Source organism: Sciurus carolinensis, chromosome 14 (genome assembly GCF_902686445.1).
Source record: "Sciurus carolinensis chromosome 14, mSciCar1.2, whole genome shotgun sequence".
Classification (NCBI taxonomy): domain Eukaryota; kingdom Metazoa; phylum Chordata; class Mammalia; order Rodentia; family Sciuridae; genus Sciurus; species Sciurus carolinensis.
In genome coordinates, this window is record NC_062226.1 from 23273389 (window position 1) to 23345477 (window position 72089).

A 72089-nucleotide genomic window follows, 5' to 3' on the forward strand; every position below is an offset into this window, starting at 1 on the left:
ACTGAAGTTTTAAAAATGCTCCGTGTTTAGTGCTTTTCATAAACCTGGAAATGTTTAACCATGGTAGGGTAAAGTGTGGCAAAAAATTAACCTGCGTAGGTGACTAGTGAACTATATACCACCTTTCATAAATCATTGATAGACTAAATTTGGGCAGATATGAAACTAAAGAAATAAAGAATTAATCACTTCTTAAAATAGCAAAGAACTGTGTGGGCATAAAACCTGATCTTCCCACATTTCCCATCAAGATGTTCTATTGAGTATGGGCTCTGATCACAGTCTCTGGCCATTGTGATCACACCTGAACAGAGACGGTGGCTGCCTTCTCAACAGTTGCCCAGGTAAGAATTCAGAATGGTTGTGTTAGTCAGCTTTTTATTGCTGTGACCAAAATAACTGACAAGAACAATTTAGAGGAGGAAAAGTTGATTTTGAACTCCTGGTTTCAGAGATCTGAGTCCATGATTAAGCCAGCCCCATTGCTCTGGGCCTGAGATAAGCAGAACAAAATGGTGGAAGGATGTGAGGCCAGGAAAGTGCTCAAGTCATGGCAGCCAGGAAGCAGAGGAAGACAAGAAGGGCTAGGCATGCATATAGTTCTGAAGACCACACACCCAGTGACCTACTTCCTCCAGTCATGCCCCATCTTCCCATGGTTACCAACCAGTTGTCCGTTCAAATTATTGATCCATTAAGTGAATTAATCCACTGGGAAGTGGCAGCCCTAGTCATTGCTTAAAAGCTCCATCTCTAAGCATGGCTGCATTGAGGGTCATGTTTTCAAACATGAGTTGGGGGAGGGCATCCCAAATCCAAACCATAACAGCTGTTGATAATCTACTTTTGGCAAGTAAACTCTCACCAGATAGAAGCCATTCTCCAAGCTTAGTCCTTATTCATGCCTGATTAATTTAACTGCAGTTACCATTAAACTTATTTTTTCATAATAAAAGACCTTAACTGGAACTTAGCAAAGTCCTCATTGGCACCTGCCTTTATAACCATATCACCCTTACCTGAAAGCCTCTTCTTGAAACTCTATAGCATTGGAAAATTTACTGTGCTACAAATTTTTTTTTCTTTAATTAAGTCACAGTCTCTCCAATGTTCGGTGTAAGTCTATGAAAGTCATCTTTAGTCAAATTATGATTTTCTAAGCATACCACTTATTCTAGGTCAGTTCAGATGTGCGTTCAAACTGATTCTGTCAAGAAGGATTCAAAGATTGACGTTTAGTTCTTATTAACCAGAAAGGCAACTGACATCTTCTTTTCCACAAGGCTTGGAGATGAAAGGGGCCCAGCAACATTCAGTAATGCTTGGTTGTGTCATTAGTGTTTCTCTCATTATCAGTGCAAAGGGGAAAGTGAATATGTTGTATTTATTGCACCCTTGTCTATGTCTTTGACCTGTCCTGGGAATGCCAATCACCCAGTCACTCTTTGTTTTGTAAAAAGAAATCCAAGATACAAGAAGAAAGAGGAAGAATTTCACCTAAGAATGATGGCCCAGATTAGTCTGTAGGCAAAGTGAGCTAGCAGAATTAGACCTTTCTCTGTTTCCTGATCGGATCTCCTGGTGTATATTGTTTGTATGAGAAGGTTATCTATATTACATGATTTAAAAGATTCCAAATGCCTTAAATTACCTGAATATTGACTTTCTTATGATCAATATTGTCCTCTCCCAGTGATCTTCAAAAGGCAAATATGCCCAGGTGTACCATATTAAACCCCCAACTTTTTAAAAGGTAAATTCCCTGAGGAAAAAGGGAGGAAAGGAAAGAAAGAAGAAACACCCTGGAAAAGGTTCAACTTCAGAGATCAGGTAGAAGAGTTGTAGCAGAGGGGAAAGGATGCTATGAGCAGAGAGAAATTTCCAGAAAGGTAAGGCAGGAAACGGAGGAGATGGGAAACCACTCTATGGTTTCACCTCTGGGCTGCCCCCTGGATAGAATCTGGAATTGTGGGTTATTTTCAAGAGCCAGATCTGCCACATACATATCTGAATAATTTTGTGCCTGTGGCTGATGTGACTTCTCATAGTCTCTGATGGCCCTGTCATCAAGACAGCTGAGAGTGACAGTCTTAGGACACTTGGTTGCCAAATCTACTCTAAGGACATTATTGAGGACATATTCCTCACGGTTTTAGCACGAGGAGTGACCACATTTCTCAGAGCAGCTGTTCTTTACTTTGTGGACTCAGAACCATGGTGCTGAGCAAGATTCTCACAGTAGATGCTGTAATGGCCCTCAAGATCCTCTGTACCGGGTCCAGAGCTCCCACTGGTTGCTGTGACTATTGCCTCCTGGTGGCTCCCAGCTGCCCGCTTCTCCCAGGAAGATGTACCTTCTGCTGACCTGACTGCTTTGCCCTGGGGCCACAACCCTTCTAAAGGCAGCCCACGGTCAGTGACTGATTTGCAGCGTGAGGTACAAAAGACCCGTTGCCTAAATGGAGAAACGACGATGGACTCTAGCTTCAGAGCCGCCTCCTCTGAGTTTGTTTTCTAGAGGCTGGTCTTGAACTAAAACCTCGTTTGGCTCTTTGTCTTTCTCTCTTCTATTTCAGACCCTCTTTTACAGGCTTTTTCAGAAGGCCATACATTGTATTAACTTACTATGGTTTAGACAGGGTTTGAGCGTATACCCAAGAGGTTCATATGCTAGGAGGTTGGTCCTCAGTGTGGCAATGTGGGGTTGTGGGGAGTGCCTAGAGAGAGGTCACAAGACCGGTGCCTTCCCAAATAAGAAGCTCTTTCTTCTTATCTCTCCTTGTGCACTCTCCTCTTACATGCACTCTGGCCACTGTGATGACATCTGCACTGAGGCCTTCACCAGAGCTGAGCAAAAGTGGGCTGCACATCTTGGAACCTCGAGAACTGTGACCTAAATAAACTTCTTGGAAATAAAGAATCCAGCTTCAGGTATTTCGTTATAGTAACAGAAAATGAACTAATACTGACTTAGGTTCTGCTTCTAGGAACTTGACTTGCTCACACTGTACATCATTGATTCTGAGATAACACCTACTATAAAGTTACTATTTTATGTATTATCAAGAAAGAAAGATGCTGTCAATTAATATGTGACAGACCTTCGAGATAAATCAGGTTGTGGTATTCCCCTGCATCCACACTGAGAGGTAGCATTACACAATAGTTAACTGAGTTTATAGACTGAAACCATACAGTTCAGGATTAAGTCCTGGCTCTGCCACTTAAAGCTGTGGGATTTGAGGCAAGTTAATTCAAAGTATTGTGCATCAGCTTTCTGGGCATAACCTGCAATCTCTTTGAATCTAAGATGCTATTGATTATAATACATACCATGTGTCCTAAAAGAAAAACAACCCTATCAAACTAAAACTCAATGCTCGCTTGGAGTTTTTCCAAACAAAACTACCCTCAGTTCCGTCAATAGGATAAGTGAACTACCATTTTTTAAAGTGCTCCATGATGCTGCCTCTCCTGACTTCTTGCCCCTTCTAGGAGACTTTCTTCCATATCAAGGGCACCCCTTCTGCAAGATGAGCTTAGATCTTACCAGCAGGAATCAACAGAAGGATTCAGACAAAAACCAGGAAAATATAATCAACAAATAACCCAACACTTGTAGTATCAGCAATGTTCAGAGTTCAACTGAAATGGTGAAAATATGAACAGGTGTTGGGGATATGACTAAGTGGTAGAGTGTTGCCTTGCATGTGTGAGGCCCACACCACAAATCACACACACACACACACACACACACACACACACACACCACACACCACACACACATACACATATACATACATATATATGTACACACACATGAACAGCTATGATCAGGTGCAACAATGTCAGGCAACATCCCCATTACCAGCAGTGCCCTGATGATAGCAATAATAAGAAGCCATGGCTTGTAAGACACATCTCAATTTCAGAGAAGTTAAGATATAAAAATAGCCACATCAACAAATTTGTAGAATTTAGTTGAGCTTAGTTCGTTGTGAGAATTAAGTACATAGGCACATATGAAGCACACAGCTTGTTCATATGAAATCTTGGGACACATACTAATAAATCTTCATTATCTCCCAGCAGATATGACCATTCTGCAAAGCAGTCTTTGACCATTGTGTTCTCTCCTTGGGCACCTCTGAAAAGACCAAGTCAACTAATGTCTCCCCAAGAGACAGCTCAATCCTCAGACAAACCCATTTTTTCATTTTTTTTTTCCCCTGCTGGTACTGGAGATTGAACACAGGGGCACTCTGTTACTGAGTTACACCCCCACCCCTTTGTATTTTTTATTTTGAGATGGGGTCTCACTAAGTTACCCAGGCTGCCCTTGAACTTGACATCCTCCTGCCTCAGTCTCCCCAGATGCTGGGATCACAGGCATGCGTCACCATGCCTGGTCTCATTCTTTCATTCCACATAGTGATGGTAACAATCGGGAGCCTGGAGAAGTTCAGGCTTTGGAAAGGAGTGGTGGATCAAAACTCCCCTCTAGAATATCAACCCCTGATATCCTGAAGACAGGATTCTGTCTGCTTATCCACTTCCACATCCCTGGTACCCAGTACTTAGTAGGTACTCAATGCATGAATTTGAATGAATGAGTGAATAATTCCAGAGATGTTTATTAGCATTAATGATGGTGGGTTGAGAGAATCCACACTGTGGAGGACATGACTCACAGCTGAGTCAACTCTACATCAGGCTCTGGTCCCTTATTATCCCCCTTTTCCATGGCAGTCTTAAAAATATTCCAGTTTACAGGGCAATTTTAATGGAAATGAACTTAAGAAGTTAAAATTATATAATTAATTATCCTGGGTGTCAATTACAATTACGTTTTGATCCAGGACTGCTCATGGATCACCTGGCAACTGTGAAAGAAAAACAGTGGCAGGTGTTTAGGCTTGGTTCACACTTGCTAACTAATTAGATGAACATTCTTCCCCTTGGAAATCCTTAGCAGTTTCTATTTGGAAAAAAAAAAAAAAAACAGAACGCAGATATCTTTGTTCAACTTTCTTGCTTCTGGCCTAGAAAACATTCTATCATTAAGATGCATTTGTATGTAATCTTTTTTGTTAGGACTTGATTTTATCATTTGTCTCAGTCTTCTGAAGATCGAGCTCTACAAAGTGGACCAACTGAAGTGGACAAGCTAGACTATCACAATTCGAATCTGTGATTTACTAGCTGTGTGATCTTGAGCACATTACTTAACCTTTCTGTGGCCCAGTTTTTTTTGTTTGCTTTGTTTTAATATTTTTTAGTTGTCAATGGATCTTTATTTTATGTATTTGTTTATTTATATACAGTGCTGGGGATCAAACCTAGGGCCTCACACATGCCAGGCAAGCGCTCTACCACTGAGCCACAACTCCAGCCCCATGGTCCAGTTTTGAAATTTGTAAAATGAGCATAATAATGATACTCACATGTCTATATTATAATAAAGATTAAACAAATGACCAATGCCTTATATACAATAAGTGCTATATAAGTATTAAACAAAATACTCATTAGTTCTCAATAAGTTTTTTTTTTCTAATAATTGATTATTTGACAGCTTCGGCACACAACAGAAGTTACTACAAACAGGTGTATCTGAGGCTTAGACTTGGTTTTGCTCAAGAATTGTTGGTAGAGTATTGGCTAAGGTTTTTGGTAGCAAGAAACAGAAACTCATAATGGCTAACTGAATTAGTCCGTTTTCCACTAATATAACAAAATACCTAATTAGCTGGATAGTTTATAGAGAAAAGAGGTTTTATTTAGCTCAGAGGTTTTTTTGGTTCAAGCACAGGACACTGACATATGCTTGACTCTAGTGAGGGTCCCATTGTATAATTATGTCATGGCAGATGAAATCACAGTGGGGGAATGTGCAAGAGGGAGATAATCACACAAGGTATCACACAAGAGGAAGATAACATAGTAAGTGGGGAGGAGTCAGTCTTTCTCTTTTACATCCATTCCTCTTTTGTAAGAACCATTTAATTCCTTCCAAGTGTGATTGCCCTAATGTCCCAATCCCCTTGTACTAGGCTGTACCTAATAAAGGTTCCATCACTTCCCAACAGTCCCCACTGAGAACCAAACTTCAACACTTGAACCCTTGGAAGGCACCCTCAAACCTCTACCTTCAGCAAAGCCAATGGGGAACCCTAGAATCAAGTCCCCCAAAGGACAGGAGTCAGGTATTTCTAGGAATCTGACTCCAAGATTTTTCTTCTCACATCACTCCCTAGAGCTGAATCCTTGGGAGAGCTTGAGAGGCCCACAGCCACCTGTCCACCTTTGGGGCTCATTGTTAGGGAGCAGACGTGTGTCTCGATGGCTGGTCCTGACAGGATGGTGGAGAAGGGTGGAGGTGATACAAAGGAAAAACAGATGCTAGCACCAAGAAGTGGGAATGGCCGTAAGGCCACCAAAACAGCAGCTGTCTGCCACATGAAGATGGAGGAGGGGCCAGCCGTGTTCTCAGAATCCTGCTTATGTTTGCGTGTAGGCCTTTCCAGAAACTTGAATGTTTCTCTCCTCAGAGGGAACTTTCTTCCGGAGAGGCTGCCTCATCCTCTGGGCATTCAGGCAAAAAGAAAGAATCTGGCAATAATCATAAACTGCCTCTTTCCCTGACTTAATGAAGCAGATCTCCAGTTGTTTATGTTGCATTAATTTTAATACTAATCTTTGCCTCACAATTTCATAATAACAATTTCCAATTCAATCAAAACAACACTAGGCTAAACTTTCAGAGTTCAATACACGCTAAGTTTAAAAGCTGCCTCATACATTCATGAATCCTTTTTTCCATGGAGTTGTCTTTGGCTATAAGTACCAGAACGCCCAACTTGAAGTCGTGTCAACCAAATCAAAACCTGTTCGTGCACAGAGCTGGATGTCCAGATGTAGGACAGGCTTCAGGGAACTCAGTCCAGAGGTTCCAGCTCCATTTTCAGTAAATACCCAGATGCTTTCTGCCCTTATTTTCTCTCTTTGTTCTTCATCTCAAGCTGGAAGCAAGAAGGCTGCCGGATTTCCTGAATTCACCAGACATAAAACAACCGGTGTTAGGAAAATGAGATAGTTTCTTTATGCAGGTGTCAGTAATAAAGTAACTTTCCCTAGACCCTTCTAACATAGTCTCACCTCATTGGCCCAGATTAGGTCAGGTTTACAATCCTGAAATAACCCTGGCCAGAGTGAGGCCACCTGTTAGCTGGTTTAGGTTTGAATTCTTAAAACAGCCACTGGAAAAGAGAATTATATTAACCATGCCTGGCTCCCAGCTCACAGAATACTAAACAATAACAAGAGGAAGAAAGTGTGTTAAAGATAAAAGAGGGTCAGCACTGGTCTCCCTCTGACCCCATATCTAAACCTCACCACTGGATGGAGGTGGGAACTCCATCTTTGAGAAATTGAAGACACCATAGAAGACAGAGGCCACTTCCCACTAACAGTGCTATAAGGTCTCTGACCGCCTTCACAGTTGGAGCAGGGGCTTGGAGCAGACGCTCCTCTGAGAACCTGTCTCAGTCAAGTTCATTTCAGAACCTATGATCCAAAAAGTCAGGGACCACCTGGAAAATTCATTTGAGTGGCAGGTGGTGGCTAATTTCCAAGGACAGTGGTGGCAATAGCAATGGGACAGCCAATACAGAGTTGCCAGATTTAACATGAAAATACAGGCGACCCAGTTAAATTAGAATTTCAGATAAACAACAAATTGTTTTCTGTGTAATTTTTTAGTGTAAGTTAGTCCCAAGTATTGTATGGGACATATGGACACTAAAAAGTTTCATTTGTTTGAGATTCCAGTACAACTAGGTATTGCATTTGACAGACAAAATCAATGGTATCCAGTGGCAGCAGTGCTGAGTGGCAACGTCAGGAAGGTTATCATGGGACTGGGTTTGGGACTTGTTTTTCTTGCTGCTACCCATTCCATTTCTTCTGCCTAGTTTCCAAGCCTTGCTTTGCATTAGTACCAGAAATTCTGTGAGAATATACCATACGATGTGTTCTAGTCAGCTTTTTGGCTGTTGAGACTAAATGACTCTACCAGCACAACTGAAAAGGAGGAACAAATTAATTGAGGGCTCACAGTTTCAGGGGTCTTAGTCCATAGAAGGCTGGCTCCATTCCTCAGGGCTTGAGGTAAGGCTGAATATAATAGCAGGAGAGGGTGGTGGAGGGAAGAAGCTCAGATCATGGTATCAGGAAGCAGAAAGAGACTCCACTCTCCAGATGCAAAATATATACCCCATAGCCTCTCCCCAATTCCCACCTCCTCCAGCCATACCTTACCACTTTAATTAATCCCATCAGGGATTAAATCACTGATTGGGTTAAGATTCTTACAACCCAATCCTTTCTCCTCTGAACCTTCCTGCATTGTCTCACATGTGAGCTTTTGGGGGATACCTCACATCCAAACCATAACACATGTAAACTTGCAACTATGGACCCTGGTCATACATACCTCAACGTCTCCTGTTGGAACTTGAACATGTCTTCTTGCATTGAAATCATTATGAACTACAAACAGGGGAAAGAACATTTTTCTTTTAAAGCAGAAGTAGCATAGTACTATCTCCTAAAGTCTGGGCCTTAGAAGAATAGGGTTCTTCTGCTTTTGTCAGGGGTTGAAGGAAGTTTATATAGTACTTCCTGCTTCAACTGAGCTAGGTATAAAATGAAAACAATTCTAGAAGGTTAGATGACTTTAAAATTAAGAGTTACAGAGCTCCAGTATAGAAAAAACCCTCTCCCTTACTAGGATTTTCCTTTCCTTTAACCAATCCTGACTAATAAAATTAAATTCTTCTCCTACACAATGACATTGCTACTATTAAGAATATAAACAGGGCTGGGGTTATAGCTCTGTGGTAGAGCGCTTGCCTAGCACATGTGAGGCACTGGGTTCCATCCTCAGCACCACATAAAAATAAATAAATAAAATCAAGGTATTGTGTCCATCAGCAACTAAAAAGAATTAAGAAAAAAAGAATATGAGTACATTGAAAACCTGTAGTGTAAAAAGCATCATTAATATTTTTGGTTTATAAATTATGTTGAATTCTCTTTTAATATTTTTAGTTGTAGATGGATACAGTATCTTTATCTTGTTTATTTGTTTTTTTTTTTTTTTTTTTTTTTTTAATGTGGTGCTAGGGATCAAACCCAGAGCCTCACATGTGCTAGGCAAGCGCTCTACCACTGAGCCACAACCCCAGCCCCATATTGAATTCTTATTAACTCTCTTACTCCCCCAGAATACTCTATCTCCACAGTTTGAATTCCCTTTGAATCAAGGATTGATGCTAATTGAGCAGTTGCCACTGGTGATGTGATGAAGCAACGGAATTAAGCTAAGGGCCCCAGACTGGAAACACTGCCCTTCTGTCTTCTCTAGGTCACGCAAGAAGCAAGTTGGGTCTAGACCTTGAACTTTGCTATTCAGCATGGCTGCTGGGACTGACGAGTCTCTTGGGCTTGAAGTTAATCAAATGATGATTAAGGTTGGTTGCTGAGGTGCTTAGAAAGTGGACACAGCTACTCCAGACTCTTCCAGCTTCATCCCCCACATCTGGAGCTGCTGGAATTGTTCTGGAAGATAAATCTGAAGTGAAGACTCTCAGAACAATTGTGAATTGCAAAGATGAATGGGCTACTAAAATACAAGCATGTCCAGCATGTCCCCCTCCCAGCATCTGTCCTTCTCTTCTTACACAGCCTGATTTCTTCCTGTAAGTGTGTTTCTCCCACACTAGGTGAAAGCTGAGCAGGACAGAAAAACCAAAGCCACCATTCTGCTCAAGAAGCTGAAAGGGTCCCTGCCGACCCCCTCTATGGACTCCTACAGAATCCTGGGTTCTGTAGAATCGGCTCCAGCCTATCCAAGTAGCGGAGCATGTGACCAAGGTATGGTACAACATGTAGTCATGGCAACACAGTGACTTGTCCACTCACAATGAAACTTAGGCAAGGGCTTCAGGGGAAAGAGGTCTTTGCCCTCTATCATTGGATTTGAAGTGACTAAATGACGACCACAACAAAGACACTGTCTGAAAATAAGGCAAATCAGAGGGTGTAGAACCAAAAGACCAAAAAGAAAGGAGGTCCTGGTGACACGGCTTGACCTCCTTCTTCAAGCCATTACTGAAGCCAGTCCCCCTCTGAGGTTCCCTTTTAGGCCAATTCGGTTGCCGTCACTTGGAACAGAGCTCTAACTGACATGATAGTTTGTCCCCCACGTGCCGGGATGAGACCATCCAGAATGAAGAGTGGTCTCAGTCAGGCAAGTGGCAAGGCCTTCACTTCTGGAACTCTGTTAGGCAGTCTTACCCAGGACCTTTTGCTAGCATGTTGTGTAACTTCTGACAAATCATCTCACAAGGGGGCGTCTGTCTCCTTCTCCGGCTCAGGAACATCACTCCCTGCCCTAGAGACTCATATGGTCACAGTGTGAATAAACTAGCAGTTCACTTTTTGCTACCTATCTAAGCCTTGGGTAGTCAAACCACATTTTCCATGTAAGAGCTCATGGCTTGTTTTCAGGTATTAATGATTAGAAGTTAAAACTTAGATTTGTTTCAATTCTATGAATAAATGTTCCATGAAGTATAGCTTTACAAAATCGAACCCTGAACTCAAGATTGAATCATACTGCAGGAGGGAGTGGTATTTGCCTATGTTTCAGCTATCAGATTTCTCCTGAAGAGTTGATGATTTCCTAAAAAATGACTCAGTGTAACAACAATAAATTTCCTGTAGACAGCAAAAGCAGTAAACTTCCCCTAAGTTGTAAAAGTGCTATTGAAAGGGAGAAAACTCTCAGTGTTTCCACATTTACTTAGGAACTGTTGGAACAAAGTAACCAGTACTATAAAATATGACATTTTATTATTAGGTGAATTATTTAGTAGTTTCTGGAATCAACAGGAATTAAAACAGAAAGGAACCTGATGTAAGTAGAGATGAAACCCCTGTTCCTTAGTCCTTGGATTTCTATAAGAAAATTTTGGTTGAAGAAGGTCTGATTATAGCTGCATATCTAATCTTGTTCTCAGCCCTGTGTTTTGAAGAAAAATCTGATACTTGGATCTCTGTGGGCCTGATCCTTGAGTCTTCCTCCCAATTGATTACAAGCTCTTGAAAGGAGATAAGGGTGTGGTCAGTTACCTCTGGAAGGCCCCAAATTGGAAAGTGCTTGAGAGAGGAACTGAGGAAAATGTGGACTGCCTAGAGAGATAGATAGTACAGGTGGAAAGCGGCATGAGATGAGGTCATGGAACAGGTGAGGACCAGATCACCCGTGGTCTTGTGATGGGTCTTGGTCAGTATGAGTTTTATTCAGAGACGAGTGAAAAAAATCACTGAAGGGTTTCAAGTCAACTAGCGATGTGCTCCAGCTTACATCCTATTGTCTGAAGAATGGATTATAGAAATGCAAGCAGTAGCAGAGATGGATGTGGCCATGATCTAGATCAGAGTAGAAGTGGTCAGAAGTGCAAGTAGAAATTAAGTAACGTGGATTAGTTAAAAACATTTTGTGGTATGGGATTGACACAAAATATGATGTCTTCTATCTGGCAGATACTACTGGGTATGTCCCACCAAAATCCATTCTTCTTCTCTATAATACACAGAATCCATGCATTTACCTGGGCCCATGGCTACCTGGAACAAAGGTTAAACTTCCTAACCCCTCTTCTACCTATATCCAGCCACATAACTAAGTTCTAATCCATGGTAGGGATGTTATGTGTGCAACTTCTGGGACAGAGCACTAAAGAGAGATGTTCCTCCTTTTCTCCTCCCCATCCTGATGCTCAGCACAACCATGAAAATAAGGACTAGGGCACATGGCTTGCAAAGATAGTCCCAGAGAGTCTTTCAATCCCTGTAAGTACACCAATTTGCAATATAAGTTCAATATTTCCACATCCCTAAAACTGTGACTGGTCCTGTGACTTTCTTTGGCCAGTAGTGCAGCAGAAGAGATGCTGTGGAATGTACAAACCTAAACATCAGGAAGCCTGAAAGGTTCTACCCTGGCCATATTCCCAACACTGCCTTGAGACCACCACATAAAGAGGCCTCGTCTGACCTACTGGCAGATGAAGGGTCATGCGGAGGAGAGCCCTACACTCCAGTCAACCAACCACATGAACAACACCAAACACAACATTAGATTCTTTAACATTTAAATTAAATTTCCTGGTTTCATTATTTAAAAGTTTTATCAGACTTGAATTTTTAGATGAATCAATATAAAAACTCTTCTTTTAATTCTCTTAAATGATTTTTTATATTTTTTATTTTTATAGAATGCATTTTGATTCATTGTACACAAATGGGGCACAACTTTTCATTTCTATGGTTGTACATGTTGTAGATTCACACAATTTGTGTAATCATACATGTACATAGGGTAATGATGTCTGTCTCATTGCACCATCTTTCATACCCCAGCCCTCCCCCCTCTCATTTCCCTCTACACAATCCAAAGTCCCTCCATTCTTCTCTTACCTCCCCCCAAAAAACTTTTTTAAAATTTTTTCTTTAATTATTGATGGATCTTTATTTTATTTATTTATATATGGTGCTGAGAATCGAACCCAGTGCCTCACACATGCTAGGCAAGCACTCTACTACTGAGCCACAACCCCAGCCCCAATATAAAAAGTCTTAAATTTGAAGTTAAACATTTTTTTAATCAAAGGAAATGGATTATAAATCAAGATGGAAAATGACCTAAGTATTCCTCCCCTTCTTTTCTTCTTACTTCAAATACCTTAAATACATTTATGCTTCTTATCTATTATTTGATTATAGTTAATTTTGATCAGCATAGAAGTGAAGCTATGATGGAAAACAAAATTGGTTTAAACACAATTAATTCAAATAATACTAGGTTTCATAGTTATTTTAGCTGAAACACTGATACCACTCCAAGTTCTTCCTGTTTGGCCATTTATAGTTTTTGTTTGTTTTCTTGTCTTTTTGCAGTGGTGGGACTCACATTTACAAGGCAAGAACTCTACCATTGAACTACACACCTAGCCTAAGTTATAAAACTATAAATATACTGATCAGTGTTTTTCCTTTTTTGTCTGAAAAGCACCTTTCTAAACCAACATTTGTGAACTCTTAGAAATACTTTTGTTAACTCAATAATAACAACTTTTTAACAATAACAATTTTACATGCATCAGGTTCCCCAAGGTATTTTTTAACAGCAAAATGAAGACAACTTCATGTCTGAGGAGTGTGACACAGGATACCGTTTTAAATCATGTTGTCTCTTCAATTCCTCTTTGCTGTTGAAGATTCTTGATCAAGGACTGATCCGGTTCCCCTAGGAGGAGTGTTATCAGGGACTCGATGCTTCACAAACTGTGCCAACCTAGCAATGATAAACAGAAGCTAAAGGCCTTTACAGCATAAAAATCCAATAATGATGAGTTATATCTTGGCCCATGCCACCTTGATTGTATCTCAAAGTTGCCGTGGCCAGGAACAAGCACTTAATTACTTCTTTGTAGTCGAGGGATTCCTAAATTGTTCCAAGACCTGAGATCCTGGACAGTCACATATTACAATTGAACTTCTACTTCTTCTATGTCTAAAAGATCCAAAACTCTCATGAGATCTATCTCTTTTCCTAAAAGATTAACCTGGTCATATGAATAACTGTGCATAGTTGGGTTGTTGAGTGCCACAGAATGATTTGGCACACTGATGCCTTCATAGTTAAGGATCAGATAAATAAAAATTACATACTTCCTGGTTAGTAAATAGAGTTCAGCAAGTTGTCCTCTCTGCAGGATCCAAATTGATTTTAGGCTGAAGACCAGTTGTTAATGGTACTGGGGAACGACATTCTTCCTGTGTCTGTTCATACCCTTAGGAGGGAGAAGGGTCCCAAAGCATGATGACAGAAACTGGACTCATTTCTATTGGAAATGGTTTTCTTTCCTTTTCTCTCTCTCTCTCTTGTTTTTTGTTAATATTGTGTGTGTGTGTGTGTGTGTGTGTGTGTGTGTATATATATATATATTTTTTTTTTTTTTTGCTGTTGTTATTGTTTTGGTACCAGGGATTGAACGCAGGGGCACTTAACCACTGAGCTACATGCTGTAATGAGACAAGGAAATAATAGGAATTGCTATCATTGTGTTATGTAGTAATAATAAGCTGTATTTGGTATTTGCCTGGACTTGTAAAACTAAAATCATAACAGGCACCTGGTGACACTTGCTGTGTGGCAGGATGACACTCCTGAACAATGCCGATATGAACCTTTATCTATGATCTGAGTGGGGGCTCCTAGTCTAGTCGTGTGCTGGTCTTTATGAAGCGTGACTGGGCTGAAAATCACTACTTACACCCCTGGGCTTTTGGAGCAAACTGTCAGCAGCACCGTGACCAGAGGACTCCATGTTGCTCTGTCTCTTGGCTGCCCCAGCTGCTGTCCACTCTACTGCTGATTGCTGATCGACTGTTGTCACCAAGGCCAGATGATTGACCACCTCTCCCAAGGTGACTACTGCCATCCACTCAGCTTACCAGACACCCGAGGACATCCGAAGACATCCGAGGAGCTGAGAGAGGTTATGGCTGAGAAGAATCCCCTTGGTCTTGCTGCCTGACTTCTTGGCTATGAGACGTTGCATTAAGTCCATGGGGTTGGACTCTAGGTGAACAAGGGAGTGAATCTTCAGTGTATTTGTTATTTGCTATTATGAGGAACGTTAAGTCGAGTGTGCACCGCATGAATAAAATCTACTTGTTGAAACCAAACTTGATTTCTTTCTTACTCACTGCTCGCGACATATGCCCAAGCCCTTTTTTATATTTTATTTAGAGATGGGGTCTCACTGAGTTGCTTAGGGCCTTGCTAAGTTGCCGAGGCTGGCTTTGAACTCACCATCCTCTGCCTCAGCCACCTGCGCTGCTGGAATTACAGGAGTGTGACACCCACCTGGCATCCTTCTCTCTTTTTACACTTTTTGAGGAACAATTATGTGCGTTAGAATAATTGGCGAAGGCAGAATAGATATCCTTATCCCCCACCCCATCCCCGTTTTTTTACAGTTCATTTTCAGTATATTCCAAAGTTACACAATCCTCACAGTTATCAAATTTCAGAATATTTTCCACAGTTATCAAATTTCAGAATATATTCAAGACCTAAAAAGGGAGGAAAAATTTTTTAAAAACCTCCTACAGACCTGTTAGTAGTCATTACCCATTCTTATTCCCCTTAGTCCCTGGAAAAAACCAAGGTACTTACTGAGTGTATGAATTTCCTATTTTGTACATTTCATGAAATGGAATAATACACTGTGTGGCCTTTTCTGTCTGGTCCTTTCACTTACCATAATGTTTTCAAAGTTCATCCACGTGTCCCAAGTATCAGAACTGTATTCCCTTTTATTATGGTCAAATAATTTCCATCAAATGGGTATCCTATCTTTTGTTATCCCTTCTTCAGTGAAAGGACATTTCTACATTTTGGCTATTAAGAATAATGCTACTATAAACATTCTTGCATGTTTTTTATGTGCACATGCATTTTCTTTTTGAGTACAAACCTGAAATATGTTTGCTAGATCATGTGGTAACTGGGTTTGACTTACTGAGGAACTATCAAAATGCATTCCACAGCAGTTGTACCATTTTTTTTATTCCTAACAGCAATGTATAAGGGTTAGAATTTCCCCACATCCTCCCCGATACTTTTCTGCCTTTTTTATTATAGCTAATCTTAATCGGAGTAAAGTAGTCTTTCCGGTTTTGATTTGAACTTCCACATGGCTACTGATGTTGGTCAGATTTTCATGTGCTTATTGGTCACTGGCAAACCTTCTTTAGAAAAATGTCTTTTCAAATCCTTTGTTCATTTTTTTAAAATGGCATGTCTTTCATGTTGAGTTGAGAGATTTCTTTGTATATTCTAAAGGCAAGTCTTTTATCAGACATAGGACTTACCAATATTTTCTCCCATTTTGTGAGTTATTTTCTTCTTTTCCCTGATGGTGTCCTTTGAGGCACAAAATGTTTTAATTGTGAAGAAAGCCAGCTCTTATATATTTGCATAATCTTTGGGTATCATGCCTTAGAAATCTTCACCTAACCCAAGGTCACAAAAATTTAGTTATCTTTCCTCCTAGGAATTTTATAGTTCTAGGTCTTTGATACATTGAGTTAACTTTTGGAAGTGGTGTGAGGTAGGGACCAAATACATCCTTTTGTATATGTCCCAGAACCAAATGTAGAAGTTGACAATCCTTTTCTCCACTTAATGATAGTTTTCACTGTAAAAATCATGTACTTCTTTTATTAAATTTACACCCCAGGAATTCTTTGTGAATTTTGTATTTCAAGATTATATCCCACATCCTTGCTAAACCTGTTAGTTTTAACAGTATTTGTCCCTCAAGATTTTCTCTATATGGGATCATGTCATCTACAAATAGTTTTCTTCCCTTCCAACCTGGATATCTTTTATTTTTCTTGACTAATTGCTCTCACTAGATCCTGCAGTATAATGTTGACTTGAAGTGGTGAGAGTAGACATCCTTGTAATTTACCTGATCTTAAGGTCTGAGTATTTTACCCTAACATTTCTAAGCTTTGTGCAGCTCTTAAAGCATTACTGTGGATGGCTTGGATCCTCCTGGGGTGGTCCTTTGTAATGAATCCATCAGGTCCGTTTATTGTAGTTTTCCCTCCCTGCTCGCTATAGTTTGGATCTTGAATGGCCCCATAAGATCCATGGGTTGATTGCTTGGTCCCTAGCCCATAGTGGTATATAAGCTGGTGGAATCTTTAGGAAGTGGGGCCTTGTGCAAAGGAAGTTGGGTTACTAGGACTGTGCACTTGAAGGGGATATTAGGACCCTGGCCCCTTCCTCTCTCTCCTCTTCTTTGGCACACATGTACATGTGCTCATGGGCTTCCTAGCTGCCATAAGGGGAGCAGCTTGCTCCACCATGCACTCCCCACCATGATGTTCTGCCTTGCAAAACACAGGCCCCAAAGCAGTGGGGTCAACTGGCCATCAACTCCTGAAACCATAAGCCAAAATAAACCTTTCCTCCTTACAAGTTGTTTATCTCAGTCATTTTGCCACAGTGACAAATCAGACTGACATGGTGGTTCTCCAAGTCTTTGGATTCAGGATAAGCTTAGTAGGTATCTAATTAAATTATATTGTTTAGCAGTTACAGCCATTTGAAAACTACAAGACCTATGAAAGATTTATCTAACTTTTACACCCACGCTTGTGTTAGCCATTTTTTTTGAGACAGGGTCTCACTAAGTTTCCAAGGCTAGCCTTGAACTAGCCATCCTTCTGCCTAAGATTCCTGAATCTCTGGGATTAGGGTGTTATGTCACCATGGTTGGCCTCCACTGGGGTTTTGAAGGACTCTAGAAGCAGTAATGGAAAGTATCTTCTAGAATTCCTGGCCATGATATACATGGTGCATCGTAGGTTATACTTGACAAACACTGAGGTAAGCAAAAGTTTAAAGCAAAAGAAATATCTAAGAATACAATGGTGCTTGCCAAACCCAGAGGGTTCCAAGGTGCACAGTGAAGGGCCTTAGGGGCAGAAAGGGGGGACTATTTGGCCAGATCAGGGAACGAAACAGGCAGTGGTGTGTAGGATCAATTATTCACAGGGTTTATTATATTATCCGAAAATTACATTAAAATACTTAGCATTATGTGCATATGTAAATATACCACAGTGAATTCCACCTTTATGCATATGTATAAAGTGCCAATCAAAAATAAATAAATGAGCAAGAGGGAGATCAGTAGAGTAGAAGGGAACGGAGGAGGGGAGGAGGAAGGGCAAGGTGAGGCACCAGTTACACAATAAAAGTAAATCAAATTCCACACATGTATGATTTTGTCAAAATGAACCCAACTACTATGTATAACCATAATGCTCTAATTTTAAAAAAAATAGCATTGAGGGGGTGTATGTGGCTCAATGATAGAGCACTTGGCTAGCATGCACAGGACCCTGGGTTCCATTCTCAGCACCCCAAAAATAAAGGAAAAAATACTTTGCATTGGAAGTGCAATATATATTTATGTCTTTTTAAAATCCAAACAGTTTATATTTAAAATATTGTAATCTATGGTGTCCGTAAACTAGCATAAAGGATGTTAGGTATTTTTCACTAGTGAAATGAAAGGAATTCAAGATTTGTGAATGGGCTGGAAGATTGTACTGGCTCTTCTTTTCTCCATGAATAGAATAGAATTGGCAAAGCCAGGTGTGGTGGTGGCTGCCTGTAATCTCAGTGGCTGGGGAGGCTGAAACAGAAGGACTGCAATTTCAAAGCCAGCCTCAGCAAGTTAGCTAGGACCTAAGTAACTTAGAGACCCTGTCTCAAATTAAAAAAATAAAAAGGGCCGAGGATGAGGCTCAGGGATTAAGCACCCCAAGATTCAATCCCTGGTACCAAAAAAAAAAAAAAAAAAATGCTGTGAGCTCTTGTTATGATAAAATGACCTCTTTGAACTTCATTTTCTTCCCTGCAAAATGGGAAGCATAGTATCTATCTCTAAGGGACACTGAGAAGGAGACACACCTGGCTCTGGGCTGACATAAAGGATTGTCCCACAGTATTTATTTGTTCCTTTTCCTTCTACTATTTTATCATTGTACTTTGAACTTATTTTATGTTCTCATCTCAACTCTTTTAAAGGTAGTTCCAAGGTTTTACTTCAAAAGACTGTGATCTCCCCAGGTTCATCTGGGTGTGTTCCAGGACTCTAGTAATCATTCAGCATTTCCAGCTACATCAAATTAATGATCCAAGAAATCTGAGACCTGAGAAATGCTTGCTTCAGAAGCCCTGTGGTTGTGTTTTCTTCAAACCGGGGTGAATCCCCAAAGACAGCCAATCTAGATCTCCAGTCTCTCATGGAGCCTCAGACTGAGCTGAGCCAGAAACCTGAAGCAAGCTCATCACCCATGGTCCTTATTTCTGCTCTTCTTGACAACATGAAAATATCCTTTTTGCTCCTCCAGTATCCATCTCCCCTCTCCCTGGTAACCCCCTAGATTTTCTCTACTGATCCAACAGTTGAAGCAAGGCTCACTCCCCCTTATTCTGCCCCCATCACATGCCAATCAATAAAGGTCAACCTCTGGGACATTTAGGAGAATGAGAAGGATGCTCTTCCTGCAGAGATGCCCAATCAGAGGAACTGAAGCCTGGTGCTGCCTGGGCCACTCCTGGGTAAAGCCAACAGCCTATCTGAGAAAAATACAATCAAAATGGCACCTGTGACAGTTTTAGGCACCTGGAGTTCCTGGCAATAAGAGTTCCTAATTCTCTTTTGGGTTTATATCAGTTTTAGCTAGATTTCCTTGCAACTGAGAGTTTTAATTCATACATAAAGCCAATCCCCCATATAAAGACCTATTAATTCCCCTCCCCACTTCTCTTCCTCTTGCCCCTCCACTTCTCTGCCCAAATGCGTTCCACTCTCTGGGCTGCCCCCAACAATTTTCCTGCACCTAGAACTGAAATTCTAAGGACTCAGTTTCCCATGGCCCTGGAGGTAGGGATGCTTGCTTCTTAGGACCAGATCTAGCCCACTTTTCTTCCACCCTCAGAGAGAAAAAAGTCCTCTTCCTTTGAGAATCATGTTACAGAGCTCACTGTTCATTACAGATTCCCTGATCACTTGATTTTCTTAGGACTAACACCTGATTTACAGTCTCCCGTTTCACCCTAGCTCTGTCGTCATTCCATTTGGGCTTCCCCGACTCGACAGCCTGTATTCACAGTACATGTGGCACTCACTACCCACCAGACACGGTTCAAAGTATATACACAGTATTTTAACTCACTCAACCCTTGTAATAGCACAAGGTGTTATTATCCCCATTATAGATGAGGATGCTGAGGCACAGAAAGGCTATTTACACTGGCCTAGAGTTACCCAGTTAAGAGAGAACGAGAATGAGAGAGTCTAATTGCAGAGTCCAGCCTCCCAGTTCCTTACTGTCTGCATTTGTCGCCTCCAGTTTATTTTGGTTCAGTGGAGGTGAGAGGTAGTCAGCATTTCCTGCAACTGAGTCACATCGCACATGTGGGAGGTCTCTGGAGAAATGTCAGCTGAGGGTGTCCTGAATGACCATTAGAGATCTGCAGTTCCTCTTCCTGCAGTTCAGTGATTTGTTGTCACTGCATATACAAACTCACCAACTAATAGATAAGCCAGAAAAGGGGACTGCAACTGGACTGAGAACCCAGCAGTAGAAGGGAGTTACAGATTCTGCCCCCTGGTGCTCCATGGCGCTCCTCTCTGCCACAGTAGTCCTTAATCTTTGCAAAGTTTGCTGCATTCAGGGCAGTCCATTCTCCCAGTGTTAGGGCTGTCCTTAGAATGTGTCCCTTGTCCATATCTTCACCTATGACGCCAAACTCCTCAGCCCTCTATAAATTTTGCACAACTGGTTCAAAAATTCTGGTTTTCTTCCTTCCTCTCCGTTTGAAAGAGCGGGGAGGGGAAATCCAGGAGGTATTTTCACCACCCCATCCAAGTGCACCTAGATGCAGCTTCATCCAAAGCTGCTTAGCTCTGAAAAATCCCTCCAGGATTTTCCCTCCCAGGTTTCTGGTTCTCATTCTTCTCCACCTCCACTTCTTCCTCATGGACAGGCCCTCCCGGTTTCCCATTACCAGCTAACATACTTATCTTACACCCAGTCCTCCAGACCCAACAGGCACACGCATCCCTATATCGATACAAACTGTTTCAGTCGTCCTGAGGTAGAAAACACTCATGCAACTGTGTAAACATAAGGTAGCCAAGTCAGGCGTCTCAAGATACCAAGCAAGCCTAATTAGTACTCACAACGACTATAATTACAACGATTTACTGAGTGTTTGCTATGTGCCAAGCGCTGTCCTAGTCGCTTTACGATCCCTTAATCCCTCAGAACAGCACCACCAAAAGATCGAGACCGTCAGGATTACCATTTTAGAGAAGGCAAATCTGTGACCCCTGGAGATCAGGACTTGCCGGCGTTACAACTGTGTAACTAAATTGCAGAGCTCATTCCGGCTGCTGGTCAAGAGCCCAGCCAGTCGCCCCGCCGTCTAAGAGCACTAAACTGATGTGTCACTCGGGAGCAGTGGTTCATCGGTGAAAGTGAAAGGAAAGGAAGGAAGAAGAGAATCGTCGCGGTAAAATCCGGAAAGGAGGCAAGGGAGCTCACAGAGATACTTCCTCGTCATCGTTACTCAGCACTTTATGGGGCGCACGATGTTGGGGAGCCCAAGCAAAGCCAGCCTTTTAGAGGAATCCAGCCCTGCCGGGGCCCCAGGACTGTACCAATTTCCAGCCTGGGCGTGTTCAATTAAGGCTGGCTGACGCCTTCCCAAGTGACCAGGGAGAGACCCTGTAGCCCTGGGACAACCATCCGCCTCCCACCGCCGTGCAAAGTGCAAGCGCCCTTCACGTCCTGCCATCGCCCCCACAGAACGTTTTCTGCCGGGAAAGGGCAGCACCGAACCTAGGTTTCAGGGCCTGAGCTGGGGGCGGTCCCCGAAGCTCCGCCCCGCGCCTGCGCCAGCCGAGGTCCGGGGAGGCGGAGCGGGGGCCGGGGCCCAGCCGCAGCGCCTTGGCGGGCGCGGGAGGCCGGAGCGGGCGCGCCCCCGTTACACGCACGACGCGCGCGGCCGCGCGCCCCGCCCCACGGCGCCCCGCCCTGTCGCTATAAAGCGAAGGCGGGCTGCGCGTTCGCCTCTCAGCTCTGTCCGGCGCCTCCGATCCGCTTCCGTCGTTTGCAGCAGTCGTTTGTCAGACCCCCCAACAGCCAAAATGGTGAAACAGATCGACAGCAAGGTACGTGCGCCCGGGGAAGGCCAGGACGCAACGCGCAGCCTCCGTAGCTGGGGAAGGCGATGCACCCGGAGGTGGGGAGGCTGCCCCTCTGCATCCTTGGGGGAAGGGGACGCGGTGGCTCGGCCTGGGACTGAGAGAAGCCGGGCCCTGGGCGCGCCCGAGATTGTCGAGCATGCCTTGGGGGAGGGGAGAAGAGGGAGGAGGGCCCCCTGGAGGACAGGGTCCGGGTGCCTAGCCCGGTCCGTGCCCTGTGCACCGTGGAAATACGCGCGCGCAGAGCGCTCGGAGGTCCCCATACTGCACATCCCGCAAACCCGGGAAACCTCGATTGGAGAAGGGAGAAGGGATGGACAGAGTCCGCCCTTGTCCCCTATTCGCATCCAGATTCAGGTTCAGGCAAGGAGATGGAGGGGCCATTGGAGAAGGCGCGGGGTCACTGGTCACCACTCTGTCCGTATGCATTATAGTCACCCGCGTGGGGTGCGGTGAGCCTCCTAGGGAGCAGGTCTAGGCCTGAGTCTCATCTATTATATCACTGCCCGGCCCCAAGCATGACGCGTTCCTTTTCCACGCAAAGTGGTTCGACCGAACCCGGTTGGAGACCCTCGGGAGCGTGCCCCAGGTGGCTCCAAGGAAGTGAGGTCCAGGCCGCGCCCGCGGGACTCCTCCTCCTGCGGCGCAGGGCGTGTTTCCGGCAGCGCTGGCTTTGGAATGACTCAGTCCCCAAGGCTGAGCCCAGCGGCCTCGGTTGCCCTACCCATCCGTGGTTCACCCACAGTCAGGTTTTGCCGGAACCCGGAGCCCCAGCGTGCGGCTCTGCGCTCATCGGCCATTAGGCACCCAGCTGGTGGTACTGTCCTTTTAATCATGCCCAAGAGAAAAAGTGTTCCCGTATTCGAAAGTTATTGCGAGCTGAATATCCTCCTGACTGGGAAACCCAGAGCTTGACATATTGTGTCTGTACTGTAGCCAGTCGAAAATGTTGTTAAAAGGAGAGTCAAAGTGAGTGTAGTAAGTTGATAAATGGCAGAGCACTCGAGAACATTTACCCTGCGGTGCCCCCGCCCATCCCGAGGAGGCAGGGGAAGGCGATCTTGGTGCTCCCGGTCTTGAGTTACCTGTTCGGTGCGAATAGGCCTCAAACAGAAGTAGTTACCTGCAACGCGTGTGATGATCTCTGATCCATTTGTTACTTTGGTTATTATTAACTCCCAGCTTCTTCTGGTTGTTATTGTTTTTTTTAATTATATAAACTTTTATATTAAAAACAGCACCCCCCATTTGTAGATAAAGAGATCCTTAATAGTGAATTTTGTTCCATATACATTTTTTCAACATCTGTGTACCACAGCCTGTGCCTGGGAAAGGGAGGTAAGTCAGAATTTGTTCTCCAGCGTCTGGCCACTTCAGTGTAACCAAGCTGGTGGAACTCATTAAGTGAGCCAGAAGACCTTGGAGTGGCCTGTGTTAGTTTGCTCAGAACCCACCCACTACAAACAGAAAGTTGATTTTTGGTTCCTGGGGCACACCTGCTCTGACCTTCCCTGTTGTGACTAGGGTAGGGATGACGCCTTCCTCCCTCTCCAGTAAGAAAGGTGTACAAAGGTGAGAGGACATTAGTTACTCAAGAAAGCACCACAGCTTGGACCCCAAAGGCTTTAGCAATCAAGTTTTTTGTTTGTTTGTTTACAAATTATTTATTTATCTTGGTACTGGGGATTGGAACCAGGGATATTTTACAACACTGAGCTACACCCCCTGTCCTTTTTATTTTATTTTGAGACAGGGTCTTTCTCAGTTGCTTAGGGCCTCACTCAGTTGCTGTGGTTGTGGTCAAACTTTCAATTCTCCTGCCTAAGCCTCTTGAGTTAACTGGGATTACAGACGTGTACCACCACATCTAACTTTAATCTGATTATTTGTCAATACTGAAGAAAGTTTAAATTTTCCTCCTGGTAGGTTGAAGTTGGTGCAAGTGTTTCTGAGGCACTGTGTGGGGCCTCTTCCAGACATGAATGCAGTAATGAACCATAAGTGCCATAAGGAAGAAGAAATCAGCAGTTTTAGTTTTCCTTTTACTTTTTCCTAAGAATGACACTATCATTTCTTGAAATTCTTACACATAAGGCACTTAACTAAACGCTTTACAAACTTCTCATGCTTACCACCTTTGGAGTTGAGCGAGTTTAGGAAAAGAGGTGTTAGACTCTACTCTTGTTTTATCTACCCTATGTTTTGTTTCCATATTATTTGTGTCAGTGATTGAATCATGATTGTTAGTTTCTGGGAGCTAAAATTGTGACTTGCTTTTTCATAAGATAATCTTGAATAATTTTCAAGTTGAACCTGTTTTAGGCAAACTTAGGTCAGAAGAGAATCTTAATGAGAGTTATACATGTACCTGGCTCTGTAACTGTCCACCTAATCTAGAGGACCCCTTGTCAGAATTTTAGGTAGTTTTGCTTGACTTTGATTCAGAATTGTTTGGGGAAATCCTTGAGGATGTTTGAAATATGGTACTTTCAATCTTCAAAGTTAATCGTATCAAGTTTTTGATCAAGGTCACTCCTTGATTTTTTTGTACTATCTTACCAGAATCTTGCAGTAAAGAATTAATTGATCAGATTGTTATGTGCCTGTATGGATACGGTATAGTGAACCAAATCATTACCAAAAAAAAAAAAAACTCGTTTGAGGTAAAAATCATCCTAGGGACATCTTTGAATTAATTTTATTTGGAACAACCAGTAGTGGTTTGGAAAAATAATTTCCATACTTCTACTCTCTGTTGCATCCCTTTCCCTTACCCCACACGCCCAGATCTCTCCACACCCAAAAGTCGTGTTGATGGGTCTGCACAATTGAAAAGGTTACCAAAGCATGCCATTCCAGTCTATACCAATCTCACGAATGCCATTTGTAAATTATTTCTCCAAAACATGAGGTGGAAATTTAAAATCTAGGAAAATAACTGTAGTTCTTGAGAAACTCACATTAGGCTTTTGTTTTGGATGTGTGTTTTATTTATTTACTTTCCTTCTTTATTGAACCAGATCTAATAGAATTCTTGTAGGAGAAGAGAATATTAATTTTTGATTAAACCAATTTGATCTGCATTTCTCTCTTGAAGAAAATCTAGACTTCAGATATATATGTTTGTGCTTTGATTTATCTTCCTTGCCCTGGTTTTGGTTTGGGTCAACAATGAATGTGGTTAAAATGAACCCCTTGTAACTAGACTGTTAGGTTTCTAGGGTTACAGGATCAAGACCATTGATAAATAATTCAGGGAGGAGGTGGTAAGGGATCTCTTGATCATTACTGCTGGGAATTTTGTTTAATATATATTCTTTATGCAAAATGTTATCTACAGAAAACTTCCTTCATGAGAAACTAAAACTATGATTCCTTTCATGAGCAATGATGAGGGCATTATTTTGAACTAAAGGGCAAAAACCAAAGGTTGATATGAAATGTCATCTCAACTCTGGAAACCAAACAGCCACACATGCATATGCATATGCACACAAACCTGAAAATATGTTTACATCAGCAGCAACTGAGTGTTAGGGGTTAGTTTCAGGATTTTTTGTTTTTGTTTTGTTTTGTTTTAGCTCTTTGCATATTCTTCCATAGACTAATCAGAAGTGTTAACTTTTCTTGGGAGTAACTTGTTTATTTTTCAATGGCTAAAATCTGTGTCCTTGTGACTTCTTCAGTTGCAGTGACCCTCTTCATCAATCCATAAGGATTTAGTGACTGTAAGCCAGATACCTAGATTTGATATGGAAACATTGTTAGTACAAGTGTTATTTTTTATTTTCCTTTCATGTGCTTAGTTTGAATATAAGTCAGCCAGTACACGATAATTTATTAAACAAAAAAAGTGAAGACATTAGTATCAGGAACTCTATGCATTCTATTTTGTTTCGTCTTCTTAAGTGACTGACTGGTGTAGGATTCCTTCACACCTGGTTTGATTGACTGGTTTGGGTTTTGCTGAAAGTGGGACCTCTGAGTTGTACCTAGTGTCTTCAAGTCTCCGAAGCTTTTGAAAATGAAACTATTCAGCATAAGCTTTTCTTCCACCCTTTGTAGGAAGCTTTTCAGGAAGCCTTGACGACTGCAGGAGACAAGCTTGTAGTAGTTGACTTCTCTGCCACGTGGTGCGGCCCTTGCAAAATGATCAAACCTTTCTTTCATGTGAGTATGAGTTCTTGGTATTTTTGGGTCAGTAGTCACCAAACTAGAAGAGAACCGTTAAAGGGCTTGGGGGGAAGTTTTTATTTTGCTGGATCATTAGTCTAAAAGTAGTAGCAAAATAACTTAGATAATGTAGGTTCCATACATATAGCCTGTCGAAGACAACTCTCAGAAGTTAATTGCGTTTATCTGAAATGGTTTTGCTTTTCTTCAAGTTGACACATGGGTCCAATTATTTTCCATGAGGAAAATCTTGATTCAGAAAAAATGTATTTTCTTTATGCCTACCTGCTCCTTAAGTTAAAATTTTAGATCTTTAGTTAATCTCTACTTTTATTGACTTTCCATTGAAGAAGTTGGAGTATATTGATTGCCATTTTGGATTTTTCATTTTAAATTTTCCAGTCCCTCTCTGAGAAGTATTCCAATGTGTTGTTCCTTGAAGTAGATGTGGACGACTGTCAGGTACGTAGCTGGAATCCAAGAGACTATTGAGCTTTTTCACCTTGCCTTTTTCTCTGAATAGCATAATGCTTTTTTTAAAAAAAATGTGTCAAGTAATAGTAGAACTGTAATTCTATCTAAAATGTTCTGTTTCAGATAGGTGATGATTATCTCAATCCTAGGTATCAGGAACTATGTGCATCACATCCTAAAATAAACATAAAAACAGATAAGGCGCATGATTAAGACTTCTGAGTCTTATCACTCACCCACCTTTCCAAGCCCCTACATTCTACCTGCCATTCTGAGATGCTCAATAAATAGAAATGGAATTGGCTACAATAATTAAATCCATAGGCTTGATGTACCATGAGCAAACAGGGTGCCTCAGAATGCTGAGAGTTTGGGGAAATTCCAGGGTTGGTTTTATTTAGGAGATTCTTGTTCTGCACCTGATACACGCCAGGCACTGTTCTGTATCCTTTATAAGTGTGGATTCATTTCATTCTTTGCGCTGATGTCAGCCCCATTTTACAGATGAGAAAACAAACACAGAGAGGTTGTCTTTGGAGTTGAAGAGAGTACATGGCAGAGCTCAGATTGAAAGTGAGGTCATCTGACTGCCCTGCCCTTGGCTTTCCCACCACACTTTAGAGGATGCTGTCTTGTGGTGGATGCAGATTGAGTTCTTAGCACATGGCCTTACTGCTCACACAGCACGCTGAACTTGGAGAGCCTGTTTGGGATGTAGCATATCTGGACATCTTTACAGATGTGTGAGCATCCTAGGCAGGAGCAGTTAGGACTATGTGATATGGCAACAAAGGTACTGGACCTAGGTTCTCATCCTGGTTCATCAGCTTCTGCTGGAAGCCAATCTCCCATCTTCTCAGAGCCTTGGCTATCTGTCTACAGATCACCTGCCCATATACCTTCCAAGGTGCTATTCACTGAACAAGCCGGGGATGCCAAATAAATGGGTGTATGGCGTTCCACAGAGGGCCCACCAATGCAAGAGTCCTCTTCTCAGCACACTGTCCCATTTCCTGCCTTGGAAGACGCCTGGCTTTGCTTGCACGGCCTTCTCTCCCCTGACCAGCCTTTCCTTTCCTGACTATCTCTAGTCAGGCTTCCCTTTTTCTCTGTGAACTCTTCTCCAGTTACCTGCTTTTGTTCCCCAAACTACATTTGTTTCCTTGGCATCCCCCTGATCCATCTTTCCTTTTGTATTTACGGTAGTGTTGTGGGTTGGATCCTTCACCCAGATTGCTTGCTTTATTTCCCAGTTCTGACCCTCATTAACAGTGGAGACAGGGTTAAGTTATTAACTTTTCTGTGCCTCAGTTTCATCCTCTATAAAAGGCAGTGTCAGGTCAACATCATAAAGTAGTCACCAGGATTCTATGAAGTGCTTAGAATAGTGCCTGGCACATTCTAAGGTACAATCACTGGTACCCAGTGATTCTTATCTATGGTTATGCAAACTCTGTATCCCTAACCCAAATTCCAAACTACTCTGAAGTCCAAAACATGTTGAAGACTGACATCATGTTCAAAAAATTATGGATTTTGGATTTCACTTTTTCAGATCACACACACACACACAAAGGAAAACCAGTGAAATCTATACAAACATTTCAAAATCCAAAAAGCTCTGATACCTGAAACACTTTTTTGGTCCCAAGCATTTTGGATAAGGGATGCTCAACTGTACTGTCTATGAACAGACTTGTTTTGGGACCAGGTATGCAATGAATGAATGTTATGGTTCAGTAATAATTGTTCATGTTTGTAGATGGGGAGGGAAGATCCTTATTCCCTGTTTTAATAAGCTCGTAGTCATTTTTTCTATATGGTCACTTTAGACAGGAGTAATTTGCCACTGGACTAGATAAAGTGACTGCTACTGACCTTATCACATAAAAACATAATTTTTATTATAAAGTAATAATATGTGCCAGATGCCATGGTAGGCCCTTTGCATGCATGATGTCATAAAATGTCCTCAGTAATTATGAGAGTCATTTCTCTTAGCACCCATTGCCTGGGCGAGGGGACTGCAGCAGCATATGGGCTGACCTAACATAAGAGTAGAGCAGCTCCCTAGATTCTGCTGAGGACAGGTGCCCTTCCTACTTCCGTCTTGAACCTTTGGGAAGTAGATGTGTAGAACAAGCAGGGACTTCCCATGAAGCTCCTCCTTCATGCCTGCTTGGGGCACACTTAACCTTTCAAACTTGAAGTGACCCTCTGACAAATTGGGGCCCTTTTTTTTTTTTCTTTTTTTTTCTTTTTTATGGTGCTGGGGATTGAACCCAGGAACTTAGGCATGCTGGGCAAACACTCTACCAACTGAACTATGTCCCCAGCCTGGGGCCCTTTAATTTTGCTTCACTATTCTAAAGTTTGAGCTGGGCACGGTGGTGCACACCTGTAATCCCAGCAGCTTGGGAGGCTGAGGCAGGAGGATCTCAAGTTCAAAGCCAGCCTCAGCAACTTAGCAAGGCCCTAAGCAACTCAGCAAAACCCTGTCTCTAAATCAAATATTTAAAAAGGATTGGGGATGTGGCTTAGTGGTTAAGCTCCCCTGGGTTCAAGCCCTGGTACTTAAAAACAAAAAACAAACAAACAAAAAAACTTCTAAAGACTGAGCAGCACAGATCCTAAACTCTTAGGAAGAAATTATCTTATAGATATAACAGATGCCAATGGACAGTTAGAAGACTGACCTGAATGTGTAATATGGTACACAAGGAAAATAATTTTATATTCACAGAAAGTTATGAGGACTAGCCCTTTTGAAAACAACAGACTGATGGTTTTTCTTTGATAGCCAACAGGGTGTGATACTTATTTTGTAAATTAAAACAAGAAACAAAGTAGCTTAGACGTGAATATTTTGCAACCTTGGGGAATGCCATGTGTTTCAATTTTGGTTGGAAGAGTCAGCAATGAGTTAACAATAGAAGTGACTGATTTGTTAGCCCTGAAGCCAGTGAAATTAAAGTTCATAAGGTTAAGCATAGTCCTGTTCCATTTACTAATAAAAATCTAAGTTGGGCAAGACCCTAAAAATGGACAATAGGTCTGTGGTTGCCAGGGTTTCGGTGGAGCTGGTACTGACTACAGGGGCAGCTGGTAGAAATTTGGGGGAAGGTGAGGGAACCCTTCTGTTTCCTGGTAGTGGTGGTGACATGACTGTGCATTTGTCAGAATTCACAGTATTTGCGCACCCTCCAAAAAATGAATTTTTCTATAAATATTTTTTTAAAATCCATTGTTTATAAAAAACAGGAAGTGGGTGGTGGTGTTGGGAGCAGGCTAGGATTCTGGTTTTAAAGAGAGGGGTGGTTTGTAAAAACTTAGAATTAAGAATGTTTTTTAAACTCAAAGGAAAATTTTTCTGTAGTGTGCATACCTTTCCAGTCACTACAAGGATAGGCCAAGTACTCTGTAAAATGAGAGCTGGGAACATTAGTGAGAACCTGTCTCTAAAGAAGTAAATAAAATTAAAAAATGGCTGGGGAGATAGCTTAGTAGTAGAGCACTCCTAGATTTAATACCCAGTACAAAAAAAGATGTAATTCCTCAGTAGCAGCGCACTTGCTTTGCTTAGCAAGTGTGAGGCCCTGGGATCCCCAGCATCGCAAAAACAAACATGGGACAACAAAATAAATAAAAAATAAGACATTAACAATAGATAATAAAGATTCAATATAGTTAATAGAACTATCAAACTTTATTGTGGTCCATAAAATATTTTTAGTAGATGGTAATGTTGTGTTTGTGGGCATTGATCAACATTAATAAAATATCAGTACTACCAAATTTATGTAACTTTAACCCAATTTCAACAAAAACAGATCATGATGTTCTGAAATAGTATTGCTAGGAAAATTCTGGAAAGTTGTTCTTTTTTTTTTTTTTTTTTTTTTAAACAAAACAAATTAGGGAGAGAAGTTAGCCTCATCTCCATAAATATAGTGTATATACTAACTGCATTAATTAAAGCATTGTGATCCTGTAACCATAGTAGGTTGAACCATGGGAAAAAACTAGAAAGCTCCCCCCCCCCAAAAAAATAGAACCAAATCTCTTTAGCCATGTATTAATGATGAACCATTTTGGATTAACCATTTGCATTATTATTTTATTTCCAAATAAATCTAAAAGAAATGTAAAAATAAAAATCATAGGAAATATTGAACTTGCAGAAATGTTAGGCATTGTGAACACCCTATCTCATGTAATCTTCAGTAACAATTTTTGACCACTGAGGAAATGGACCTGGAGAAGCTCGCAGAGCTGAAGTCTGATTGGTGCAAAATCTATAAATCCTGTGCTTTCAAAGGATGGGGGTAGGTTAGGACCAATGGATCTGGTTAAATCAACATCTTAATCTAGCTGGCAAAAATCAATGTAAATACTAGTAAACTGATAGAGGTTCCCTGGAAAATAGTTTAATAATATGGATCTGGAGACTTTAAAATAAGGATGTTATTTCAGCGACTCTACTTCTAGGGTTGATGAGAAAATTGAATCAGTGAACACAGATATCTATATTCACAAGTATGAACCTAATTGGAAATAACCTAAAAGCCCAACATAGGGGATTAAATTACAGTATAGAATCCTGTGTCATCTTTCTAAATCACTTTCACACAGTGAAATGAGAAAATTCTTAATATTTTAACTAAAAATTTACTACGTAAAATGTGACTGCCATCATTAAAAATAAAATGTATAAACATAGACGCTTATCTCAGAACATTAACACCACTTCTCAGTGATTTTTTCCCCCCAGTTTTTAATGATCTATTTTCTTATAAATTAAACAATTATATAAGACTCACTTCCATTCATTGGGATCTGGTGTTTTCTGCTGGTTAGGTCTTTGGAGTAGCTCTTTGATCACTAAGTTATGAGTAAATGTCTTGCCCTTATAACCATCATCCACATGCCCACACCCATACAAGAAGATGAGAGAAACTAGAAACAAGAACTAGAGAAACAAGAAACAAGAACTGCTAGTTCTGAGGAAGAACCAGAACAGGCTTTTGTGCTGCCATTGCATTCATGATCATTGATTTTCATATGCTACAAAGTGTCAGTGCAGAGATGTGGAGTACATAATGAGAAGGAATCTGATTTTGGACTGTTTCCATCAAAGTTCAATCCTCAAGTCTTGTTTTTATCTTCTCCCCTGCTTCCTGCCCTCCCCACCTCCCCAGGATGTTGCTGCAGAGTGTGAAGTCAAATGCATGCCCACCTTCCAGTTTTATAAAAAGGGCCAAAAGGTATGTACATCTGACCTTTAAGAAGACTAGCAGACCAAAAGGAGGGCATGTGGTATTAATGAAGTAATTGAAGTGACTTGTCCCTTCTTAGTGTAGAGCATGTCCCTATTTTCTGCATTCAAGAGAATTCAAATATACCATTTTTCATTGAGTCAGCATAATGTGATAACCTAACTAATACTTGATCTTTGATAGAACTAGACTCTAAATCCCTGAGATTGGTGCTTTATATTAAGTATGTAGGATTTATATTAAGTATGTAGGTCATTAATCATTGTTTAGAGGTAGTTCTGCTAAAAAATTGTACTTCAGCCTTTTGCCTTTGATTGAAGATTTGTTCTTTTTGTTGTTGTTTGGTTTTGACTTTTTAATTTAAAAGGACTGTGTTATTCAGTGAGATTTATTTAAATAAGATTCTTTTTCTCCCCCTCCCCCATCCTTGCCTCATTCTGTGATCATATGTACAAAGTACAGATGTAATGCCATATCTAACGTCAGTTCAATATTTTCTTAACAGGTGGGTGAGTTTTCTGGAGCTAATAAGGAAAAGCTCGAAGCCACCATTAATGAATTTGTCTAATCGTGTTTTCTGAAAAACATAACCAGCCGTCAGCTGTTTAAAACTTGTAATTTTTTTAATTTACAAAAAGTATGAAGTATGGAAGCTATATACCCAGTTGCCATCTGATTATAAATGACAATAAAATATTAATTCTACCCTTTTTAAAACTGTCTGGTGTCTGAATAGCCTTCAAAATAAATAAGAAATGACCATTTAATGTCTTTATTTTTTCCCCCCAGTTATGGGGATTGAACCCAGGGCTTTGCACTTGATAGGCAAGTCCTCTGCCACTAGGCACCATCTCCAGCTCTAGCTTTTTTTTTTTTTTTTTTAAAGATAGGAGTCTCACAGAGTTGCTCAGGTTGACCTTAACCTTGTGATCCTCCTGCCTCAACCTCCCAAGCATCTGGAATTACATGTGTATACCACCATGCTCATCTAGTCACGTATTCGCTGTTTTGGTAACTGAATAGCCATTAATTATTTTAAGATTCTAAAAAATCATTACTATCTTCATGTATTTCTGGAAAAATCTCAATTCAGGAAATAGAATAGTATGTTCGAATTTATTATTTTGTGACTTCTGTGAATAGAGAAGACAGCATTCTCCGTTCTAGGAGGTAAATCAACTCTGCTGTCAGCATGAACATGGCTGTCCACCCAGGATGGAAGTGTTTATGTCTAGTATAAGATTTCTGTGCCAAAGGTTATAGTCTACCATTAATTATGTTACTGATAACAGAGTCCTATGATATTGACTAGAAATTCTTCATAGTCCACTCAGAGGGGAGTCACCCCAAACGTTACCATGAGGACTTGGGTTCTAAGACAGACTTAGGCCAGATAGAGACTCCGACCTGAGTGCTAAAGTATAAACTGCCAGTTATTCAAAAAAGACTGTTTCTTGTGTCCTAAACAGCAAGGGACTGGGAAACTGCTGGAAGAAATGATTTTCAAGTTTAATAATGAAGTTCATTTAGAATTGAAAATATGCTAGGCATCCTCCTGTTTACATTTACTCTATGTAACAATCCTGTTAGGTGTAAATATTGTCATCCCCAGTTGCCAGTGGAGACAGGAGAGGTTAAGTAACTCCTGTAGTGATACACTTATCCAACAACAGGATCTCTCGGTGTAGGGATCCAAGTGCATGGTAAAATGATGGGCCCTACCTGGCTTTGTTGCCTCAGATAAAATCAGTGATGAATGTAGATGATCCCTCAAAACTGTGAAGAAATCCCCATAATATGCCAAGCACCGTACTAGGCTTGGAATATGACTGATCGAGACCTCTTATCCTCGTGCAGCTTACACTCCAGCTGGGAGGCAAGTGAGTGAATAATAGACTGCAGTATATTCTATGAGGCAAAAGGAACCAAAAGACAAGACAGAGTAATTGAGAGATGTAATTGGGGAGATGTTGATCAAAGGAAATGAACTTGCAATTGAAAAGTAAGTAGGTTCTGGGGATCAGCCTCCATCCTTATCAATTTTTCGGCATCCTTCTTTTCTGAATACCAGTCCTTTGTTGATTGCTTTCTGTTGTAAATATACTCTCAGCATGAAGCTTGTCTTGTCGACCACTTCGTGGGTTTTTTGAGTAAATGAAAATTACTTTGCTATTGATGAAACTTTGCAGTCAACTGGATTATCATCTTTAAAATTGGAAATGTTTTTCACAATAGTTTATGGCACACACAATTCCTACTCAAGTTTTCATTTTCTTCCTCACATTTTAACTAGTAAACAATAAAAAAAAAAAAACTTTAATCACACAAGTAGGTGATAAAATTTGAAAAATTTTAATAGCCAGTATTAGGGTGTTAAATGAACATTGAAGTTCTCTTTAAGTGAAATACCAGTTCTTCCTTTAATTTCATTGCTCAATATATTTAACATTTATTGTGATAATGCTAGGTTTCAAATTCGATTTCATGTCTTCAAGATTTTCAAAATGATAATGCAACTAATTCTGAGAATGCAATGGTGCTTTTGGAAGAGTCATGCCATAGCCATGCAGAGGGCATGTCAGTGACAGTTGATCAAAAAAATAATTATGTGAAGACAGTTTTGGGGCTACTGCAAGGACAACCTGCAGCATCTTCTTCCCCAACCAGCCACACCTTTATCAAGCTGCCTGGGCCATGTTTTCCTTTTGCACCTCTGTGAGTGCTTCGTCTACAGTAGGCAGCAGAACACTGCAAACTTGGCTCAGCTCAGTAGATTGCCCACGTACTTGTAGCTGGAACCTCGGGTCCAGGCAGCCTGGATCAATGGAAGATGAATAATTTATGCCACACCTGTACCCAGTTTGCCTTCTGTAATACAGGCTGGAATATGTTCTAGTAAAGGAGGAATCTTAAGAATATTTTAATCCAGGCTAAGATCACTGGAGACAAGATGGATCAGAATGGATGCAGAGTAAAATCTACTGGGTTGCTTTAAAATGACACTGGTAGCTAGGGCCTCACTTCCAGGGAGTTGGACTTAATTGGCATAGCTGAGGCACAGTCACCAGTAATTTTTAGAAAGTTTATCAAGTGATTTAAATGTACAGCTGGTAACGAGAATTGCTAGATAAGTGTGCACAGGGGCAGGGTTAGCAGGGAGTCTCTGCACTGAGAAACAGGACCTGTCCTGTTGCTATGGAGTCAAAGGTGGGGTGCTGGCTCAGTTCAGTATATCTTATTCTGTGTTCCTGGAAATATAACAGATGCAGGTTCCTGGACATCATCAACATAGTTAGAATTTCTGGGGAGGGGACACAGTGGTCTACATTTTAAAACAAGCTCCCCAGGTGATTTCTAGAACCCTGAAATTTGAGACATGATAGATATTCTGGAGGAAGGACCTCTGGCATTCTATCATTACCTACATTTCGAGAATTCTCCAGAGTGTAATATACCCCAATGAAACGCGTGCATATCTGCACCAAAGACTGTATTAGAAGGAGCCTTGGCAAAACCAACCAAAAAGCACGTTAGGCCAGTTTTCAGAGAATTAATACACCATTATTCTTCCAAGCGTGGTTTTGACCTCGTTTGCTGCACGGCTCTACATAACTGATCCAGCTGTGGTGGTATTTGGTTGCTGTCCATATGGGAGCTATAGTGCTGGGAGGAAATGAGTGGAAGGAGCAGTAAGTAAGAGAAAAGGACAATGAACGTTTCCACTCTTTCTTCTTTCCCCTGCAAGTAATTTATACGTGTATTACAAAATATTTCTCTGAAATACAGGAGACTTCATTTTCTTGCTTTTCTTTTTGTTTCCATTCTCACTTCCTCAGAACTCACAAACTAATGACATTTTGCAACAGTTGCACATACATGACAGCTAGGAACATTCCCCATATTACAAAATTCATCTCACTTTCTAACATGTATGTAACTATAGGCCTAGATGTAACATGTGAAACCTGATACTAATTATAATTCTTCACACTGATGAATAGATGGCCATTGAATACCAAAATTGAATTATTTTTCTTTTTATAAAAATCGTTATGAAAATTTAATTTGTATTTCACAATTTTAAAATGTGGGCTTTACTGGGGATATAGTTCAGTGGTAGAGTGCTTGCCTAACATGTATGAGGCCTTGGACTCCATCCAAAACAAAAACAAAATACTTGGGTTTTATTGACTAATTACATTTTTGTCCTCTAATTTTTAAGATAATATTGAATAAGTAAAAAGAAAAACTATCTTTTGAAAACATGAGACTAGCCTAATTTTTAAAATTTTCTGACATCTAATTTTTATTTTTAGATAAATATATATTCAAATGTTGAATATTTGAAACAACTACCCATCACTTTTTAATCCTTTAGATCATGAGTACGAGTCAAGATCATAATAGAAACAGGTAAAACAAAAGCTCAAGAGAGGAAAAAAACCTGGAAATGACAATCAAAATTTTCAAATAAGAAGACTTAATTTTAAGACTGGCAATGCTGACAATTAGCAGACTTTTTTGAGCCTAACTCCTGTAAAATTCAGAAATGGGGCATTATAAATTATTAATGAAGATTTAATTAATCATGAAAACGAACACGATAATTATTCTTAACAAATTCACAACTTGAATTTCAAGCAAGATTAACTTCTTGCAACTTCCTATTTGCTAAATGATTCGTTAACTCATTGAAGTGTTGAGACGAAAGAGAATTATTCATATTGAATGCATAATTCAGGAATAACAAATGTAACTCTGAGATGTACCTTGTAAGATAGAGAAAAATTATATCCATAAGTCAGCAAATTGGTCAAAAAAGACAACCCTCTGAGATATTAGTATGTTTGTTGGATAATCAGACTGGAAAATGACCCTAATCCTTTGGAAAGCACGAGATTGTTTCTAGCAAAACACAGTTGCTTCAAGTCAATGATTTTCCACTGGACAAACAAAACAGAAAATAATAGTATTTTATTTAACGTCAGTTCTTCCAAAAAAAAAAAAAAAAATTGTGTAAAGCATGCTTTTCTTTTCTGATGTGTTGACATCTGGGATGTTACCTCCCTGGGGAAACTGGTTCTCCCATAGCCAGTTTCTAGAGATGGTAAAGGATTTGCTGTGAGCTGCTTCCATATGGAAACCCACAATCTGGAGCCCTAGAGCAAGGCAGGTAGAGAAGGACTCATATTCAGGGTCTCTCTCCACCTGCTTTACTCTCCCCAAAGCCCGGTCTTCAGCAAACAGAGGCAACCCTTTGCCCCAGAGCTCACTGAAATTCAAAGCAACTAATCCTAAACCTGCTTACTCTGTGTCACCTGTTCCTTCCTGCAGAAGCCACAGAAAAGGCTTTTGTTCATATTCTACTCCCACTCCCTCTCCTCCTGACCACCCAGCACTTACCTGTGTAGCATGTTCCCTCCTAGGAACTGTGAGTAACCAACTATCCTTTCAATGGCAAGCACCTTCTGATCTGCTGGCCTCTCTAGACCTGAATAATCAAATCTTCATTTTAAAACACAGAAACTGTACAGACTGGTTTATATTCTAAATCCAAGGAAAAGTCATTTGTTGCTACTATTTCATGCTCTGCAACTAGTCTTGGGGATTATCTTGGGTCAGTGTATTGATAGATAACTACCTAAACTAGATTCTAAGTTAGACTCTAGAAACTAGATTCTTCATTAAAGGAACACGAAACACCACTTGTACACAAAAAGCATATATGCAGTTACTAGAACTGGGAAAAGGTGAATAAAAATGAGTAAACCATCAAGTCAATACTAAGAGTATCGGCTGGAGGTTCTTCCAAATAACAGTAGCAAGTGAAGCACTGTGTGTCCTGTTTAAGTGATTTTTCTTCACTGACTACACAATATCTGCAAAAAGCAATGGAAAGTAGAAAAAAAAGCTATTTTGAAATTTGGGACCAGAATGACCTAATGCATAAAAGTAATAAGACCAATGACTGACTATTATCCAGAATGGAGAATTCAAAATGGAATTTATAGATATTAAAAAAAGAGATCATAATATTTTCAAATAGTAAATTGATATTCAATTTAATGGGATTATCAGGGATAAATGTCATTTCAACTAACAGTTATTATGCATTACTGAGCTAGCAGAAGAAGAAAGCCAGAAAGGTGATGCGAATATTTTACTCATTTCTATCTTTTGTAAAAAGTGCTAAATGCCTTTCCATGTGCTTACCAACCTCTTTTGTAAATGAACTATTAAAATCTTTTGACTATTCTGGTATTGATTTGTAGGGTTTTTTATATTTTCTAGTATGAGTCCATTGATCAGCATTTGTATATTCACTCTGCAGCTTGCATTTTTACTCTTCATAGTATTTTTTTATAAGAAACTAAAAAGTTTTTTTGTGTGTATATATGTGTGACTCTGGGGATCGAACCCAGGGCCTCTCACATGCTAGGCAAGCACTCTACCACAGAGCTACATCTTCAGCCCTTTTTAAAATGTTATTTTAAGACGGGGTCCTGCTACATTGCCCAGACTGGCCTCAACTTGTAACCCTCGCTCAGCCCTCCAAGTAGCTGGGATTATAGGTGTGTACCACCACAGCCTGCCAAGAATTTCTTAATTTTAATATGGACCATTTTATCAATCATATCCTTCCTCATTAGTGGTTTTTCTGTCTTTCCTGAAGCAATCTTAGCCTTCCCTGAGTAAATTAAAACATGCTGTGATTCTTTCTAGAAGATGTACTGTCTTTTTACATGTGGACCTGGAGTTCATCCTGATTTGAGTTTTGTATGTGATTTGAGGTAGAGGTCAAGGTGTATTTTTCCATGAATATGCATTGGACTAAACACAGTTTATTCAAAAGTTCATTTCTTCTTCCTATCGCTCTACAAATGCCACCTTTGTCGTGAATATGTAATGTTATTTTATTTCAAGGGGGTTTTCTGCGTTTGTATAAGTTTGTGTGTGACTTGAAATTGACTTCTCTTTGATTTAGGTTCACCTTCTACTTGGGCCCCTGCATAAACTGAACACAGAAACTGTTGGAGGATTTAATTATTGCCAATAGACCTTCAGGAAGTGTCTCCTGGGAGTGTCTCAATTAGCCTTCGGGATAAAGCATGAATTCCAATTGCTGAATGGATCAAGACTTACTTCAAATTCTCACTCCAGCCGGGCGTGATGCATACCTATGACCCCAGCAACTCAGGAGGTTGAGGCAGGAGGATCATATGTTCAAAGCCAACTTCAGCAACCTAGTGAGGCCCTGACTCAATAAAATTAATTTTAAAAAGGGCAGACTGGGGCTGGGGAGATAGTTCAGCTGGTAGAGTGCTTGCCTTGCAAGCACAAAGCCCTGAGTTCCATCCCCAGTACCGCAAAAAAAGGGGGGGGAGAGGGGTCTCATCTACAATAAATAAATAAATAAATAAAAGGGTTTAGTGCCCCTGGGTTCAATCCCTGGTACAAAGGAAAAGAGAAGAGAAGAGGAAAGAGGGATGGGAAGGGGGGTGCAGGGAAGAAACCTCACTCCAGGTCTCCTGGCTGTGCGGACCATGCAGGTGAAGCCGAGGTGACCATGCTCACAAACTTCCCAAAGGCCCAGTTTGTTTATCCTTCTGTCTGCTACTGTCTTTCTCTTTTGTGCATTGAATGTCTATAATGCTCTCCTAAAGTGCTGGGCTAAATTTGGGGACGAACAAGCTGAATAGAAACACATAAAACACATATTCCTTTGTGACTCTCCACTGAGAAAATGAGGCCATCCAGGCCCACATGCGGAGAGTTTCCGAGGAGAATCACACAGTTAAAGACCAATGAACTTCTAGGAGGTTGAAAGGCCAGTAAACACCTAACTTGATTCAGATTCTCAAAGGGTCAGTTGCTCTTGGGCTTACCATACCCCCAAATCCACCAAAAGACAAAAATGGCTTATTTGAATATCAGATGAGTTGAGTATCAAAACTCAAGAAGAAAATCATGCCAAATCTAAGCAACTCTTACCTGGCAAGTTCAAGTTGGGCAAATTCTGGAAGCCCAAGAGTTATTAGCAAAACCTTCTAGAATCCAGAAGTCATTTCCCACCTTCCTTCCAACTTGGACCCTACACTGTGGCTCCCCCAAAGAAGGGTGGCAAGAAGAAGTTGGGCTGTTCTGCTATCAGCGAGGTGGTGACCCAAGACTGCACCATTGACATTCACAAGCATATCCAGAGACTGGGCTTCAAGCGTGCCCCTCAGGCACTCAAAGAGACCCAGAAGTTTTCCATGAAGGAAATGGGACTCCAGATGTATGCATTGATGCCAGGGTCAACAAAGCTGTCTGGACCAAAGGAATAAGGAATGTCCCATACGGTATCTATGTACCATTGCCAGAAAATGCGATGAGAAAAAAGAATCACCAAACAAGCTCAAAACCTTCATTGCTTATGTACTTGTGACCACTTTCAAAATTCTACAGAGAATTAGCCATCAATTTTCAAATAAAGTTATAAAACTGCAAGAAAAAAAAAGTAATTTTTCCGGTATATGCAAATGCAAACTGAAATCTTTGGTTAAAAACGAAAGCAGGGCCAGAGGCTGTGGTGTACGCCTGTAATCCCAGAGGCTTGGGAGGCTGAGGCAGGAGGATCACCAGTTCAAGGTCAGCTTCAGCAACTTAGTAAGACCCTGTCTCTAAATAAAACATAAGAAAAGGGCTGGAGATGCGGCCCAGTGGTTAAGTGCCCCTGGGTTCAATCCTCAGTACCAAACAAAACAAAACAAAAAGCAGGCAACAGTAGGATTTTCAATATATTTCCTGTTCTGTGCACCCACCTGGATCTATGCTCAATTAACAAGCTCTTCAGAACAACAGAGTAAAGGCCTGCAACTTGAATAACATGCTGAGCAGAAGCCCAACCCAAATCACAAGATAGGGAAAAACACACAGGTCAGATAGCTGTGGGTAAAGTTCAGGCTGAAGTGTATGAAATTAGATTTGCTTGACTTGCCTGAGTCCGGGTGACAGATTAAGAGTTCAGGAAGCAGTACAGAGGGTCCAAGTCCTACTCGTGTTCAGACGGGACAGAGGACTCACAGGAAGATGGAGACTAGAGCAGATCATTTCCCTTTCCTCTACCGTTGCCACATAGATGCAGCTCCACACCCAGACTAGCCAGGAATGTGAACAGAAAAAGGTTTCTCTGAAAGTAAGTAGATTGACAAGCAAACCACTTAAACAGTTTAGCAGTTAGGGGTTTGGGCTACACCCTAGTAAGCAAGTTTAAAAAGTATTGAAGCCCAGGCTCCTCCTCCCATGATTTAGATTCAATTGCTGTAGGCTGAGTCCCCAGCATAAACAATTTTTCAAAGTTATTCAGGTGAGGGCTGGGACTATGGGTCAGTGGTAGAGCGCTGGTCTTGCATGTGTGGGGCACTGGGTTCGATTCTCAGCACCACATAAATAAATAAAATAAAGGTATATGTCCATCTACAACTAAAAATTTTTTTTTTAAGATTTTTTTTTAAAAAGTTATTCAGGTGATTGTGGTATGTGTGTGTTAAACAACAGAACTTTCCTTCTTATGGTTCTGGAGGCTACAAAGTCCAAGATCAAGATGCAGCAGGATAGTTTCTAGGAGGGCTGCTCTCTGCTTCCATGATGGTGTCTTCTCAAGCAATTCTGGAGAGCCTGGATTAGTTTAAGGACCTTGAAACAGCACTTTTCTAACTGTGGCTAAAACAGAGAATAGTTTCCAAGAATGTGGGCCTAAACTTCTGGGGAGGACTTCTCAGTCAGTGATCAAATTTTAGAATGAACTGATTAAAAGAAAATAAAGTTTAGGCAGCAAGGGTTCAGTCGCTCCCAGGTGCTCGCTTATGTTTAAAGTTTGGACAAAACATGATAACCTGATTGAAGCCATTTTTAAAGCAGGTTTTATTGTAGTAAAAACTGGAATGGGCTGGGGATATAGCTCAGTTGGTAGAGGCTTGGCCTTGCATGCACAAGGCCCTGGGTTCAATCCCCAGCACCACAAAAAAAAAAAAAAAAAAAAAAAGGAGAGAACATCTACTCATGTACTCATGTAACTCTACTAAACTCAGGCCTCATTACCAGGGTACATCAGGTAGGGGTGGTGGCAGCACAAGCTTTATGCTCAACAGAGAGTTAGCTGCAGGACCTTAGTGGGTCTCACTCGACCTCTCTGAGCCTTGAGTGCCTCAGAGATGTGTTAGGAAAGGGATAATGATATCTTTTACTCAGGGAGTTTTTAAGGGTGAAATAGGATGGCATATTTAAAGCATATTTTTGGTTAGACTTGTTGATGTAATTTTGAGTCACACTAAAGGTGTTCAGAGAAAGCAGACAGAGACCACAGTCAAAAACCCCACAGGGAGTTCCGAGGGGCTACTGCAGAATCTTCGGGATGGGAGGCAGTCCTGGCCCCCAGGCCCGCTTCTCTCTGATGTTCTGCTGTCACCATGGTTGAAACACTTTTGTGCATTTTCTTTGTGGATTAAGTGGCTCTTTCTTGTCCTGTTTTAAAGGTCTGCCACCCTCCTGCATGAGGATCCCTGCCTAGTAGAGCTTCCACCCCAAGCCAGGTCGCAGACTGTTGGCTAACCTTGAGTGGCTGTCCGGGAAGAGTGGTGGGTCACATGACACTGAAACACATAAGGAAGCCCTCTGAGCTTCCCAGATGGGGTCGTAGAGCAGGCAAGTGTCTCGCATGGCCTGTGAGATGGCATGCTGGGCATCCCAACATCAGGCGCTCATTAAACAAATGCTGTAACATTCAACAATAGACCTGGTTTTTTGTGTGGCTATGACTCAAAGTCCCCACTAGAGGGCAGGAAATTTACACTAAAGATGATGGACTTTTTTACAGGTGAATGAATTGGACAAATTATCATAATTATTGGAATAACAAATGGTTATATAAAATTTAATTGCATACTTTATAAGGTCCACACACTCCACCAGAAACTCCATATGTATTACTTCATTTATTTGTTGCATTCTCTTCTAGCTTTTATCATAAATTGTAATTATACAACTGTTAATTAACTTGTTTTTCATTTTTATCCCCACCACTAGACTGGAAGCTCTGTGAGGATAACACCCATTTTATTTGTTAGTCCATACTTAGTACTGTGCCTGGAACATTGTTTAAGAGCTGAATAACTACCTGCTGAATGAATGAAAGAATCCTAACTTCAAAACCAAAAAGTAGGGACTATTATTAGAGAACATTGTGTTTTGTCATTGGCGAAATTATTTTCAAATTTCACAGTAACTCTTTTTGGGTATTTGAGATGAATTATTACATTTTGTTGTCCCATGATGTTCTATCAATAGTTTTTACGTTTTATTTTAGGGGGAAGAAACCTGTTCTTTCATAAAAAGTAATAAACATTATCAAAATAAAAATCAGCGAAACTTCCTCCAGAAGAATTTGTGCTATTAATTGCCTTGATTATAGTATTGTACTTACCTGGATGAAATTGTGAATTTGTATTCAACAAAAGCTAATCTCAGGTCAGGCAGTGTTGAAGGATTTCACACCTTTACAACAGTGGTATTATTGACCCCATTTTACATATGGGAAAACTGAGACACAGAGTAAGAAGCTCATCCAGCATATTGCCAGTAGTAAGTGGAACATCCAGAATTAAAATCCAGTAATCCTGGCTACAGACCCCATGTATATAAAATCACTACATTCCTCCTAAATTTTACTTAAGAATTTTATACAAGTTTTACACCAAACAATAATTGGATAGGTAATGGTTTGAACAGGTTCCATAAAAATAAATTTAGGAGAAGTTTTATGCATTTTCACAGTCAACTTTTAATCTCTCTGAAATAATACGAATGGGAGAGGAGAAGAAAGATAGGAAGGTATAATTTTCAATCAGACTCTTTTTAGGCAGGGAGTCATTTTGTCATTACAAACTATAATTCCCTTTCTTACAAAAGGAAAAAGAAAAAGGAAAGGAAAAGGAAAAAACCACTCACCAACTAACACACAAAGGCAAGCCTGCCATAGGACAGAGCTCTTGGATTATCAACAGAAAAGCCAAAGCATAGAATGCAAAAATCTTTCCATATCATTAAATTTCCATCCAAGGAAGTTTTGCAATTTGCAATGAAAATAACATCTAAGAACCATACAGCCTGGCAATTCTATTCCTAGGTGTATATCCTGAAGACTGAAAACAGGTGTGAATACGCAAGTATTTATAGCAACCCTATTCACAATGACCAAAAGGTGGAAATGACCCAAAGTTTATCAATGGGTGAATGAGGTTTTAAAAGTGATAATCCATACAGTGGAGCATTGTTGAACAATAAAAAGGAATCAAGAACTGATATGTACAACATCATAGAGGAACTTGAAAACATAATGCTAAGGGAGAGAAGCCAGTAAAAAGGTCTCATATTGTACAGTCCCATTTATGTGAAATATCAAGAAGAGGCAAATTCATTAAAACAGAAAGCAGATTAGTGATTCCTGGGGACTAGGAATACAGGGGAAGGAAGAACAACTTTTTAATTAATATAAGGTTTCTGTCTGAGCTGATGGGAATGTTTTGGAACAAGACAGAGGCAGCAGTTGAACAACATTGTGAATGTACTAGATGCCCCTAAATTGTTCATTTAAAAATAAGTAAAGTAGTAACTCTTATAGCACTTGAGTTTTGCCTTTATAAAAATAAAATCAAAATATGCAACAAATTTAAAAATAAATTTTACCTATGTTTTAAGACTGTAAACTATTCCACATTCAAGTGCAATGGGTCCAGTCTACAAAAACTGCTCCATCCTTAGGTTAAAATGTAACTAAGCACCAAAGTGATGTCATTTGTTTCAATTGCTCTATTTGCTAAAAAGATAGCAAAGATCAAAGAACTCTCAGAAGAGATACAGATATTCAGCCGGATACAGATAAGTTCTCTTTGAACATTATAATAATAGAGTGTGATAAGCTAGCTATGTCCCCAAAATCTATAGAGTAATGAGTGCAAAAGGTGTTTGGGTTGAAAGCCATCTGAATTATGCACTATAAAATTCTAGAACATTCTCTTTCTTGGGTGATGCAATTGCCTGGTCATTTAGGAGTCACAATGGGTGGCTGACATCATGCATTGCTTTCTTCAATATTTATTACAATCCTCTCTTATCTTACAAAGGCTGAGAAGCTTTTTATAACGGTATTTCCCAGGTTACCTTGCAGCTAGGATAGTGCACATGGTTCAGTTTGTCCAACTGGATGCATTTTCATGAGGTTTATGGGTAGAAGCAGGATTCAGGCATCCACTCTGTAGGTTTGATCTGTGGCAGAGGCAATGTGATTTGGGTGCCAGGAGTTGTTCTGGAAGTTTCCCAGCTTAGCAGGTGGTTCCTCAATTCAGTAGTTTCAGTAGCAGTGGTAATACACTCATAGTTGTGACGGGTTGACATATTTGACTCCATGGAAATGTTATGGCCATGTTACATGGGCAATGACTAAACAGACTCCATTTTACCCTGAGATTCCATGTTATGTAGGAAATGCTTCTCCCGTGGGAACACCCCACCTCTGTACCCATCAGCAGTTGCTTAGCATTGTGTGTTTGGCAACACAAAATGGCAAATCTTATATAATTTAAAATTATTCTTTTTTGGATTCCTATTTTTCATGAACAATGCACCATGTCAGCAATGATTGTCTAAATGTTAGTAACCATTCTTTAACTTGCACCCAACCAAGGTCATTTTGACCCACTTCCTCTTCTGCTTATGATTTTAGAGCTCATGATGTTAGTTTGTAGTTTTGAATCACAGCAACAGACACGTATGACTGATGGCATAAAAATCCCTGCAACCCTATGGTCGGGGCTGTTCTCCCAAGAGCCATTTTGGGCATTGTGTGACACAGTCAGACAGCTGGCTAATAAAGACTCTCAAATTTGGACTTCTCAGTGGTGATCAGTGTGTTCTTAAGTTGTGCTCCACAATAATAGTCAAGAACATGCCAGTTACCCGTGGCTGTGCCATGAACCATCCTGAAATAGTTACTTAAAATGACAATTTTTTTATTATCTCTATGGTCCATATGCTGCCAGGGCTCAGGTAGGCCATTCTCCCTTGGGGTTTCTAGTGGGCTGCATTCTGATGTTCGTTGGGCTGCAGTCATCTGAAGGCTCTGCTGGGCTGGATGTCTCCAAGGGCTCACTTGCTTTGCAGTGGATGCTGGGAGTTGATGCTGGCTATTGACTGGGAGCTGCCTTCTGAGGTTGTTGACTGAAGCAACTATATGCAGCCTCGCCATACTGCTCAGACTGCTCACAGTATAGAGTATAGACTCAAAAAGGCAAATTACAAGAAAGCATTCCAAAAAGCTGTCAGAAGCCACAGTTAAGAGCTACCCCAGAATGGCACAGGATCAGGTCTACCAGACTTTACTGAGCAAAGATGCCACTCAGCAAGCCCAGATCCAGGAAGCTAACTGAGGCTCCACCTCCTGCTGAGAGAATGGCAAATTCAGTGGCCAAAGAGTATGTGAGATGGGAGTAGTGTTCATGCCATCATCTTTGTACCCAAAGCTCAGTCCTTGCCCCTGATACTGATCTAATAATCACGATAAGGTTTTGAGAAAAAGGAAGAAGTTGCATTGCTTTGCTAGCAAAGAAGAAAGGCATGGACTGAGGTCACAGAGTGCATCATTCTAACTGCTAGGGTGAACAGAGGGCTTTCAAAAGGGAGATATAGTCCCTGTGGCAGCGCACACCTGTAATCCCAGTGACTCCGGAGGCCAAGGCAGGAGGTTTGCAAGTTTGAGGCCAGCCTGGACAACTTAATGAGATCCTTTCTCAAAACAAAAAGTAAAAAGGACTGGGGGTATAGATCAGTGGTAGAGCACCCCTGGGTTCAATCCCCAGTACCACAAAATAAATAAATAAATAAATAAACAAATAAAAGTAAAAAGGGGATACAAAGACTATCTTTCAAGCTTTATTATCAATAGATCTAAGTAATAGTTCACTTAACGTCTGAAAGAGCTGCTCCAGTTTCCAGGTCTAGAGTTTCTTTACTCTCATGAACAGTGAGCAGAAGGGCAGATAGCTCAGCTTAGGACGGGAAGACTGTTAATTTTGTTTCCCTCAGGGGAGAAGAGGAAATTTTTTTAATGTCCTTTTTAAAATAAGCCACCAGTGGTCTAGCAACAAGATTCATATTCAGAGCATAAAGTGGATCTGTTACACTTGGAAAAAATGTCAAGGTAGAGGCAGCGTGGCCTGGAAGGTCTGTGTTGCTCTTTCTGCTTTCCGAATCATTTTGTCAGCACCTAATTCCCCTATGAAATCTACATAAACTGGCCAGACTACGATCTGTTGACTTCAACTGCACTCTGATCAATGCTGGCGGCCCTGGCTTGATTGCTCTGGGCAGCAGCATCCTGATATGGAATTCTATATGTAACTGCAATAGAAAAATTGATATGCTGGAGATGGACAGCATTGGGAATTTGGAGAGCTCTGGCCTCCACTAAGCCACTTACCATTGCGGAGCTTCTGTTTCCTCATCTAGAGAGCAAGGACGAGAATAACACTATGCAATCCCACCTCACACAGCTGTGAGGACCAAATGGACAGCACATAAGCCATTTTGCCACCATGCCTAGCACCTGGAAGGCAATGCTTGATGATGTCTGCTTTGCTTGTTAACTCAGCTCAGGCTGCCTCCCCCTCTTGGGGAACTGCTGGATGTGGAGGCACAGCGAAGATAACTAAGGCGCCCAAAGGTACCTGCTAGGAGTAGGGAAGGTTGAAGGCTCCATAGACCATGCTCTTGACCCTTGCATTACACCTCTGTTCAAGCTAAGAATTGAAGGTGATTGCAAGGAAGCAAGGAGGGACGTGCCTCCTGCAAAGGTTAGGGATGCAGTGCAGATAAGAGTTGGGTGTGAAGTTAAGAATGTTCTAGAAGATGCCAGACATGGGAAATCACATAAGGGAATTTATTAAGCAAACAGAGTGTCTCCCTGCAGGGTAAGAGAGAAAATGAGAGGAAAAGAGAAAGCAAAGAGAAAGGGCACGCACTAGAGAGAGTGTGAAAGCAAGGAGGATAGCGAAAAGGGAGGAGAACAGACAGAAGGATGGGAAAAGATGGTGGGGAAGCTATAGTAAAGAGTTGAATTCTGCCAGGATAACGGGACCAATATCGGAGAAGGATACTTGCAAGCTGACTGATGAACCAATAGCTAGCTAGGATGTTCACAGATTGACAAGTGGTTGGGAGGCGGGGAAAATGGCTGCACCTGATGGGCGGGGGAGCAGCTTTATACATTACATTCCCCCATTTCCTTTTTTATAAGAAAATCTTCTGTTCTCCAGTTCTTTCCAAAGCCTTCTCTCTCCTTCCTGCCTAAGTGACTGGGGCTGGTTTTGCAGGTGAGATGTAAAAAGTCCTTTCTCCTTCCAGACTTCCAAAGGCAGATGGTTTTCATGGACTTCATTTCCTCGATTTGACTGATCCCCTATTTCTACACTAACTGCCTGTCCCCAATCCTGACTTCATTCACCCCTCTAATTTTAGGAACTCCTTCACTGCTGTAGGGAAAGGGGGTGATAACCGATCTGGCTTCTTTGAGCTGGAAGGAGGCAGCGTGGGGCAAGCAGTTTGGAGTTCCCTTTTTAGAAATCGGGTCAATTGAGTGATCCATGGTAGAAGTCCAGTTGGGAACAGCAGGTTGTAAAGGCATCTGGGGATGGGTGCTTCTATGAGAGAAGAACAAACAGACATGAGTACTGAAATGAGATTGATACAATATAAATGTTGCAAAATCTGGAACATGCCAATGCATGTCATAAAGATGACAGAAGTCAATAATTCCTCACCAGGGGGTGGAAGAACTGAGAAGTTGTTCCCATAACAAGGCCTAGCAAAGGTTGGAGAGGACAAGGCCTTTATTTGGGAACTTTAACATTGTCCAGGTTATCAGGAATGTAAACACAACATTTAGTAGAGATCTCTATACTTCTGTTACTAGCAAACATAGATTAAGCCTATCTGTGTCTGTAGGCCTTAAACTGACTAAAACTTCTGACTCTGGCAGTTTCTTTTGATAGTTATCAGGCACGTTTGCTTAAGAATCTCTTTTGTAGCTTTTGGTCTTTATTCTAGTGGGTTAACACGAGTGTACATCTTAAGTTACATTTAAGTATTATTTCTTTTAAATGCCCAAGAATGGCTATATTTTGTTCTTAACTGTTTGCTTGGTGTTTAAGATCAAGTTGGTCAAAGTGACCTGTTCCTGTCTGTTAAAGAGTCAGCTGAGTTTCCACAGGGGTCACTCATAGAGAACTTAAGAGCAGCTTCTTAGCTCCATAGTGCCATTGGTTAGGCAGGGTCTCCTCGATGAGGTGGCTTCCCTTGAAAGCACCAGGGATGTCTCCCTTTTTCTTTGACCCTCCTCTGCAGCAGGTGCACTGAGTGGCTTTTCCTCTAGTGGCCTCATCAATCTCCTTGCTCAGGAGGTTGTGAACCCAGAGTTGCAAACCTCCTTAGAGAAGTCCTCTTGTTCCCTGGGTTCAGGCTGACTTTGAGGGCAAGACCCAAATATGGACTTTTCTTGACCTCTGTATTTAATCTCAATCTCTAAGTTTGATCTTAACCATCAAGCAAGTCAGTCTCACCAGTCATAAATTAAGAGTACTGGGCTTTAGCTTCAATGTCTATAACTTTACAGTTATTTACCCCTTTTATCTAATTGGGGTTTACATTATCTGTCCTATAGGTGATGGCTTACTATTCCAAGTTAATTTACGGTGTTTGCTCTTGAAGCAGTACTTCTGCAAAATATTGATCAGGCAACAATTAGAGTTTACAAGGAAAATACAAAGTGGAGTCACCAACAGTAAAACATTCAGTTTGTGCAATAGCTTTCTTGAATTTTGGCCAAGTTCCCGTTTGAGATCACAGTAATCTTTACAACAAACATCAAATTTTGAACACAACTTTAAATGAGTTGAAGTCTGGCTTACTTTGGAGCCATTCTAATGTGTACCAGCATTGTGAGGCAGAACCTTATCTCAGGTAACGTGGGGCTTTTCAGTGAGGGGCAAAGGAGTATTAGAAAATAAAGGGTTATAAACACAGATTTTGAAGATTAAGCTGAGATCAGATGGAGCTCTGTTCTCTGATGGAAATGTGGATCTAAAGAGTTATGTCAGCAATCTTTATATATGTGCAATGTTAGGTTCCAAGGTTACTGTAAGGTGGGCAGGAACCAGAGAAGGGAGCTGATGAAATACTGGTTATCTAGCAAAAGAATTCCTTCCTGCCCAAGAGCTGTGTGCCTGAGATCAATGTACGCCACAGCAGTTAGGCATCTTGTGCCCCTGCACAGGAGCACTCCCAGGCACCAGGCATGCCACAGCCATGAGGTCATCAGAGACCCCAATCTCAGTCACTGTTGTCCCATTTTTGCTACAGCGCATTACACTCTTTCTTAAATGTCATTTTAAGAAGTTTACATATATTGACTCCTGAGTCTATATGAACATTAGTTAACACAATTTAACATTATATCTAAAACTAGAGTTATAACATGATAACATTATAAAGGCTGAGAGAGCTTTTAAGTTTCCTTTTGTGTGGCAAAGTGGTAAAATGCTTTCATGCTTAACCTTTAAACAAATCAGGCTCTCAATAACTTTTAGAAATACATTTAACAAATTTTACATATACCCTATTGATGACAGGTCCTATAATAGAACATTAAATGATAGGTTTACCATTAATTTGGAGAATAGCAGCTTGATAAATTTTCTGCTTTAAAGGCTTGTATACCTGGAAAATATGAACACATTTAATATACAAAGAATAATGTTTTTAAGTATGTTACTCCATGGAATAACTTTGTAAATTAATTAGATGTCTCTAACAAACACATTTGAATAATCCCATACATGTCAACTTTAATTCACTCATCTTATTGTAGAAAAGCCAAGATATCAGACAATTGTACCAACAGTATTTGCCGTCTCTTTCCTGTTGAAGAAAAGTCCTAGAAAAATTGATGTTAGACATTTTATAAACATCAACATTTTATTAGTTTGACCACCTAGAGACTTGTGAGTTAATTTTAAGGACATTTTACTTATAATAGTTTACCCAATTTAAATTGAACCTCTTTAAATCACGTGAATTAAAAATATTTGGATCCATTTTTAAATTTTTGATTTTTATACATGCTTATATTTAACACAAAAGCAAAGGCCTTGTAATGCTTATCTCCATTGCAATGTAATGGATGTTCAAAAATAACTCTAGAGTTGGATAAAAAGAACTGATCAAAAATCATTAACCTAGGTATGTAGGATCAAAACTGTGAGCTCAAAAATATAGCATTTAAGAAAAACAAAAGTCCTAGAAGAAAAATGATAATGGTCATTAATTAAAGCATGAGAAAATGAGAAGGAGAGAAAAGGTGAAAGGGAGAAAAGTATTCTGAATTGTAACCCAGGAGAAATTTAAAATGGACACTTTTTTCCCCTTGGGTTTGAAACTGGTCTCCCACTGCACCTTTCTCCAGTAGGAAAGGGAAGTAGACAAGCCAGATCTGTAACTTTGGGATAAGGATTGGCTGTAAGGGCTGGGTCGGTCAGGTTGGGGCGCGAAGTGGGGCTGGACCAGGCGGTTGCCGCCCACCCCATGCCCGGGGCACCTCCCTGACTGGGTCCGCCCCCATGGCCCACTCTCCCGCGGGACTCCCACTTCTTCCCCCACTCCGGTCTCCCTCCCCGCTCTCCCTCCACTTACATTTCAATGTAAGCCTTGACTGAGATCTGAATCTGAAAGGGGCTAAAATGTACTGTTCTAGCAGAAACCTAATGCTTAGGTCCTTTTAGCCTTTTTTCCTGGTTAGTAATTAATTTAGGTTTGGATGCAGAAAATTGTCAAACAATTATCTCCCACTACTTGTGGGGAATGGGGCTGCTTATATTACATGGGGGAGCAGGGGAAGACGGAGAAGCAGGGTCTCGAGGTGCCCGAGCCTGCAGGAAGAGCCAAGAAGCGAGAAAGAAGAGACTTGAAGATAAGGAATCCCTTTCCATCTGCCCGCTGGCTCACGGAAGCTGTGTGCCATTACACAAACGGATTTTGATGGCTTTAAGTCAGGGGTCGGGCGAAGGGTTCCCAGGGTGGAATCTGCCAGATTGGAGAACCCAGATTCCACGGTGGGGACTGATGCAGCCGAGTCTGTGTCCAGGGCATCCCGAGGTCAGAGTACTGGACTGGAGATGAGGGGCAGCACATTGATTGTGTCGTCACACAAGCACCAATGTGTGTGCCGGGCACAAGCCGAGAAGGGTTTGAGGACCTGATATCAGGGTTTTCGAGTGCGAGTGCACGAGCGCGAGATGAGCCTCAACCCTGAGAGAATCTCCACCATAAAATCAGGAATCCACCGGGCAGATAAGACTGACTAAGGGGGTCAGCCTTAACTATAAAAGTTGTGGCTGGGGGTACCCCCACCCCTCAGCCGCCGCGAGGGTATAAATTGGCCTAGGGGAACCAGCCTAGAGGACTCACCAATCTGAAGTCCGGTGATGAATGCAGAGCAGAGCGTCTGGGCAGAATGGAAGGTGGGGTCGTGTCCGGGGGGTACTGGGGCTTAGATGAGGTTCCACTCGCAACAGTGGAAGGACCCATCCCGAGTCACGGCACCAATGTAAGGGAAATCCTACAGAACCACGCCGGACACGGGAAATCACATAAGGGAGTTTATTAAGCAACAGAGTGTCTCCCTGCAGGGTAAGAGAGAAAATGAGAGGAAAAGAGAAAGGAAAGAGAAAGGGCACGCGCTAGAGAGAGTGGAAAGCCAGGAGGATAGAGAAAGTGAAGAGGACAGACAGAAGGATGGGAAAAGATGGCAGAGAAGCTATGAATTGTATTCTTAAAAATAGTTAACAATAGTAAATTTGGGGCTACGCATATTTTATCACAATAAAAAAAAACTTGAATATGCACAGAGTGATTAGTACACACTCAGTCCATTGCAGTTCGGGCTCAGAGAATGTAACCATTGTTTTCATACATCTGGTCTACCTTCTCCTTTTTCAGAGGAATCACCCTTACTCTACAAACTGGAGAACTTGGATTTTATAAGTTTGACCTAGAACACTTCTTGACATCTGAGTCCTTCTCCTTCATACCTGGTTGTCCTGTGGACACTGCCTGTTACTGTACAAACCCCCAAATTACAGTCCACTCCTTAGGATGAGGCCCCCTCCTCACTGGAACCAGAGAGAAGACTTCCTTTCCTTGCCAACCTGCCCTGTGGTTTGTCTAAGTCTACCTCACTAGCTGTAGGGGTGGAATCATCTCAGACTGAAATTATTGTTGGAAGAGGAAAAGCTAAGAATCAAAGTAACTCAAGCATTCCTTGAAGCACCAGTAAAAAGAAACCCAAACTGAAGTCCTTCACAAGGACAGGATACTCTCCTGCCTGCCCCCACTGAACACCTGGCTCTCTGGAGTTTTGACTCTCAAACCAGCACCCCTAAGTGTTTCCTCTTCAAGTCTCTGAACCTCCACCCGCCAAGGGCTGACCTTTCCATTACAGGGCCCCCAGTGCAAGTACTCTTTCAGGAGTAGTGCCCTAGTGGTGAGTGACATCTGTCACCACCTAAATCTCCTTGCAGCTGGATTCCTTGCACCCAGTGGCACTGGGACCTCTAGATCTACTTTACATTGCCATAAAGTCCAGCAAGAGCCACAGGAATGGCAGGGTCCCTTCATGAGCCAACCTGCTAGATGAAGCACGTGACTCTTTTCAATCAGACATCAGGTAGCAGTAAAATTTAAATACATATAGAAAGAAAGTATTTCCTCAGATAACCTGGTATTTCATTCCTACTCCAAAGTCTTGAACCCTGAGTATCTTTGTAGTCCACTTCCTGTTTCCCTGGAGGGTCTACCTGGATGATAAGGAACACCCTGTGGTAGCAGTGCTCACTGTCACTTTCCAGCAAGGGGTCTGGCCTCCATTATATTTTTAACTTATTTCTAAAGACTCTCCAGGATGGGACACAGATGCCATTTTCCCCCTTATACTATCGTTACTATTATCACAAAGCACAAGGAAAGCAAAGCTCATTCAATAAGTGGTATTATGATAATTGGATGATTATCTGAAGGAAAAGAATAGCTAGACCCTTATACCTAACACTCTAACAGTAAAATCAATTTCAAATGGATTAAGATATTGATATTAAAAGAGAGAAACCATATGAACTGAAAAAAAAAAAAGGAACTTGTGGATGTAGCTCAGTGGTAGATCATTTGCCTAGAATGTGCAAGACCCTACATTTGATCCACAGCACAGCAAAATGATGATAATAATAGAATAGCAGCCTCTACCTAATTCTCATTGAAATATCTGCAATGATGGACATAGTGAAAAAGACAAAAACTATTAATACCAAAAAGATGAATGTTGACAACAGATGCTAAAATATAGTAGAAATTGAGCCCAGTTTTATGGTAGGTGCAGCAGGACCTGCATGGAAGGGTACCACGCTCATGGTAGAGAGAACCAGGGTTAAAAGAGACGAAGCAGCTTTGGTCCTCTCCCACCACCTATTCCTTATTCAGAGGCCCAGGAACCCAGAAACTGGGCAAATAGGAACCCAGGGACTCAGAAAACTAGGACAGTAGAGAACGTTAGAAACATACCAATCTCCCAACACGCCCCCACCTCAGACTAATTGAATCAGAATATTCAGAGGAGGCGGTCGAGCAATGGATTTCTTATCATGTAGCTAACGTGGATAACCAGCCATGTACACAAATTGCTCAGATGCATTTCCATAGGACAGGTAGGGAGACCGAGAGATTGTCCTGGGCCATTCCTGTCCTGTCGCCCTTCCTCTTTTGTGACATTCTCTCCTTCCTTACAGTCTGGGAGGCCCCTCTCTGCTGTTTCTCCTATCATTTTGTCTAGGCTTTTTTAGTTTTCAACATTTCCGTCTTATTTCTATCTGCTCCTTAAATATTGGTGTTCTCCAGCACACGGTCTCTTAAAATATCCTCAATTAAAAATCCAGTCCCAAGCCTTCAGCCAGCACATCTAACTGAAGACTTCCATCCCTAGAAGGTAGAGTGACATCTTCTCCTCCATAGCCCTCTTCAAGAGCTCATTCCTCCCCCACTGATGAAGCGCTACTCCACTCAAGCTGGGATACAAGAAGAGGCCTCGATGAGGTGGGGTAAAGAGAGCAACTTCCTTCAAAAGACATAATAGCACAGAGGGGATGTTAAGAGTAGTTTTGGAGAAGACCCATCCATCCTGGCCCATCCACCCCTCCTCAAATAGTTAGAACATCGTCATGAACCAGGGCCCAAGAGAAAGAGGTTAGCCCTGGGAAAGCAGGAGGGCATAAAGGATGACTTCACTACCCAGGGAACATGAACTTGAACAAACTAATGAAGAGACTGAAAGGAAAAGAGAAAGGACTCTTCATTCCCTCTTCCTGACTAATGGTAGAACTTTTGTAACATTTTCACAAATAATGATATCCCCATTTCCAGCCCAGGTCTCTCTACCAAGTGTCCAACGCCCCCCAGATGACCATAGGCACCTCAAATGTAACTTCTAAAACAAATCCCCTTCTCCTTGCTTCCCTTAACCTTCTCCTCCCCTGTGCCTATCTCTGTGAAGGGACTATCATTCCTCTACCTACTATGGGTCAAATTGTGTGTCCCTAGATCACTTGTTGAAATCCTAAGCCTGGAATCTCACGGCATGACTTTATTTGGAAATAAGTTCATTGTAAATTTCATTAGTTCTAAGTTAAGATGAGGTCATCAAGTTGGGCCCTAATACAATGACTAGTGTGCTTATAAAAAGGAGAATTTTGAACTTTAAGACACACAGAGAGAACATCATGTGAAGAAGATCAGGTGCTTCTTTTATAAGTCAACAACCCCAAGGACTGGCAGTACACCACCTGAAGCTCAGTAAGAGGTACAAAACAGATTCTCTCACAGTTCCTGGAAGGAACCAATCCTGCTGACTCCTTGATCTTGGACTTCTAGCCTCCAGAACTGTGGGACCAAAAAAAAAAAAGGTCTATTGCCAAAGTCACCCAGATTGTGGGACTTTGTTATGACAGCTCCAGGAAAGAAATATGCCATCCAATGAAGATTTGCCCTCCATCTTCCCTGTCCCTCCTGGAGCCTGTCTGGTTCATCTCTGAACGTGTAAGTTTGTCCTGTCCTGTTTACCTTGTCTCTGCAGGTATATTGGGTAACGGGAGATCTGTGAGCATCATCATATTAGCAGATGGAAAGGACTTAGTTGACCAGGTGGAACAGGAGAGGTCAAAGCTGATGTAACACAGAGGGGCAGTCTGGCATTCGAAGGGGATGTGGAGTTGGTGGACCTGGCAAACAGGGCGAGGTGGCACCTAGCTGTGGGTGAGATAAACACCAATGTACTGCCTGGCTGGAAAACGCCAAGACCACAGAGGCTGCATCGAATGTCAAAGGGGTGGGGCTGGCTAAAGGCCAGGGCTCTCCTGGGCTCTGTCCCATGGCAGACTTTGGGGCTGGGCTTTTGCCTGGGGAGTGTGTCAGGATCTGACATGAGATCTTGCTTCAGTCTTTGCTGTGAATTCCCCTAGCGCGTGGCCACCGTGCGTACCTTTGGCGCACCAGCTCAGCGGGGCTGCTACGGTGTTCCTTTTGACAGCTGCAAACCAAGCCAGCAGGTTTTGATGAGCCGACAGGGTCCAGCCTGAGATGTGGGAGCTGGACAGGTACCTGGCATTCCTCAGCCCTGGCTTCAGCTTTGCAGGAAATGGGGGAATTGGATTCTAAGCTTCAGGATCAAGCAGTGAAGGACTTGGAATAAGACCCCTCCTGGGCCTCACGGAGGACCCCAGCAGCTGCGCCTGCCTTCTCTTCATCCCCCACCCACTTCTTGCCCACCCTGCGGGCACCACCTTCCCCACTCTTCTGTGCCCCATCAATCCCCCTGGTCACTCTCGACTCCTTCCTCCTTCTTTCTTGTTCCCCTTCTGCTGCCCCTTTCTTGTCCCCTCTCCGAATCGTCCTCCTAACTAGGACTTCTCTTTCTCCTCTTTCCTCCCCGCTCCAACCTCCTCTTCCCTCCCTTCATTTCTCTCCTCCCCTTTCTCCTTCCATCTTCTCTCCTCACTTCCTGCTCTGCTCTCCAACTCCCTCTGCCTCAGCCCCCTCCCTCTGCCCCTCCCCTTCCCCCTGCCTCACCCCTCAGTGTTTGCTTTTCTCCCGGATCCGGATGAAGGGGTTGGCCTGCCCGTGCCCTGCCCTGCCCCGCTTCTGGCAAACAGGGTCTTGCTTCATGGCTGAAGGCTCCTCCCGCACTCAGGCCCCAGGGCAAGGGCCTCCTGTCAGCATCCAGCTCCTGCGAGCCCAGTATGAAGGCCTGAGGAGGCAGCAGAGGACCCAGGCCCACCTCCTCGTGCTCCCCAAAGGTAAGGCTGGGCAGGTGCTGGGAGAGGAGGGCCTGTCTGTGGGCAGAATAGGTGGCTGGCTTCAGGGAGGACAGGGCCATGCTCTGCCAGTCTCCTGCTGGGGACCAGCAGAGTTGCTGCTGGTCCAGTCAGACCCAGAACCTGAGCAGGGGAGACCGGATCAGGCAGCTCTGCACCATCTGTCCCGGGGCCAAGTGAGCCAAGGGCCTCAGTCAGGCATCTGGCTAGTAGTGCTGTCCTGGCCTCTGCACCTGGGTTCCAATCTTGCTAGACTGGTCAGCCTGGTGAGCCAGGTTTTCCCCCTTGCTCGGCCAGGTGGGTGACAGACACTCTGCTTCCCGGCTGGATCTCACAGAGGCACCACCTACAAACCAAGGAACTGGCTCTGGAGGAAGAAGACTTGGTATTCTGAACATTCTGGGCCACAGAAAGTGCAGGACTCAGAGTCCACGAGACACCCCAAGCTTATCGAGTCTCAAACAGCAGCCAGGGTGGTATGATCAGACACAGAGCTCCCTCTTCATGGGAAGACCCCCTACCCCTTTAGGAACTCAGATTTCATTCTAGAATGACACTAAGGACACAGAGGCTCAGGAAGTAAGTGGTTGACAAATTCCAGCCCTTCATCTTCTAACAGAGTGGTGTTCGGGTCAAGGGAGGAGGGAAGATCCTCTGAAAGGTCATAGTCATGCCTTCAGAGTTTCTGTGGTTATAAGAGAAAAAAATGGAGTGGACTGCCTTTTGTCAAGTCAGGCTGGGAAGGAATCAGTGCCCAGAGGGGCCTCATTGTCCAGGGAAGGAAATGCCCTTTAAAAGAAGGTTCTCCAAAAGGCCACCTAAAGGAAACTTTTGGAGTCAAATAGGACACCTCTGAATGAAATGAGTCCAGCTCTCATTACTTGGCATGTTGCCAACCAGTGGGATCCATCTGGATGGAACTGGCACAGCCAATGGCCCCACCTCTGCAGGGCATAAGCTGAAAAGTTCCTAACACCTATCCCACCCTCGAGGATATCCATTCATGCGGTCATTCAGTAGACATCTATTAAATCAAACCCCTATCCAATGAGAACCATGTTTAACACACCTGCAATTCAGACTTACAAATCCAATTGCTTAAAGGTATGAGTCAAAAAATATCAAAAATATCTCAAACTCAACATTCCCCATAGAATTCACCATGCCCGCCCCACACTCCCTGCTGCTCCTTTCTCCTGCACTTGGTAACAGTGCTCTGCTCCCTTCTCCATCATACCATGTGATATTTTCATGGCAGGTTAATGCAAGGACTGCTCAGGTCCCCCCACCAGGGCAGGGTCTTTCTGGACACTTGTAGCCATTTGTGGTTCTACAATCTTTATATAATCGTGACAGAGGGCACGTGAAATAATGAAGTGGTGGTCATGTATGTGGTCTTAGAGCAGAGCCTGAGTTTGCCAGTCCCAGTCCCCTGTTGATCAAACCAAGCCAAAACAGATTTAAAGAACAACATGGCATGAAGTTGTTCTATGCTCTTCAATTACCTTCATTCTTCTTTGCTTGGACAGAAGAGAAACAGCACTATTCAAAAGCATGGAGGGAACTGCAACAAAAGTTTCTGTCTGGGGTCAGGTCCAAGGGTTTGGCCCACTATTCTCTCTCCTTTGTCCTCTTTGGACTGCAGTCTGGGACTGACAGTTCAGCAGGTCCTCCTCTGAAGACCTGCCTGTCGAGAGTCCTTATAGACTCCTGATGGGAGAGGAGACCAATTTGTGGCTTCTCTCATTACATCCCCCTCCTTCCTTGTTCTCCAATAAGCACATAGCATTCAGAATATCTGTAAAAGGTCTCATGCTGTCACTGTAAGAATATAGTGTAGCTGCAAAGCAGGAACATATCTTCAGTCTTCCCTCTAGAATTCTGTTGGCAGGACTGTGACTGTCTGTAGAAATGGATGCCTCTGGTTTTCTGTTCCCTCCATTTCTTTAGGACCTCAAGGGCTTCCTGCTGACCTCCTTCCTCCAACACTATCTCCCCACTCCTGTGGCACACTTTGTCAATTTCAGGGCCTCCTTAGGGTAACAGGGACCAGGACACTCAAGAAAACTAAACTGACATTTCAGCGGACCCCTGGGTTGGTCATTGACTTGCTTTCTATAAGAAAATGCCTTTCACATCCCTTCAACTCTCATTGCCACAGAGAGTTTACAAGGAATTATCATTTTCCACAAAATGGTGGGGGAAAAAGTAATAGTGACATCTGTGAGAAAGAAGGGAGACATTGGTCTGCATCCTCACCTCTGAAACTAGTTTGGCAAAGCAAAGGTGCTTAGATGTCTTCCCAGAACAGTGTCTGTGGTCCAGGAGAAGGACAAGAGCTAGTTCTCTACAAGAAGGTGCTTCAGAGCATAGCTCTTCCTTCCCCTGTAAATTCATTATCGGAATCTCAGGAAGGACACACAAACCCCATAAGAATAATCTTTTCTAGTAGTGCCCACCTGTAATATCAGCTACTCAGGAGTCTGAAACAGAAGGATCACAAGTTCAAGGCCAACCTGGCCAACTTAGTGAGACTCTAACTCAGAATAAAAAGGGCTGGGATGTACTTCAGTGGGAGGGTACTTGCCTAGCAAGTACAAGGCACTGTGAAAAATTAAAAATAAATAAAAATAATCTTTTCCTCTGGAGAGTGTACATATATCTAGATGCATGTGAGTGTGTTAGTCAGTTTGCTGCTGCTGTGACAAAATACCTGAGAAAATCAACTTAAAAGGAAGAAAGACTTATATTGGCTAACAGTTTCATAGGTTTCAATCCACATTCATTTGGTCATGTTGCTTTGGACCTGTGGCAACACAGTACATCATGGTGGGAGCATGTGATGGAAGAGGTTACTCACTTAATGGTAGCCAGGAAACAAAAAGAGCGAGAGAAAGAGGCTGATGCCCCAGTAGTCCATTCAAGGGCAGCCCAATGGCCCAAATTCCTTTCACTAGGCTCCACCTCTTAAAGATTCCACTGCCTTCCAATAGCACCACAGGCTGGGGGCCAACCTTCTAACACATGGACCTTTGCGGGACACTCCAGAGTCAAATTACAGCAGTGAGTGTATGCACACCCTTGCTCCTTGCCATTTTTCTGGCCTCAAATGCTAATTCCCACCTCTTCCCAGAGTTCACACCCTCCAGTTATGACCCTCTACTATGCTTGAATTTTTCCATAGTATTGTTTACCACCTGAAATGTTATTATAACATTAATTTGCCTATTGTCTTTCTACTCTTCAAGGACACATGCAAATGAAGGTGTGGGTTTTGTCTCAATGTTCATTGCTATCTATATTCCTGGGACCCAGAAAAAAATGAGGCCTGGCACGTATTAAGTCCTCAATGAATATTTATTGAATAGCCAAGTAGTATGTGAGTGTGTGTACCTTGAGTGGAGGAGTACGTGTGCATGAGACCATGTGTGTTTCTGTGTATCTCACACATACAGGGGACATCTGGATATGGCCTTCCTTATCCTGAAAACTCTGGGCCCCCCTAAACGATAGCTGCCTGTGTATCTTCCAGTGATGACGCTGCTTGCACCTTCTCTTCTCAGGAGGGAACATGAATACTTCTGCTGGATCCATGATCAGTGCTGTTTGGATTAACAAGGAGGCAAGGAGCTCCCTGTCCCTGGAAGAGGCAGATTCTGAGGTAGAGAAGATTCTGGAAGAAGCCAACAGCAGCTGTCTTCAGACTCCTGAGTCTCCATGGCACACATACCTAGAGATGCATCGCTTAGTCCAACCCTTCCACTGTGAAACCAGTCAAGTGAAGCCCAAAGGCCAGTTTGTGCAGTCTGACCAAAGACTCCTTCCAGGAGACCCACACATGTTTAAAAACAGTCAGAAGACTCGACAAGGAACCAAAATCCCAGAGACAGCCCAGCATCAATGTCAGGCAGGCAGTACCCAAACAAAGGCAGCAAGACCCAGCTTAAAAACCAACATTCAGTTTCTCCCTTCCATAAAGAACTCACACAGGTCTAGCAAACCTGCTCACTATCCGTTTCCCCAGAGGAAAACTCCCAGGATTTCCCAAACTGCCCGGAACCTGGGCTTATATGGCCCAACCTGAAGTGTTCTACTTAGCCACAGATCTCAGCCTTGGGGCCCTTGATGGACTCATCAAAAAGCAGAAGAGGGGGCTGGGGCTGAGCTCAGTGGTAGGGTGCTTGCCTCACACATGTGAGGTACTGGGTTCGATCCTCAGTGACACACACACAAAAAATAAATAAATAAAGTTATTATGTCCATCTACAACTAAAAATAGGCCAAAGAGGCAGAACCTCCAGCTACAAGCAAGAGCCAGGCTATCCCAATTGTAAGAACTTCACAGTGGGAACATGATCCTGACCTTCAAAACACCAAGAGATTCCCAGGTCAGATTGTTCACCATTTAGGACCAAAAAGTACTATCTGATCAACACAGCACCATTCTGCTTCTGTGAGAAGAGTTCTCTATGAAGCCCTGGATGTCCATTCCTTGGGGGATTCAATAGGACACCTGCTTCCTCTCTGAAAGAGGAGAATTTTGAAACTCAGATTGGGGACTTTAGCCAATGGAGTGTCTTAGCAATGCTTAATGGTCAATGGGCATAGATAATCTTGTTTTCATTATTTTCTGAGTCCTCAATATATTCTGGATAAAATGAGTCCGAGCATCCAGAACCTTTTCCTGGCCACTATACTGGGGGGCCATCTCACTTAGAAGGCACTACCTTCATTTGTAGCAACCACATCATTTCATCATCTTCAGTCTCCCATAGTGTATGGTCACCCTGGGTAAACAGGGTCAGATCAGTGCCACCGACTATTTTGTGTGTTTAAGGGGTCCTTAGGAAAGGTGGCCATCTGTCACCTGTCACTGAGACATGCCAACCTCGTCACAGACTTATTTCCTTCCATCCTTCCTTCGCTTCCTTTATTCTTTTCATCTTTCTTCTCTCTCTGCAAATTAACTGCATATTAAAAACTTCCAATCACTGAAAATATATAGTGATAGAAGACTGAGAAAAATAAAAAGAATACTCTTTCTTGAAAAATAGGTGTTTTCTACAATCTGCTGCTTTTCAGCCTAACTTGGATCACTCAGGTCCTTCCTGAGATCCAATATGCATTTTTAAACCTAAGACAGGGTCAAGTAGGTGCTATTGGTTGATATGAAAGAAAGTCCGGTTAATGTTCAACTTCAGCGATGACATTGAAACACACCCAAGGTGCCTTTCTCTCCTATCAGACTCTCTATGTACCCACTCCTGGACGACCCAGAAATGTACTCCAATTTGAGGATTCATTGTGATTCCTCTCAAGAATGATTAGTGAGATGCAGTTGTTTTTTACACTCTAATGAAAATGAAAGAAACAGTCTTAAAAAAAAAAAAAAAAACTTTGTCCTTTGCTTTTGTCTTAAAAAGGATTCTCATGAGTCACTTCTCTTAGAATAATTTTTAAACTCTTGCTTGCCTCACTGTTCCAAAGGCTCTGCAGGTCTGGCAGCACCTGCAGGACACTCTGTCCTGCACATATGATATGTCCTGCAAGGATCTAGAGTCAGTGGCAGTTTTAATCCAGTCGCTCTTGATGTAGGATTTGAGCCACTTAATCTTTCAGTTTCATTTTCATTATCTGTAAAAACAAGGGAGATAATACCCACTTTTTTTTTTCTTTCTTTCTTTCTTTTTCTTTTTTCATACCAAGGCTTGAACCCAGGGGAGCTTAATCACTGAGCTACATCCCTGGTCTTTTTTAAATATAGAGACAGGGTCTCACTAAGTTACTTACAGCCTCACTAATTTGCTGAGGCTGATGTTGAACTTGCGGTCCTCCTGACGCAGCCTCCTGAGCCGCTGGGATTACAGACGTGAGCCAACTCGCCCAGCCCTAATATCACTTTTGAAAGAATTGAAAATAACAAGTGCAAAAGTTCCTGGCGTTCTCAATAAGAGACAGTGGTTGTCATTTTTTAAAGTTCATTACATCTCCCTCTTCACTTCCCTGTCAGTCATAAACCTCCTGCAAGTTGCTTCTGTTATGAAGATCTTTATCCATCAGTTCCTGACCAAATTCAATGGTTTCTTTAACATTTTTCTTCCCTTTTACTTCTTCAGCATTTGTGACAATTAGCATTGACTTCCTATGTCTTCCTTTCCCATTCCTCCTATAGTTTGGGGATCTCCCCTAGCAGCCTATGAACTCCTTTAGGAAAACATCCCATTTTTCTTATTGCTCCAGCACATGGAGAGGGTGCTTGGTGTAAATATTGTTCAAATGAATGAGTTAGAAAATCAGAACCATGTACATCCCTTTTTACTCTCCTGCCCAATGGCCCAAATATCTCCCCCTTAATTTATAGATGTTTTAAGGCTTTGAATTTTGTTTTTTCTTTAGTGAGTTCTCTGTTAGGAGTAAAAATGGAACAACTAGTAGAAGTAAGAACATTCTAAGGAGAAGAAACAGGATGTGTAATGACCCTGAAGGATAAAAGATCCTGCTGTGTGTGAGGACCTGAAAGAAGGCTGGTGTGATTCAAACACAGTAACCAAGGGCAGGAACAGATGCTGAGGCAATGTACCAATCAGATCAGTCTATGTTTTGCTTCAGTAACAAGCAACCCCAAATCTCACAATATGAACTTAATTTTCACTCATGAAAAGTCTACTTATATGCATTGGGCAAAATTCCAGGGCAGTTTTTCTCCATGTACAGTGTTATCAGCAACTCAGGTTTCCACATCTTATCCCCTCCTTTCTGGTACCACCATATCATGGTTTCCCTAATCAGCACAGCAGGAGGAGAAAGTGCATGTACTGACTCTCAAATCACTTTTGCTCACACTTCGTTGTCCTAAAATAAGGACATAATCATGTCCTCATTGTCACATAATCATGTCTATATGAGGAAGTATGGTCATGCCATGAGTCTGGAAGGAGAGAAGAAATGGAAACACAACTGATAAGCACTACTGGCTAACACAGGTAAATGTGGCCAGGTAGATGATTGACCTCATAGCCATGCAGGGTATTTTAGATTTCATTCTGAATACAATGAGCAGCCCTTGAGGTGTTTAACTAGGAAACTAAAATGATTTGATCTGTAGTTTAACCAGATCACTCTGGTTGTTGTATAAATGATGAATGGAGGGTCAAGTTAAGAAACAGGGTCAGGAAAGAAATGGGCAGGACCAGTTTAGTGGGAGAAATGCTGTTGGTTTAGGTAAGGGAGGGAGTAGAAGAGATGGGGAAAAGACAGATACAGTTGATATATATTTTGGGAATAGAATCAGTAGGATTTACTAAAGGAAAAGTATAAGTTCAATTTAAAGGATATAGAGTTTGAGATGCTCATGAGAAACAAAATGTAATGTATAAAGCTGCTCTCCCCACCCTTTCCGATGCAGCCATTTCCCCGCCTCCCAACTACTGTCAGTCTGTGAACATCCTAGCTAGCTATTGGTTCATCAGTCACCTTGCAAGTCTCCTTCTCCATTATTGGTCCCGTTAGCCCAGTGGGATTCTTAAAGATAGCTTCACCGCCATCTTTTATCACTTGCTTTTCCTCCTCCTGGCTTTCTACTCTCTCTAGCATGAACCCTTTCTCTTTCCTTTCTCTTTTCCTCTCATTTTCTCTCTTACCCTGCAGGGAGACACTCTGTTTGCTTAATAAACTCCCTTATGTGATTTCCCGTGTCCAGTGTGGTTTTGTGGGATTTCCTTACATTGGCCGTGACTTAGGATGGGATCTTCCACTGTCTCTTAAGCGAGTGGAACCCCATCTGACGCCCCAGTGCCCTGGACACGGCCCCACCTTCCATTCTGCCCAGACGCTCTGCTCTGCATTCATCACCGGACTTCAAATTGATGAGTCCTCTGGGCCGGTTCCACTAGACCGATTTATACCCTCGAGGCGTCTGAGGGGTGGGGGTACCCCCAGCCACAAACTTTATAGTTACGGCTGGCCCCTTAGTCGGTCTTATCTGCCGGGTGGATTCCTGATTTTATGGTGGAGATTCTCTCAGGGTTGAGGCTCATCTCGCGCTCGTGCACTTGCATTCGAAAACCCTGATTTCAGGTCCTCAAACCCTTCTCGGCTCTTGCCTGGTACACACATTGGTGCTTGTGTGACGACATAATCAATGTGCTGCCCCTCATCTCCAGCCCAGTACTCTGGCCTCGGGACGCCCTGGCCACAGACTCGGCTCTATCAGTTCCCACCATGGAATCTGGGTCCTCCAATCTGGCAGATTCCACCCTGGGAACCCTTCGCCCGACCCCTGACTTAAAGCCATCAAAATCCGTTTGTGTAATGGCACACAGCTTCCGTGAGCCAGCGGGCAGATGGAAAGGGATTCCTTATCTTCAAGTCTCTTCTTTCTCGCTTCTTGGCTCTTCCTGCAGGCTCGGGCACCTCGAGACCCTGCTTCTCCGTCTTCCCCTGCTCCCCCATGTGATATAAGCAGCCCCATTCCCCACAAGTAGTGGGAGATAATTGTTTGACAATTTTCTGCGTCTAAACCTAAATTAATTACTAACCAGGAAAAAAGGCTAAAAGGACCTAAGCATTAGGTTTCTGCTAGAACAGTACATTTTAGCCCCTTTCAGATTCAGATCTCAGTCAAGGCTTACATTGAAATGTAAATGGAGGGAGAGTGGGGAGGGAGACCGGAGCGGGGGAAGAAGCGGGAGTCGCGCGGATGGGGCGGGAGAGTGGACCATGGGGGTGGCCCTGTCCGGGGGTGGCCCGGTCCGGGAGGTGCTCCGGGCGTGGGGTGGGCAGCAATGCCTCGTCCAGCCACAGTGTGCGCCCAGCACTGCTTCCCACCCCAGCCCCACTGACCCAGCCCTTACAGTCAATTCTTATCCCGAAGTTACAGATCCGGCTTGCCTTTCCTACTGGAGAAAGGCACAGTGGGAGACCAGTTTCAAACCCAAGGGAAAAAATGTGTCCATTTAAAATTCCTCCTGGGTTACAACTCAGAATACTTTTCTCCCTTTCACCTTTTCTCTCCTTCTCATTTTCTCATGCTATAATTAATAACCATTATCATTTTTCTTCTAGGACTTTTGTTTTTCTTAAATGCTATATTTTTGAGCTCACAATTTTGATCCTACATACCTAGGTTAATGATTTTTGATCAGTTCAACTCTAGAGTTATTTTTGAACATCCATTACATTGCAATGGAGATAAGCATTACAGGGCAATTGCTTTTGTGTTAAATATAAGCATGCATAAAAATCAAAATTTTAAAAATGGATCCAAATATTTTTAATCCACATGATTTAAAGAGGTTCAATTTAAATTGGGTAAACTAATAGAAGTAAAATGACCTTAAAATTAACTCACAAGTCTCTAGGTGGTCAAACTAATAAAATGTTGATGTTTATAATATGTCTAACATCAATTTTTCCAGGACTTTTCTTCAACAGGAAAGAGACGGCAAATACTGTTGGTGCACTTGTCTGATATCTTGGCTTTTCTACAATAAGATGAGTGAATTAGAGTCGACATGTATGGGATTATTCAAATGTGTTTGTTAGAGACATCTAATTAATTTACAAAGTTATTCCATGGAGTAACATACTTAAAAACATTATTCTTTACATATTAAATGTGTTCATATTTCCCAGGTATACAAGCCTTTAAAGCAAAAAATTTATCAAGCTGCTATTCTCCAAATTAATGGTAAACCTATCATTTAATGTTCTATTATAGGACCTGTCATCAATAGGGTATATATAAAATTTGTTAAATGTATTTCTAAAAGTTATTGAGAGCCTGATTTGTTTAAAGGTTAAGCATGAAAGCATTTTACCACTTTGCCACACAAAAGGAAACTTAAAAGCTCTCTCAGCCTTTCTTTAATTCATGTTTTAGATATAATGTTAAATTGTGTTAACTAATGTTCATATAGACTCAGGAGTCAATATATGTAAACTTCTTAAAATGACATTTAAGAAAGAGTGTAATGCACAGTAGCAAAAATGGTACAACAGTGATTGAGATTGGGTCTCTGTTGACCTCATGGCTGTGGCATGCCTGGTGCCTGGGAGTGCTCCTGTGCAGGGGCACAAGATGCCTAACTGCTGTGGCGTACATTGATCTCAGGCACACAACTCTTGGGCAGGAAGGAATTCTTTTGCTAGATAACCAGTATTTCATCAGCTCCCTTCTCTGGTTCCTGCCCACCTTACAGTAACATTGGAACCTAACATTGCACATATATAAAGATTGCTGACATAACTCTTTAGATCCACATTTCCATCAGAGAACAGAGCTCCATCTGATCTCAGCTTAATCTTCAAAATCTGTGTTTATAACCCTTTATTTTCTAATACTCCTTTGTCCCTCACTGAAAACCCCACATTACCTGAGATAAGGTTCTGCCTCACAATGCTGCTACACATTAGAATGGCTCCAAAGTAAGCCAGACTTCAACTCATTTAAAGTTGTGTTCAAAAGTTTGATGTTTGTTGTAAAGATTACTGTGATCTCAAACGGGAACTCAGCCAAAATTCAAGATAGCTATTGCACAAACTGAATGTTTACTGTTGGTGTTTCCATTTTGTGTTTTCCTTGTAAACTCTAATTGTTGCCTGATCAATATTTTGCAGAAGTACTGCTTCAAGAGTAAACACCGTAAATTAACTTGGAATAGTAAGCCATCACCTATAGGACAGATAATGTAAACCCCAATTAGATAAAAGGGGGTAAATAACTGTAAAGTTATAGACATTGAAGCTAAAGCCCAGTACTCTTACTTTATGACTGGTGAGACTGACTTGCTTGATGGTTAAGATCAAACTTAGAGATTGAGATTAAATACAGAGGTCAAGAAAAGTCCATATTTGGGTCTTGCCCTCAAAGTCAGCCTGAACCCAGGGAACAAGAGGACTTCTCTAAGGAGGTTTTCAACTCGGGGTTCACAACCTCCTGAGCAAGGAGATTGATGAGGCCACTAGAGGAAAAGCCACTCAGTGTACCTGCTGCAGAGGAGGGTTAAGGAAAAAGGGAGACATCCCTGGTGCTTTCAAGGGAAGCCACCTCATCAAGGAGACCCTGCCTAACCAATGGCACTAATGGAGCTAAGAAGCTGCTCTTAAGTTCTCTATGAGTGACCCCTGTGGAAACTCAGCTGACTCTTTAACAGACAGGAACAGGTCACTTTGACCAACTTGATCTTAAACACCAAGCAAACAGTTAAGACCAAAATATAGCCATTCTTGGGCATTTAAAAGAAATAACACTTAAATGTAACTTAAGATGTACACTTGTGTTAGCCCACTAGAATAAAGACTAAAAGCTACAAAAGAGATTCTTAAGCAAATGTGCGTGATAACTATCAAGAGAAACTGCCAGAGTCAGAAGTTTTAGTCAGTTTAAGGCCTATAGACACAGATAGGCTTAATCTATGTTTGCTAGTAACAGAAGTATAGAGATCTCTACTAAATGTTATGTTTACATTCCTAATAACCTGGACAATGTTAAAGTTCCCAAATAAAGGCCTTGTCCTCTCCAACCTTTGCTAGGCCTTGTTATGGGAACAACTTCTCAGTTCTTCCACCCCCTGGTGAGGAATCACTGACTTCTGTCATCTTTATGACATGCATTGGCATGTTCCAGATTCTGCAACATTTATGTTGTATCAATCTGATTTCAGTACTCATGTCTGTTTGTTCTTCTCTCATAGAAGCACCCATCCCCAGATGCCTTTACAACCTGCTCTTCCCAACCGGACTTCTACCATGGACCCCCGAATTGACCCGATTTCTAAAAAGGGAACTCGAAACTGCTTGCCCCACACTGTCCCCTTCCAGCTCAAAGAAGCCAGATCGGTCATCACCCCCTTTCCCTACAGCAATGAAGGAGTTCCTAGAATTAGAGGGGTGAATGAAGTCAGGATTGGGGACAGGCAGTTAGTGTAGAAAACCATCTGCCTTTGGAAGTCTGGAAGGAGAATGAACTTTTTATATCTCACCTGCAAAACCAGCCCCAGTCACTTAGGCAGGAAGGAGAGAGAAGGCTTTGGAAAGAACTGGAGAGCAAAAGAATTTCTTATAAAAAAAGAAATGGGGGATTGTAATGTATAAAGCTGCTCCCCCACCCTTTCTGATGCAGCCATTTCCCCGCCTCCCAACTACTGTCAGTATGTGAACATCCTAGCTAGCTATTGGTTCATCAGTCAGCTTGCAAGTGTCCTTCTCCATTATTGGTCCCCTTAGCCCATTGGTCCGGTTAGCCCGGCGGGATTCTTTTTTTTTTTTTTTTTTTTTTTATTTATTTATTTATTTTTTTTTACGTTTACATAGGGTAATGATGTTTATTATATTTTTCCCCTCCCCCCCCACCCCTCCCACCCCTCTTTTCCCTCTACACAGTCCTTCTTTCCTTCATTCTTACTGCTCTCCTTAGCCTAACTCTAGACCTAACCCTAAACCTAATGCTAGCCCCTCCCACCCCCCATTATATGTCCTCATCCGCTTATCAGCGAGATCATTCGTCCTTTAGTTTTTTGAGATTGGCTTATCTCACTTAACATGATATTCTCCAATTTCGACCATTTGCCTACAAATGCCATAATTTTATCATTCTTCATTGCGGAGTAATATTCCATTGTATAAATATGCCACAGTTTCTTTATCCATTCATCAACTGAAGGACATCTAGGTTGGTTCCACAATCTGGCTATGGTGAATTGAGCAGCAATGAACATTGATGTGGCTGTATCTCTGTAGTATGCTGATTTTAAGTCCTTTGGGTATAGGCCAAGGAGTGGGATAGCTGGGTCAAATGGTGTTTCCATTCCAAGCTTTCTGAGGAATCTCCACACTGCTTTCCAGAGTGGTTGCACTAATTTGCAACCCCACCAGCAATGTATGAGTGTTCCTTTTTCACCACATCCTCGCCAACACCTATTGTTGCTTGTATTCTTGATAATCGCCATTCTAATTGGGGTGAGATGAAATCTTAGGGTAGTTTTGATTTGCATTTCCCTTATTACTAGGGATGTTGAACATTTTTTCATATATCTGGTGATTACTTGTACATCTTCTTCTGTGAAGTGTCTGTTCATTTCCTTAGCCCATTTGTTGATTGGATTATTTGTATTCTTCGTGTAGAGTTTTTTGAGTTCTTTATAGATTCTGGAAATTAGCGCTCTATCTGAGGTATGGTTGGCAAAGATATTCTCCCACTCTGTAGGCTCTCTCTTCACATTTCTGATAGTTTCCTTTGCTGAGAGAAAGCTTTTTAGTTTGAATCTATCCCAGTTGTTGATTCTTGCTTTTATTTCTTGTGCTATGGGAGTCCTGTTAAGGAAATCTGATCCTGAGCCAACAAGTTGAAGATTTGGACCTACTTTTTCTTCTATAAGATGCAGGGTCTCTGGTCTGATTCCGAGGTCCTTGATCCATTTTGAGTTGAGTTTTGTGTAGGGTGAGAGATAGGGGTTTAGTTTCATTCTATTGCATATAGTTTTCCAGTTTTCCCAGCACCATTTGTTGAAGAGGCTATCTTTTCTCCATTGCATATTGTTGGAACCTTTGTCTAGTATGAGAAAATTGTATTTATTTGGGTTTGTGTCCATGTCCTCTATTCTGTACCATTGATCTACCTGTCTATTTTGGTACCAATACCATGCCGTTTTTGTTACTATTGCTTTGTAGTAGAGTTGAAGATCTGGTATTGCAATACCCCCTGCTTCGCTCTTGCTACTGAGGATTGCTTTAGCTATTCTGTTTTTTATTCTTCCAGATGAATTTCATAATTGCTTGCTCTATTTCTGCAAGGTACATCATTGGGATTTTAATTGGAATTGCATTGAATCTGTATAGAACTTTAGGTAGTATAGCCATTTTGACGATATTAATTCTGCCTATCCAGGAACATGGGAGATCTTTCCATCTTCTAAGGTTTTCTTGAATTTCTTTCTTTAGTGTTCTGTAGTTCTCATTGTAGAGGTCTTTCACCTCTTTTGTGAGATTGATTCCCAAGTATTTTATTTTTTTCGATGCTATTGTGAATGGGGTAGTTTTCCTAATTTCTCTTTCTGAAGATTCATCACTTATGTATAAAAATGCATTGGATTTATGAGCATTGATCTTGTAACCTGCTACTTTACTGAATTCACTTATGAGTTCTAAAAGTTTTCTGGTGGAATTTCCAGGTTCCTCTAAATATATAATCATGTCATCAGCGAACAGGGATAGTTTGAGTTCTTCTTTTCCTATTCGTATCCCTTTAATTTCTTTGGTTTGTCTGATTGCTCTGGCTAGAGTCTCAAGGACGATGTTGAATAGAAGCGGTGAAAGAGGGCATCCCTGCCTTGTTCCAGTTTTTAGGGGGAACGCTTTCAGTTTTTCACCATTTAGAATGATATTAGCCATGGGCTTAGCGTAGATGGCCTTTATAATGTTTAGGAATGTTCCCATTACCCCAATTTTTTCTAGTGTTTTGAGCATGAAGGGATGCTGTATTTTATCAAATGCTTTTTCTGCATCTATTGAAATAATCATGTGATTCTTAACTTTAAGTCTGTTGATATGGTGAATGACATTTATTGATTTCCGAATGTTGAACCAACCTTGCATCCCTGGGATAAAACCCACTTGATCGTGGTGCACTATCTTTTTAATATATATTTGTATGCGATTTGCTAAAATTTTGTTGAGAATTTTTGCATCGATGTTCATTAAGGATATTGGTCTGAAATTTTCTTTCCTTGATG

General features: G+C 41.8%; 2 protein-coding genes, 2 long non-coding RNA genes and 1 pseudogene across 4 annotated transcripts; 4 read left to right on the top strand and 1 right to left on the bottom strand.

Moving 5' to 3' along the window:
• The first annotated feature begins 212 nt into the window (after positions 1-212).
• Positions 213-9645, top strand: LOC124964854 (uncharacterized). Its single transcript, XR_007105039.1, has 3 exons — positions 213-344; positions 453-2931; positions 9428-9645. It is a non-coding gene; the product is annotated as an uncharacterized LOC124964854 (long non-coding RNA).
• Positions 9646-12646: 3001 nt separating this feature from the next.
• Positions 12647-21166, bottom strand: LOC124964901 (uncharacterized). The gene is made up of 3 exons (XR_007105047.1): positions 21035-21166; positions 14406-14713; positions 12647-13423 (listed from the first exon to the last, which is right to left on the bottom strand). It is a non-coding gene; the product is annotated as an uncharacterized LOC124964901 (long non-coding RNA).
• Positions 21167-21748: 582 nt separating this feature from the next.
• Positions 21749-32571, top strand: Txn (thioredoxin). Its single transcript, XM_047525717.1, has 5 exons — positions 21749-21905; positions 26004-26108; positions 26514-26573; positions 31784-31849; positions 32367-32571. Exons 1-5 carry the CDS (start codon positions 21882-21884, stop codon positions 32427-32429), a joined length of 318 nt encoding a protein of 105 aa, XP_047381673.1. The 5' UTR covers positions 21749-21881; the 3' UTR covers positions 32430-32571.
• Positions 32572-39405: 6834 nt separating this feature from the next.
• Positions 39406-40470, top strand: LOC124964059 (60S ribosomal protein L31-like; annotated as a pseudogene).
• Positions 40471-57146: 16676 nt separating this feature from the next.
• On the top strand, positions 57147-61506 carry C14H9orf152 (chromosome 14 C9orf152 homolog). The gene is made up of 2 exons (XM_047523652.1): positions 57147-57342; positions 60924-61506. The coding sequence occupies exons 1-2, from the start codon at positions 57147-57149 to the stop codon at positions 61442-61444; spliced, it is 717 nt and encodes a 238-aa protein (XP_047379608.1). The 3' UTR covers positions 61445-61506.
• Positions 61507-72089: the final 10583 nt, after the last annotated feature.

Coding starts and splice junctions, on each gene's coding strand:
- Txn (XM_047525717.1), top strand. CDS start 21,882: ATGGTGAAACAGATCGACAGCAAG. Junction 26,109..26,513: donor TGATCAAACCTTTCTTTCAT/GTGAGTATGAGT, acceptor TAAATTTTCCAG/TCCCTCTCTGAGAAGTATTC. Junction 26,574..31,783: donor TAGATGTGGACGACTGTCAG/GTACGTAGCTGG, acceptor CCACCTCCCCAG/GATGTTGCTGCAGAGTGTGA.
- C14H9orf152 (XM_047523652.1), top strand. CDS start 57,147: ATGAAGGGGTTGGCCTGCCCGTGCCCTGCCCTGCCCCGCTTCTGGCAA. Junction 57,343..60,923: donor CCTCCTCGTGCTCCCCAAAG/GTAAGGCTGGGC, acceptor TTCTCTTCTCAG/GAGGGAACATGAATACTTCT.